Raw genomic sequence first — 72089 nt, 5'->3', positions numbered from 1 at the left:
TTAGCCCGCTGGCCCGCCAGCCCGCCCAGTTCACACTGCTAGCCCGCTACACTGTCAGCCCGTCCAATTCACACTGCTAGGAAATGTATCATAACGTTTTTATGTTGAATCAATAAAGTTTTAGTCAAATATGAAGGTTTTATAAAATAGTTTTCTTGCCACAAATACATTCATTATTCACCAAATTAAATTTATTGGCAGATGAAAATGAATCTGAAAATGAATCTAGTGTGCAAGTTTTACAAATATTAGCATCATCATGTGTTGCTTTTACTAGCAGTCACAGAAAATTTAAATACCTTGATATCATAGAACCCTTGATATCATAAGAACCGAGTATACAACTTAGTTTCAGTGTAATTTGTTCCAGAAAGTGCCCAAATTTCTTGATTTTTTTATTCATGTGTTTTTAATCAGCAATTGAAAGGGTTAAAGATAAAATATATTAAAATATATATTACTGAAAAATTTTCTATTATATATCTGGACTGGTTTGTTCAAAACAGTTACCTCTTGTGATTCTATGATTGAGAACCGTTTTTTGAAGTGTCTGATACATGTGTTTTAATTAATATCAAATCTTTTGAAGGTAAATAAATCTAGAACTGTAGGCATTAAAGGCACCTATTTGATGATTTATTTTAAAGAAATAAATTCTTAAATCTTATCGCTTTCTTCTCTTGTTTCAAGATATACAAGTTCTTCAGGCATGTTTTTGATGCAAGTTACGATTAAAATGAGAAGGCAAATGTAAAATATAAACTTAACAAGAACAACAATAAAAATAACAAAATCGCGTCCGTAGTTTTTCAGACGGCATGACTATTGTTGCTGATTTTTTTCTCTCAGTTTTAAACACTTTAAAGGACAAGATTCTCTGACCGCAGCGCATATAAGATGTTTTACTTGACCTAGACAATACATAAACATATTGTTTTGCAAAAGAAAGTGGCTACAGGGAAATTTTGTATACTTATTATAGCAAAACATTGGCATATTTGGTATCACAATTTGTAGAAATACATGTATACAGTAGAAATAGATGTTTATTACCCTTCCAGATTTTTTCCGCCTTTTTGATTGGTTATTGATCACCCGAAAGAAATTGATATTACCGAGCCAGACGGGTAATATACACACTAAATTTCCCCGTTGGGTACCCCACGCTGCAAACAACATGCGCTGAGGTGATGTGCGTGCGGTTCGATTTTACACGGTGTAAATTCCGATTTACAAGCACTTTTTTAACTGTCAAATGATAAATATTTACCAAAGTAGAAGTAATGATACTATATTCTCATTTAGATTGGGCAAACAAATATGACCTTGTGAAAGTTGATATTAATTACTAAAAAGTGACTCAATAGACTACTCCTTTTCTCTTGTTTACATTCGTCTAGTACGGGAAAAAAGTACGTCATTATTTATGTTGACGTCATGTTGTGATGAAGGGGCATCCTAAGGGAATCTAATTTCGACCGTTTGCATTTTGAAAAAGAATGATTTTTAAAAAAATCGTCTAAACTCGGCAGGGAAGGGTAATAAAATTATTATTTGGTTTTTGCAGTGAATATATGTGGATATATTACTTGCCCAAGATAAAAATATCACCCTCGCCGTAAACGCTCGGGTGATATAAATCTTAGCAGTAACCGATGTTTTTACATTTAATCGAATTTTGATTATTATAAGAACTTTGGTTATACATGTATGTATATAACTGAGGGATGAAAAATAAAAGTTGCAGAATTGTGCTTTTTTAAATGGTATTTTGCCTTTAGATACTTCCACTTTTTAATGGAACATCATTCAAACCCAAGTCCATATTGCTTAACGTCAGGTCAATGTAGTCTTAAACTCTTTCGTTGGTCCACAGATGATATTAACTCAACTGATACTGATAAATAGTCAGATAACGAGACCCGACCCCCCCCCCCCCCAAAAAAAAAATGTAGAAGAAGAAAACATTTTCTATACAAATTAAACAATTGTATGTTCAATTCCTTTCTGCAAATATTGGTACCATATTTTACACTATTTTGCTGATGTATGTATACTTTTCCAATTAACGACAAGTATACACTTTATTTTGTATTATTTTTTTAATTCTTTTCCTTCTAGTTCTGTTTTGGAAGTTTATATCTGGTGTTTGGCTAGGAATTAGAATTGAAACTCTGTTACTGTCTGGCTTTAATTTTCAGATTGATTTATGTTCCAATAAACCGTGTCAACTTTGAAGCTCGCATTTCCTAATGTTGTAACAATTGGGCGATATATTTTCTTGTTCACACTTTTCCAGACAGTTGAATACATTTACATTTAGTTTGTATAAAATACTTCTTCACTGTTGTCAGTCCACTGAAATACAATTCTAACGCAACACTTTTCAAAATTGTTTTTCGTTTATCTTTTTTGAAATATCATCAAAACTGATTTCAACAAAATCATTAATCTGTGAAAGGTGACCAGTAACACACGTGCAATTTGTGCACGAATAAAGTGGAATGATATGAAACTTTTGATTTTAATTAAGAAGAAATGATAATTTCACTAACCACCATACACATTAAAATTAAAACATACCCATACGTGCACGCAACCACGCACGCACGCAACCACGCTTGCACACACATTATTTTTTTGAAAAATAACGAGGAATGAAGTTCATGTTTTTTATCAGTTAAATGGAACAACAACAACAAACATGTATCCATCGATTAAAAATAGTTTGAGATACTTCATCATTATACAACTGTAGAAGTGGTAACAAAGGATCATTTGTTTAAAATAATAACAAACAAAAGCAAAGTAAAGCAGGGTGGGTTCAGGAGGACATCGATATATCTTTAAAAGTAATTATCTGGATATAATACAAAAATTTTGGAAGTTTATCATCCGCATTTAGAAATATAATCATTTTAATTTACAAAATTACCTTATTTCCACTAAATTTTTACTAAAAGTATAAATAAAACTTCATGTACTAAAATCTATTATTTGTAGATTTTTTTTAGAAAAGTAAAACAGAAAATCAGAAAGAGAGAGTGGAGTTAGAGAGGAAACTCTAAAATATGAAGACAAAACTTTCCCCAATTGGGGTTTGAACCTATGGCCGATGGAAAACCTGTTTCCTCAATGAAAATAAATACTCTTCAGAATTAGGCGTCTATATATTACCTTAAGAAACGTAAATTTTTACACGGCAGAAAATCATTTAGATTTTGTCTTGAAGGCAGTAAAGATTAAAATCTGAGCAGACGATATATTTCCTGTAACACCATTACAACAGAAATATTGACTTCATTATAGACGTGTCAAATGCTGACACTCTTCTATGGAAATATGCCACGTTATTGTCGAACTTTTTTCTTCTTCAGATATACTGATTTATCACATAGAAATGTAGAAATATTCAATGTCTCCATCTTTATTTAAACAATGGTGATTTATATTTGAACTACTTAATAATGGAAAATATCAGGTTATTGCAGAATTAAAAACAGCAAGCAAATCTAGATGTTTTTGAAAACAGAAATTTTAATAAATAAAAAGATAAAATCATACATGAGTTCCTATAATCTTTATATTGATAAAACAATGTACATCAGCATTATCAAGTAAAATATGCGGTCCGGGTTAACTGCACCATTATAAGTAATAGGAAGAGGCTATCTGAATTGTACGAGGGGGCGTAGCCCCCGAGTATTAAATCAGATTGCCGAGTGTTTTGATGCTCTTTCTCTTTAGTATCATAGTAAAACATAAAAAACGTTCCCTGTTGTCACAATGTGAAACCCCAGAGAAAAGTAACTGATGACGAGCATCTGAATATAATATTTCTATTGCTTTCCCTTCTGTCGTCACAATGATTAAACCCCAGCAAAAATGAACCAATCAATGGGTATGCTCTGAACTGTCCATTATCATATTTGGGGGAGGGTGGCTGGGGATAGGTATGAAGGTGTAAAAAGAACTTTAGTAAGTCAACAGTATAACGGCTAGTCAGACTGTATAGATCTACAGGCTGATCTAGCAAAGGCTAATCATTTTTATGCCCCGAAGAGCGGCATATAGTAATCGCACTGTCCATCCGTCCGCTCGTACGATAATCTTGTCCGCGCTTCATGTTCAAAACTGCTGGGGGAATTTCAGTGAAACTTCACAGGAGTGTTTGTCACTATGACTAGTTGTGCATAGTATCTTGATTTTCCGAAGGAATTTTTTGACACAATGCCAAAGCTTCCTTTAGGGGGCATAATTCACTTTTCAGTGACAGCTCTTGTTTATTCAAGCAGTTCCACTTTCCTTACGTGGCATTAACAATTTAGATTTGTTTTTGATAACATTATTTATTGTTCTGCTATGCTTTACAATATCAGTCCCAAAGATTGGTTCACAGTAAATTAATAAGATATCTTACAGGAAATTAAAAATATTTTTATTTAAAGTGGTTGTATGTAATTGTCTCTGTAGTCAAAGACAACCGTCATTTATGACAATTTTATAAGAACAAGAGTAATGAATATTTATCATAGAATTGATTTTTGTTAGAATGTTATTGCTTCATTTAGAGATACTCCTAACAAAACAATACTAATTTCCTTTTATACACGACATAAATTTTTCTTTATTAAAATAGAGAAGGAAGAAATAAGGAAAATGTCCAGTGCAATATAATACAACTAAAATAGTCTAGAAAAAATCCGCTTTGTACGCCGCTAAATATTCTGTTTAATATATAGATGGTAAATGAATGCGGATTTAATTATAGCAAATGCGTTTATGTTCATTCACAAAATATTGTTTGAAAACGTGAATGATTGTATTTTATATTTGTTTGGATTTGAAATAAATATAAGAATATTTTAATATATTTTTCTACATTTAATGTATGCACAAATATGAAGCGACAGCAAATATCTGTATCACACTCGAGTGTGATCTGGAATGAGGTAGCTTGCGTTCTACAGATTATGTTATGTTAAAAACCGTGTTGGCATTAATTTAAAGTGTTGTTTTAAGCCCAATTTACACAGTCCCGGTTTGGCGTCCCGGTTTAGTCCATCGTGATCCGCCGTGGTTAAACGGCGTAGGACCGTAGCGATTCCGTGAAGTACCTGAACAAACCTTGGTGAACCGGGACAAACCAGGAGATCGCCACGGCTGTATTTGGATTTGCTTTAATTAAATCCACATTCATTCACCAAGGCTCACCGGCACTCACCGGGAAGGAAGCCCAGAACCGTGTTCTATCGGCTAGGCACCGGGTTGCCGGGGAACCACCAGACTATACCGCATTCATACCGTGACAAATCGTAGTAAACCGGGATGCGTGTTAATCAATTTCAAAACTCGGCAGAGCCCCGGTGATGAAACGATGTCGCCAAGATAAAAACATGCAGAGCTACGGTCATTGGCGACATTGCTCCGGTTGGACCCGTTATGCCCCGGATATTGCCGGCAAGACCCGGTTTTACAACGGTGATAGACGGTGGAAGATACCAGGCAATTTTAAGAACAGGTATATCGAGGGGTGAAAGCGAAAAGGTTCTAAGTGCATTTTCCAAAATTTTACAGGAGAAGCAAAAAACTGTCTCAAATGTTTGTAAAATAGCAAAATTCCACAACACTTTGATTTTACACATAAAAAAGTTAAAGAAACATGTCAATGATAATAAAAATTCTAGGAAAGACTTGGCAAACAAGATATTTAATCAAATGTAACTTAGAACTGTTTTGCACTTAAAATTTCTCATATTTTGATCTTTATGTTTAAAGCGAAAAGGTTCCAAGTGACATTTTGATAGAACAAAAGCATGTTTTTTTTCTTATTTAATTTAAGATAGAGCAACATTTTGGCATTTCTAATTATTCAGTAAGAGATGGAGTATAAATTGCCAGATAGGACTGTTTCGCATTTACTTTTTATTTTGATTTCATATTTTAGGTGTGAGACATTCTCTTACTCCACTTTCAAGTTCATGAAATTTTAAGTTTGACTGTGTTTAAATTAGAAACATAAATAAAGGTCATAATTGATAGTGTACAAAACTTTTAAAGAACATGATGGGCATTAATTACACCTGAAAAACAAAAAACAAATGCCAATTAATTTGATAATCATTTTCAGGTGAACTATACAAAGTATATGGAGAGCTTTCCTCCTTGCCCCGGTGTCCGCGTCAAGATTTCTGATTAAAGTTTTGGTGCAGTAAAATACTTAACGTATCAGCTTCAAACTTTAAATATATGTTCTTTGGCCTTCGTGGTCAAACTCCAAACCGGTGTTAAATAGCTAATAAACACCGCTAAGATCGATATTATTTCTTGATCATTACATGTTGTGTGACATGGTACATAACTCTAGCGTTACTACTTTGAGAATTATTCCCCCTTGAACTTTGAATTTATGTTAACATGTTTTACTATAACTTCTTGTCAACTTCTTGATAAGAGTTATAAAATGCAAGCTCCTGTATTCCCAGAATTATCCCCATTTAATTTTTGAAATTCATTTGTAAATTGACTTTTTTAGTATTATCTTTGTCGTTATAAATGGTACCTGCTCTAGACTTAAGATAAATAATTGTTCTTTGTGATTTGTCACATCATGCATGACAAGGTTCATAACTCTAGCTTCTTTTTTCAAGAGTTGTTTCCACTTTGAACTTATAATTTACTTTAAATTCTCTTTGCTTTTATCATTTTTGTTTTTGTAGGGATTGACTTCAGATTTCAAATTGCTGTCTTTCCATTAAAGTAACATTAATTTTATTAACAAGATCATTATGTTGTGCAAAATATATAACATTTGACTGCTTTCTTGATACTGATACAAAAATATATTTATATCATAATTGATTTTTCTCCAGTATTTGATGAGTCAAGCTTCGCTGTCTCCTGTGACAACTCTTGTTTTCTTGCATTTCCTGTCATATTCTTTCATATTTAAAATGGTTACCTTCAATAAGATATTTATTCATCGAAATTAATGTCATTTCATCCACAACTATTTTCTAACAATAGTTTATGCATTTATGTTTAAACAACTTAAATATTATAAGCGGCTTAATGAGGTCATCCTTAGCCCATAGTTCCATTCTAAAATGCGCCAAAATGACACTTTAATGCTGTTCATAAATAAAATGCGCTCAAATGACGCAACTTATCTGGCATCCCCATGCTGTAGGGTTATTTAGGATATGAGTCTGATTCTAATTTAGATAGGAAAAATCCGATTCAGCCAGTGAATATGATTTTATAATTTATTCTGATTACCACTGTTTGAATCAATGAGATTACAGCTATTTTTAAATTATATAATAGTGAAAAATATTCTCTGAAAAACTTTTTGGACTTGTCTGAAACTTCATTCAAAGTGCAGGAATATCTTTGCAATAAACAGTTTCACAAACAGTCCCAGAATATATTTGAACTGAAAATATTTTACAAATTGTGCATTACATATAACTTGCACATTTTTTTTATTATATGGGTAACACACTTGAGACTTCCCCATGTAGCAACAATACATAGAAGAGATGATATGTCTCAAGGCCAAGTCCCAAAGGCCACCTTCATTAGCACAAGTGTGACCCATCACTATACCTTCTTTTACATTGTTTATACATCAAAGTCACCCATAGCTCCACCTACATGAACATTTTTCAATATCTCAGAGGCACACATAGCTCGACTTTCATTCACGTTACTTAATATTTCAGTGTCACACATAGCACCAGCTATATTTACACAACTCAGTTTCTTGGACTCACACATAGCTCCAAGTTCATTTGCAATGCCCAATATATCAAAGTAACAATATCTTGTAATTTTGTCTATAACCTTTCCTACCTTATCATACCCAGATTTCTGATTATCATCAAAAAATCGCTTTTAACCATTCTAAATATCTCACTATCACCTGTAGTCTCACTTTCAAGAACATCACCTGATATCGTATTGTCATCTTAAGTTGTGGTCTCATTTACTCCAGGACCACCCAGGTAAGTTACTGGGATGATCCAGGGTGAAATTTTTGTTGCAGTCACACTTACCCCGACAGCACTACGATTATTCCCAACAAACACCCATGATGCCCCTGGACCATCCAAGGAGAGCCCAGGTGAAGCTCTGGTTCATGCCGGTGCTTACCTGGTCATTCCTGGATGACGCCGACAGAGCCCAAGTTGACCAAGGCAGAGCCCCAGTCGATCCAGGCAGAACCCAGGACGATTTGGGCAGAGCCACGGTTATAAGAACCCAGTGGATTGAAAACGTGCAAAAATGACGACGTTGATACATAATTTTCATTTATATAATTCTAAATGATATTTTCTCCTATTTAATAAGTAGTTCATGATGATTTTCTGAATAATCCTTATGCAAGACTGGACAGAAGGGAAATGGGGAAGGGTTTTATTACAAACAAGTGCAATCATTGCAAATTGTCGTAATTCTTTTGAAATGAACGGGGCTTTGCCAGGGCTCTACAGGGATCAACAGTAGCTCCATCGTCATCCTCCGGGGCTCTGCCTGCTTTCACAGGGGCTCTGCTGGCATTCACCGGGGCTCTGCTGGCATTCACCGGGGCTCTACTGTAGCTTTACCAGGTATATCATACCCAAGATCATCCCTAGTTTGTGTCAGCAGAGCTACAGTGCTTCCCTGGCGTAACCCGGTCGTTCCCGGCAGGGCTAACGATGAAGCCGGTAAAGCTATACCTTCCCGTATCACGGTGATTTTAAATATTTAATGTTACGGATCATCCCGGACATTGCACGCAGAGTTATGAATGTATCCCAGTTGTTCCTGGATCATCCCCGGACGTCTACCAGGGCTCTGCCAGGGTGTGAGACCACAGCTTAAAGCTAAAATTTTCTTCTATTATGTCCCTGGATTAATTACAACCAGCTAAAGCATCACTTTCAGTAACATTATCAGATTTCTTACCATCATCTATAGCCCTACCTTTAATATCATCACACAGTTTCTCACAGGCACTTACAACCCTTTAAGATGGTGCATGATCATTACTGGCCATGTACACTTAGAACTGTTTCCCTTTTAAAAAAATCGATAATTTCATGAGTGGAGTTAACTGCGAAACAGTTCTAAGTACTTAAGTTTTCTTCCAAAATCAAGACATCTACTCTGAAACTAATCAATTTCTTATGTGATATTATTTAATAATATACAATAAAAGGTTTAGCTTTCAAAATTGCTTTGATTTCACTTATTTTAATGCAGTTTGAGTTAATTTTATTTAATCTTGTACATTTTATACTCAATGAAAGCGAAAAGGTGCTAACTGCCATTTGCAGTTAGAACCTTTTTCGCTTTTTAAAAAAAGGTTAATTTCACTTAGAACCTTTGGACAATTTTTCATTTCACCCTTTTATAAGTAAACTAAATCTTATATATTTTGACATAAGATGTATATGGGTGTTTATGTTACAAATATATAAAAAGTGAATTTTGTAAAAAAAAAGTGAGTTAGAACCTTTTCGCTTTCATCCCTCGATATATACACTTGAAAAGTTACTTTAGATGATTTTGTAAAGTGGAGACGAAGAAGGGCCATTCTCTGCTGCGAGCTTGTCTTACTGTCCTTCCCTGAGTCGTTTCCAAAGGTACCTCAACCTCTGTAGGCGTTGTAAGCACAGTTTTCCTAACTTTGTTCCCCTTTCCTTTGGGTGGCATCTCTGCTTTTAGGCGTCACCGCAATGACTGATGTCAAACGTGGTTCAAAGCGTTTTACTCATAAAACTTGCCGGGGTGGCGAAATTCTGAGGCGTCAACCGAGACTGTAACGGCATCACCCGTAGCTTAAAACGCGGCGAAATCGGCGATGGTCCGGGCTGGACGTAAATGAAAACCGTGTCTCCACGGGGAATACACCCGGATAAAAACATCAAGCAGCTTACCGTATATATCCGGTGCTATATCGGGTACTGAACCGGCAATACACCCTTGTGCTCTGTCGGGGATGTGTAAACGCAATTCGATTTTTTTAGAAAAACACCACGGAACACCCCGGTTCACCGGTTTAAGACTCCGTAGCGATACCGTGTAAATAATAAGGCTTAACACAGGATTACATTTTGCCATTGGAAAATTATGTGGGCAAAATTTTGTAATGCAGTACTGTCAATAGGTATCTATGTTAGTTAAAAAAGTGTAAAAAAATATGCTTAACTTATTACCCAAAAAGAAGAGTGGACTGTTTTTATTAGGAACTATATGATAGTATTTTATCATGTTTAAAGCAATGAAAAGTATCTCAATAAATCTAATCAGATTGGTTGTAACATGTAAATGTATTGTAGTTTTATATGTATATTGTAATGTGATATGTAAAATGAGACAATTAATTATATTAACAACGATGAAGCGGACAGGTGAAAAAGAACAGAGCTTGCGGCTTTCTTTCTTTGCAACCGGACCTTCGGTTGGCATATCATCAAAACATTCATCAAAATGAAAACCTTGCATGATACAAACTATTGCAAAAACATTATCAAATGAGTTAGGATCGATCCAATTACCTGTATCTTTGATTGTTCAATGATGTAGATGTTATCAACAATAAATAATTTCTGTTCTTGAGCTTCTAGATCTAAAATATGATCTTATTAATCAGAGAAAAACAAACTAAAATTCCAGTATAATGTTAAACTTTACATTTTGAAAGGCTTTTAAAAGATATCAGATATGAAAGATGTAAAAGGGCATATATATTCATATTAACAAGATGACATTAAACTTACTGAAACGATCAAGTGGTCGAATTTTTTTTTTGTGGAAGTTCACTTGCTATTGTAAGACAATCTTATAAAAATGCAGAATCTGTACTTATCAAGATTGGACTGAAATAGAAGTACCTTGCACTTATTTTCACGAATCAAATTAACCTACATCCGGCTAAGTTTATTTATTAATTTTACCCCGATTACTCAGGGTTTACTCCGTAAAATCACGAAGCTTACTTGTATCTCTCTCAAGTTCTCTTTCAGGAACTTGTTAGCTAGGGAAATGTCATGTACGTGAAGAAACGTGAATTCTATGATCGTGATCCTAATATACTCACCTGGACTGAGAAGTAGATATCTTAACAACTAGGGCCCCATTGTTTATATAATTCGTGTTCTTATAGCCAACAGCCATAAAATAGTTGCAAAAGAGAAAGGCGAATGTTTAAATTGATCTACAGAATCGTAGGAAAAGCTTTCATTGAAAGCATTTCAATACTTTTACATTTGATTGCTGGACATTTATATGAAAAGTATTGTCTAAGATGTTCAATGTAATATAGTACATGTATAAGCTTTGTCCATTGAGAGTCCGGAATTTCGACATTGTGGCCGTAAATTCGACACCCTAATTTAAGTTTAAAAATACATAAAACATATGAAAGGAAATGAATTCCATCACTTTTAGTAACACTTTACGAACCAAGCATAATTATAAAAGAGCAGTGATCAAAAGTAATACATGTATAATGTGAATATTTAGATACGTCTTGCACATATAATTTACAGTGAAATAGTTAATTATCAATCTTTGAAGCCGAGATTCCAATTACATAGGGTCAACAGTGCACGTTATTTGCCACGGACAGGCTGAACAGCGGAAACATACCTTTTTGAGATTAGTTCTTAGTATAAATGATCATCTGAATACATAATCGGTAATGTTCATATTCGACATTAATTATGGTAATAAACATTATCACGATACATTATCATTATATGCTACTACTTAGAATATATCAAGTATTTTATTTTTATAATTGACTAGAGTGCCATTGAATATGATGTGATATTCACCGGCAGATGACATATTGACCGAGGAAATTGTTAACATTTGTCTTCTACTTTATATACAATCTAAATAACTTACATTTATACTCGCGGATACTGCAACTTTTTAAAATCTTTAAAATTTAACGGTGATTATCGGCCATTTTGTCGAAACGAAAGTACAAAACCTACAGCTTAAAAGTTTAAATGTAAGTTATTTAAGATTGTATATAAGGTAGAAAATCTTATTTTTGCACAATGAGTAGCAATTTAGGCTGTATTGTTACAAAACTTGACATTTGTGGCTGTTCCGCAGCGTGCTAGTAGAGCTTGATAAGCATTTCGGCCTCGTGGTATAAGTATATAGGGATTATTTATATTTTTGTCTTTCATTTAACAACAGAAAAGTTGTTTTTGTTTTTTTGTTTTTTGTTTTTTTGTTTTTTTGTTTTTTTGTTGTTTTTTTTTTTTGGGGGGGGGGGGGGGGGGCAGGAAGTGGGGGTAGAGGATGAGGTGTTGTATGGGCACCAAGAATGAACAAGCGCCTGTGTTTTAATTAAATGTATACCAAGAATACAGATGGTCACGATATAAGACCATATTTGGTCAATGAAAGGAGACATTTTCCCAACAACCATTTTAGCTTGAGTATACGTTATAATCGAGCTATTGTCAAAGTTAGACGGAACTGATTTACACATGTAAATTGAGTGCTTACACAACCATCTATGCGATATATGTACATAGTTCGTGCAAAACGTGGTTAAAACCTAGTTGCATTCATATTTGAAACCCCTCGTAATATTGACTTCATAATGCTGACACTGTGTGGAGTAATATGCCATGGACACATTTTGTAATTTTTCAAAGCTGTGCAAAACGCTCCTTTTAACGGATAAATTAGGGCGAAAATTCAATTCGATGGGCCGACTCCTTTTACACTTTTATGATTTTTTAACTATCTTTATCCGGATTCTGGTATTTACCCATATAATAATTCTGATAATAACATATGTTCGGTTAGTTAAATTGAAATTATTTTAGCTTGATTATGATGGACGCTTGAAGCTTTCATGGACCACTTTTGTGTTCACTTTCTGGAACTTACCATTGCTGATGTCATATAAGGAAACATTAGGGTTTGAATCCGAATATCCCTGTGTTGACAGAAAAGCACTTTTACTACTAGGTCACCAATTCCATTTATTTTATACTTCGGTTTATTAAAGCTGATAGGCAGTATAAAACAGTTTATTATAGCAGATAGGTAGTATATAACAGTTTATTATAGCAGGTAGGCAGTATATAACAGTTTATTATAGCAGATAGGCAGTATAAAACAGTTTATTATAGCAGATAGGTAGTATATAACAGTTTATTATAGCAGGTAGACAGTATAAAACAGTTTATTATAGCAGATAGGTAGTATATAACAGTTTATTATAGCAGGTAGGCAGTATATAACAGTTTATTATAGCAGATAGGCAGTATATAACAGTTTATTATAGCAGGTAGGCAGTATATAACAGTTTATTATAGCAGGTAGACAGTATAAAACAGTTTATTATAGCAGGTAGGCAGTATATAACAGTTTATTATAGCAGATAGGCAGTATAAAACAGTTTATTATAGCAGGTAGACAGTATAAAACAGTTTATTATAGCAGGTAGGCAGTATAAAACAGTTTATTATAGCAGGTAGGCAGTATTAAACAGTTTATTATAGCAGATAGGCAGTATAAAACAGTTTATTATAGCAGGTAGGCAGTATAAAACAGTTTATTATAGCAGGTAGGCAGTATAAAACAGTTTATTATAGCAGATAGGCAGTATAAAACAGTTTATTATAGCAGATAGGCAGTATATAACAGTTTATTATAGCAGGTAGGCAGTATATAACAGTTTATTATAGCAGGTAGGCAGTATATAACAGTTTATTATAGCAGGTAGGCAGTATAAAACAGTTTATTATAGCAGGTAGGCAGTATATAACAGTTTATTATAGCAGGTAGACAGTATAAAACAGTTTATTATAGCAGGTAGGCAGTATAAAACAGTTTATTATAGCAGGTAGGCAGTATTAAACAGTTTATTATAGCAGGTAGGCAGTATTAAACAGTTTATTATAGCAGGTAGGCAGTATTAAACAGTTTATTATAGCAGATAGGCAGTATAAAACAGTTTCAAAGATTATGATCAATTCTTAAATTTGCTTTTCTTTTTATGCTACAAGATGATAGGGAAAAACTTTCATTGAAAGCATTTTTGTGTTTCTTTTATATCTTTATTGCTTGTCTTTTATATTTTCACAATAATGTATACTTGACTTGAACGTTTTCGACACAGAACTGTTTTAGTTATGTTTTCTTGGCAGTAAGGATTATATTTAATTGCAGTAAAAGCCTGAGCAGACGATAATATATATAACAACACTACCACAACAGAAATGGTTCATATAAATCGAGTTTATAATAGACGTGTTAAAAGCTGACACTCTTCTAGTAGAATATTCTGCGTTATTGTCGGACATTTATCAGATATACTGATCCATTGCAAATCTTTGGAATGTAGAGAAATTCATTTGTCTACTATTCAACACTTGAAAACCTGAGTAATAATGAAATATCACGTTATTGCAGGATTAAAACAGATTATAGTTATTTTGGAAATAGAGAATTAACAACAAGATAATAGAAGTTTGTTTTGCTAAATTATTCAAATTAATACTTTACTTCAGAAGCAATGTTAATCATGTATGATGCACGTATCAAATAATAGAAGTCCATTCGATTGTCTATTCGAAATCGATAAAATTATACCCTGTGTCGCATTTATTTACTTCGCCCAATACCATTCGAATTTTCCGCTCTTTTGATGTTTTCCTGAAAGAAACCATGGCTATAGATAACAATAAATGTGTATTGAGGTTAAACACGTAAACACCCCTAAATAATCTGTTTCATTTTGAATTTATTCATAATCGCAAAGTCACAATCGAAAATGCAGATATGTACATTGAAAAGCATTTTACATAATATAAAAATAATTGTTTATCATATAAACATATCAGTCAGTTGCCAGACATCACTTTCGTATAAGCTTCCAAGACAGCTCTCGTTATCTCGTTAAGGTGCATGCATTCTTGCACGTATCAAACTATCAGGCCAAACCGTTATAAGCATTTTGTTCTTATTTTAACTAGGACAATCATTTATGAGATACGTACGGCCAACATTAAAACTAACCGGAATTATTTTGAATAACCAATTAATGTCATCCGTTATCATATATTAACTTTATACTATTGTTTACGTTATTTATGAACATATAATGTGAAAGGTCTATATGAGGCATATACGCCTATGTGCCTTGAAAAAATTTGTACGAGTATTTAATGACGTTCTCTGAGATGTCATGAGAACCTATTTAAGACACTACCCTTGCAATGTTAGGACAGTCGAAGTAGAATCGTCATATGGCTTTCGAACAATTGGCAGCGAAAACTAAGTACAGACGCGATAGGACGACATGGAACCCTGTACATTTTCTTCACGAGAAAATGACAATATTTTAGTCTGATATCTGGAAAGTTTCTCAATACATTCCTCACACAGTGAATGAAATATTAAAACATTCTGCTTTAAAAACGTCACATAAATGTGACGGCGGTGTTCTCATGATTTCTCGGAAAAAATAAAAGCTCCGAGATGCATTAAGATTGCAAGCATCGCTGCAACCTACCTTAAAGTGGCTTTGCATATGATAGCATCACATTGTACTTCGACGCTAACATGCCGGCATGCACAAAACAAACACCGTCGTAAAGAGGTCAATAATCGCCATAGTTACAAGATTAATTAGGGCTCATTTAACGCCACAAGAGCTCCAAATTCCGGCACGAAAGTCGCTATTCGCTGTGATGGTTTATGGCATTCCATGAACTTTGCATATCGTTCGCTGAGACATCACTTGGTTTGAAAGACACAAATAAGTAATGGTCGGTGTTCGCATGATGGATCTCTACTTGCTACATGCGGGTACAACAGATCTGAACTTAACTGTTTAAAATGTTTTCACTGACGTCGTTCTCAAAAATAGTATATTTTGCATGCAATTGTCGCCGAGGCGCAAGACCTCCCTCTTTAGTCTAGGGCACTGGACCGTCTCAACGGTAGAGATTCGTAGATCTGGGGTCATGGGATGACGGATCAAAACAACTTCCGTCTGTAGCAAAATATATTCCTTTTATTACAATTAATTTAAATGATTTAAGTAAAGGTCATAAAAACCAAACGTACACAGTACAATCTTATTTTCTTTCAAAAATATATTGTTTAATTGACTCTATTGGTCAAACTTATATACGTCATAGAAAACCATTTGAATAACAAAGGAATAGTAAAGAGGAAAGGTGAAAAGATAGTGTTATTGTAAATCACGTTGTGTAATCGATTTACAATGTTACGGCATACTGCTGAAATTTAGAGTATTAGTATATTAGGGATATAGGGATGATGTAGGTAAATTTGTACACCTGTGACACAGTCTCATCTGGAAAATTAAACAACGCCATGCCAACGTATAAGAAACACAGTATTTTCGTTGCGTGGACTGATAATGCAAGAACTATAAATGCACCGTTTGTTTACATTATGTTCTGAGTTTCGGTTTTTATAGGCTTACTTAGCTTGTAGATAGGATTTTGCGACTGCCTTTCCGTCATTTGGGCGAATACTTTAAAACGAATAACTTGCTTGGCATATTAAAAGTGGAATTAGTATCTATCTGAAGTCGCTTCAATATGTGTTTGTCATACATTTTAATGATGTTCGCTTTGGGTTTTTTAAAAGATAGTTTTTGTCGGGAGAATACAACAGACTTGAAACTATCTGACATTGAAAATCAAATTGAAGCACTTGACAATGGTGTTAAAGTATTAAACAAAGAATCAGCAGAAATGAAATTGATGATTTTGGAGATGAACAGCTCTTGTTTCATAGGAAACAAACTTTCTAACAATCAATATGAGGAGACAATTAACACAACCGATACAATGACTTCTAATGACAGTATGACAAATGATCAAGTGTCGCGACTTGTTAAATGTTTCAAAGATGAAAAAGCTTTCAACAAGATGGCAATAATGGATTTAGAATACACACAGAAGGACATGATAAGTAAAATTGAATTATTAGAAAACAAAACACTAGATTTATTTGAAAAACAGGAAAATAACGAAAAAGGGTTTAACAATATAAAAGAGGAGAACGAACGTAATTTTGAGAAGTGTGAAACACAGATCAGTAAAGCCTTCGAACAAATACCAAAACTGAGAACTGACATTTCATCTCTCAATAACCGATTGACTGCGAGTTATTTAATACAACACTTAGAGCAAAAAAGATAGAGAGTCAGCATGACGGAATTTTAACTAACATTAGGAGATTGGAGGACAATTATAAACATTTGCATGAAAGTTGTGCGAAGGTTTGTGATGATTCATGGAAATATAATAGTATGATTGGTAGGTGCTACCTGTTTATATCAAAACGAAGGACCTGGTCGGAATCAGTAAACTTTTGTAAATCAAAAGGAGCAAGGCTTGTTGAAATTCACAGTCGACGTGTTCTTGATTCTTTGATTCATACGTTTGAAGAAACTGGTCTTGACTGGGGCGAAGACCGGTGGGACGGATTTTGGTCCGGCGGTTTTAAAAGTGGATCGAATTGGCGTTGGCATTCAAATTATCAATGGATTGGATGGACAAACTGGTACCCTACAGAACCGTCCGGAGGCCGTCAGGACAAAATTGTTGTTTTAATAAATGATGTGCAGCTTCGTTGGGACGATAAGGAAAATAGTAGGAGACTTCCTTTCATTTGTGAGAAATAAATTCATGCTTAAGGAACATTACCAAAAGTCTTACGCAGTAAAGCCAATTCAGATACATAAAGGACATCCAACTATGTAAACGCTTATACATGTATTAATGTCGTATTTTTAGTACTTTGTTTATCACACATGTAAATAATGTAAACTTTCCAGAAATATGGGCATAATGGACAATTTAATTAATGAATTAATGATATAAGAACTTTGAAATAATGTTTTAGCTTCCTCAGCTTAAAATAACCTTTAATAAAGTGAACTCGTTCTAATGACTAGTTTGTCATATAGATCAACTCAACCGCTTTGCTATTAATCGGGCATCTTTAAGAAATGAATTTTGTCAATGTTTCTTTTTGTTGTTGTTGCAGGACGGCCTGTTTCTAAATTTAGTTTCTCGCGACATTTGACCAGTCTCATACATGTCGTACACTTCACGGTGAATACTAGTATCTACATAAAACGCAGGCTCTTACTTCTATCGCATTCTCCCCTACCAGTTATTTCGTTACACATAGAGTAACTCGCTATGTGCATTGTACAAAGGTCCCTCTCAGAATTACATTTTAGTTAATTCCATCCATTGTACATTGTATTCTCGTTTAGAGTGGCAAACACATCATTTTTTCACGCCGCTTGTAATGGAGACGCAAACATGTCACAGTGTGCCACAATAAAGGCATAATGATCACCGCCGTATGAACACATCTGCAGAAATTGCTCAATTCAAAGTTTTACCATTTTTCAATTATGCTTAATTAAGCTTATGCTAAGCGGTGCGGTGGTAGCATTCACTAACCACTGCTGTCCATCAAACCAAGCCTGCATACTTAATGATATATTACTGCTCGTCTGCTTATATACCTTTGGCAAAGTTTTCAGCGGTGTAAAAATAAAAGAGTTTACACATTATGCAATATTCAGTTGTTCTCCAGACCTCTAGCCATCTAAAGAATAGCGGGGACTTTGATTTAAGATGTCAAATCCCTGTTGAAAGCGCTGCTTTGATAATAAAATCTACCATCATCTCAGTTAATTTGGCGCCACAATTAAACAACAGTTCGGCCTTAATCCGAAGGTTAAAACTTTTTCATGCCTGTCGGCTATAGACCAATTTACAAAACGATATTTCCATAGAAACGGAAGTAGCATTTCGCGCATGTACATTCTCCGTAGGGCAAAATAGCAATAACGAAAGAATAGATTTTATCAGTATTCAACAACTTTATAAACAATTTGATATAGTCTGAATGATTAACCATGAGTTAACAATAGTTTATTTTGAATAATAACCGATGCGATGGTTAATCTAAGTAATTAACTTGAACATTTCTGCATTTACGCATTAATACAGGGTCTTGCTTATTTGAAATACCCCGAAGGATGCATTCGGCTCTTACAAAAGATCTTTCGTATACAAGCATAAGAATTTATCCACCTCTTGCATTTATATGGTGGCTGATTTGGTACGCTTTGTGTGCGTCTAGTTAGCGCTAACGACAACATGACAAAGCGCCAAACGGCGCAATGTCGGTTTTTCGTCTTGTCGTCCTGTCGCTAACGATGCATGCAAAACGACGCGTTGTTGTGCGGCCTGTTGTCGCGCTGTCACATTATCGCTCGGTTCAAATCGAAGGATTGGCTTATTATATAAGCCAAGCGACAGGGCGACATCGCGCCAATCCGCCGCACGACAACGCGCCGTTTTGCGTGCTTCGCTAGAGACAGGACGACATTACGAAAGTCCGACAACGCGCCGTTTGGCGCTTTGTTGTGTAAGTGTTGTCGCTAGCGCCAACTAGACGCACAAAAGCGTACCAAATCAGCCACCAAACATATAGGTGTGCTGAAATGCGTCACTTGGATACTAAGTATATCGTCCTTTAAAACATTCGGTAAAGGTGTACGAATGTTTGCTAGTGTCATTATTAAAGCACTGAACTCCTAAATAAGATGTCGTGAATGCAAGTTTTTTGGTTAATATTCTATTCTCATACTTAAATGCTTATCGTTCTTTAATAACTTTTACATAATTTTAATACCTATCTTATCAATTAATTTTGTGAACCTGATCAAGGGGCAGGACGTGAAGTGGTTGCACACTTGGTTCAAGCGAGCGAATTAGTTGCAAACTTGACAAAATGGCGAACACGGCGTGATTTTTTGAAACGGGTGAACGAATTTTTGCCAGGCAAGTGGGTTTCTTTGTTATTTTGAAGTTCTTTAGTATGTCTATTCCATAATGCAATATATATGCCACACTCGATTAAAGGTTTCAGCATCCTAGATTCTGGTTTGACGAAGTTATTGAAGATATAAACTGATCATGTAGATATTTTTTAATTTGACATGTGACTGTTCTGGTCGGATTTTCTCCTTATTTATTCGAATTTGTAAGTTTTGAACTGCATTTAACAATATCAAAATATGTTTCTGTCAATGCTGTACAAATGGTTTAGTTTGCAAGTCCGAAGATAACGTTCAATACACAAAAATATCTTGCTAAAGCACATTTTGGTTGCAGACTTATACTTCAAGCCTTTTGGGTTGCAAACTTTTGTGTCAATAATGTGGCATGCATATTTTAGCGAGGAATAACTTATCATATTTTTTTTTAAAAATAATTAGCAATATTAAGGCAATTATACCCGTTCATCTAATAAGAAATATATATACAAATTGTGCATGTGTACAGATATATCCTAACACAGGGTCTTTCAAATAGATATAAAACACAATATGCTAAACTGAAGTTCAGTTGTGTTTATCTTCATCATTTTTTCTCCTCGATATACTTCTTTTCTTTTTACAAAGTCTTAGGACTTTTTTTATATTTTGGCATGACTTACTGTAAAGGAAAAGAAGAAAAAATAGCAACAGACAGCTTTCATTATTGTTCTTTTTTGAGATTTGAAATAAATTTGAATGTATAGTAGATAAAAACTATTGACACAAGGGCATTATTCACATGTTTCTTTAAATTGTTCCTTATTATTGACCAATCGAAACATCTTCCAAATTCCCTAACTCGAACAATGGCTTCAAGTAGTTTTGTCACGTATCAGTCAATGTAAATAACCAATTGTATATCATTTATATTATGATCTAATAGTCAAAATAATTTTTAGAATACCAATTGACATATATGATATGTACATCAGATCCGAAATATTGTAAACAAGCATGTCATTTTAAATTTTGGTTTGTAAATATATTTTAAGTACATTTACATACTTTATGTCTAAAGCAACTACTGATCTTTACATACGAAACAAACAAATTAACATTTCTTGTGGTTTTGATAAACTTTGGAAATTTTACCGAGTAACAATGTATGTGTGCACATGTCCTTATGTTTATGATGAAAATAATTCACTTACATACAACAGTACTCTCACATACGTTTGTTTTGTATGTAGTTTTCATTTGCATTTTACATATGATGACATATTTTAGAATTGAAGTATCAATAAATATTTTTCTATATGCTATTCTTTTACTGATGATTATAGTATTGAACTGAGAACCATGTAATTTGAAACATAAATTGCATAATTGTTGTAAAAGAAGAAAGTACACTGGAACCTGTCTAATCCGAACTCGTCCGGACCAGAAGAAAAGTTCGGATTAGAAAGGTTTCCGGATTAGAAAGGTTTCCGGATTAGAAGGTTTTTTTTACATGTTTTTCATGTTATTTGCAAAATAGTTTAAGGAAAGAAAACGGGAATGCATTTGAAATTGCAATTTAAATATTTTATTTTTGCAATCTCTTATCGTTCATTTTAATACATGTGAATACAAAAATAAAGAAATAAAAGTAATTAAATAAGCAAAAATATTATGTCCTCAAGGGTAAGTTAACCTACGATGTTAAACAGGAGGCTGAGACATGATTAAATATTCGTACCATCATTTGTCAATTGTTCTTTACTCTTATCCGATTCAGCGATTATCCGAATTCACTGACAGTTTCCATTATTTTTCACTCCTTAAATCCATTACAAAGGATTAAAAGATATTTCTATTGCATTATATCGAAATATTTATTGAAGGTGACAAAAAACAATCATTTAAGCAATTATTGACCATATCAGGTCAAGCTAAGTGTAATTTTCACACCTTCGCAGATAATACGTTTCACCCATTAATCAAGCAAAATAACACTTATCAGTTTGGGGTATGTTTACACCTGCAAGATGTGCGATTATTTGTTATTTTGAATGAAGGTGTGAATCTGGCAAATCTGTTCGGATCCGAGAGGTAAATTTTAGAGTAAAACAAGAACAAAAATTGAAAAAGTCGTCCGGAATTCGGAGAAGACAGGTTCCGGATCCGAGAGGTTTTTTCCCATTGAAAATAGAACGAATAAAATCGGGACCGGACACTTCGTTCGGATAAGAAAGGATTCCGAATTCGAAGGGTTCGGATTAGCAAGGCTCCACTGTATAAATAACATTTATGACAAAAACAAGTAACAGTACATAAATGTCAATAATTGCCATTGAAAAAAGGTTAATAAATATAACCTTCTACACTCCTTTTGCAAAGATTTATTATGGAATTCAATAGAATAAGAATAAGTTTGCAACCAAAAATGTTTGAAGTATAAGTCTACAACCAAAATGTGCTTTAACAAGATAGTTTTGTGTATTGAACGTTATCTTCGGACTTGCAAACTAAACCATTTATACAGCATTGACAGTAACATAGTTTGTTATTGTTAAATGCAGTTCGAAACTTACAAATTCGATTAAATTAGGAGAAAAACCGACCAGAACAGTCACATGTCAAATTTAAAAATATCTACATGATCAGTTTATATCTTCAATAACTTCGTCAAAACAGAATCGTGGATGCTGAAACCTTTAACCGAGTGTGGCATATATATTGCATTATGGAATAGACATACTAATGAACTTCAAAATAACAAAGAAACCCACTTGCCTGGCAAAAATTCGTTCACCCGTGTCAAAAAATCACGCCGTGTTCACCATTTTGTCAAGTTTGCAACTAATTCGCTCGCTTGAACCAAGTGTGCAACCACTTCACGTCCTGCTCCTTGCTGATGCATTTACATCTTTATTACAGATTACGATAAACTTGATAAAAATATGTTTTTCGCTGCTCATATGGAAAATGTTCAAGATTTTGTAAAATTACTTAAACATATATATGTGACTGTTTGGTATCACAGTCAAATCGGACAAAGGATAAAATCAGGCAAACTGAATACTATAAACATGATATACATGCATTATCACATGTTCTGACCTTTTTTTCTGAATAATAACTTCGATTTAATATGTTATATAAATATCTTTAGTGTCTTTACATGAAATATTTCAAGACAATAAAGTGGATCTTATTTCTTGATAAAAATCTATTTCAACATTTCTTGTAACAATTTATGTCAATGATTTTCAAGTCAGACGTGGCCACAAAGGGATTTCTTTAAAAACTCATCTTTTCCATACCCTTTTATATTAATCTTGGCCACAAAGCTATAAAGGCATCCTTTGCTTTTTGTTAAAAACTATTTTTATATATTTATTTTTACTTTTTAACCGTCATCTAACTGCGTACGTGCATATGCATGTGCGTGCGTGTGTGTGTTCTATCCTTTATGAGGGTCCATCCGCCCTTTCAGGCACTGAGAGTAGAGATCCCAGATATGTCACCATTCACGTCATTGAATGTTATTATCTACCAAAATGTCACCTACAATTTTTAACGGATAATCCGGGTTATTAATTATTGCTACTCTCCAGCATGTGAATGACTATATATTAGTATTTACAGACCATGATGGTGATTTGAATTAAATTGCATTTTAATTATTCGAACTGTTTATCTTTGCCCCATGTTTTGTTATACATGTATAATTTAAAGTTGTGTAAATATTTTAAGGACAACTTTATTCTTAGAGACGTATTAACTAGAACACACAAATCTTGTCCATAAACTTTTTTGCTCCAGATTCATGTTAATTTTCTTTAAAATTTCGAAATTGTATTTAAAAGTAAAATAGTGTGAAGTAAGCAAAGAAAATATTTTTTCACATTGCGGGCAGCACCTACAACCCATGCAAATTACCAAAAAAAGCTCAAAATACAAAAAAATAACGCAAAAAATGCCCTTACTGCGTTTAGTAACGTTAATAACGCAGCAGATATATGGTGGAAATAATACAAAGTCGGTATCAAATCGTACATAACATGGAAATTATTACTTTTATCTTGAATACTTTCTTAAAAACTCAGTACTTTTTTCTTAAGATTGAGTTGGTTGAAAGTTTGGCTGATTTGGAGGCGTGTAGCTTTAACCCATATTCAGCTGAGTGTTTTATAACTTAGAATGCCATTGGTTACAAATGTAAGTAAAACGATTTTAATATAGTTACGCCGAAAAAGAACTTGACTCCTATAGCAACCGTGTATAAAGTTGCGTAGTCACGATTATCCGATGGAAAGCGGAATAAACATTTTACCCGTAAACGTGCAATCTTTAAATATTCATAGCTTTTACTTTCATATCCACTATTCGTTGCCATTCGTTTGTAATTTATATCTGCAAGCATGGCGAATAAATGAAATTAAAACCTCCTGTCATTTACGCTTTATAAATAAAACATATGCTTTAAGTCAATAAAACTACATGTGTAACAGCTTTATGTAATTATAAAATAATTGATAAAATATTCATTATGACTCTCATTTGAAATCAACCTTTATGAACATTTTTTGCTTAAATGTTTAAATCTATTTCTTTCCTGTCTGTTCATTATTTTTAACAAAATACGTATTTTTAATATTCACGATATATAATTGACAACTTTCTTTGAAATAGAAATAAAACTTGAGTTAAATTATGTTAAAAATAACAAATTCAGACTTTTACTAGTAACTTAAAGTCGATCTTTTTTATTTGTTTCTCAGTATTTTTTGTATCTTGTAGTATGATACCCTGACATTTTTTATTTCATCTTAAAAATTAGTAGATTCTCATTACTTTAACTTTTATAATTCTTGCCACAGTATACTCAGTACATAAAATTTCCGTGCAAAATATATTCAAACGTTCCTCTTAGTTTGCGTCATAAATGATTTGTTAGTGTTTGAGTAATAAATATTTAACAAGAATCCACGCCATTCAAGTGTCAAATATGTTGATTTTTCACGTTTTCTTGAAAGTAAATCTAAACGTTACCGTCTAGACTGTTTTAGATGTAAATGTAGAGTTTTCGGTGTGGATTATTCTTGTGAAATATAACAACAAATGTGAGAATTGTCGATCCTTCTATTTCAGTTTCAGATGAGTCATTTTCACCTAGAAGCGCTTTAACTGCTTGATAATCACCACTTCTGTGTATTATGCAACCTGTTAGAAAGACCATTAGCAAGATATTATGCAAGGCTAAAAAAGCTGCGTAGGGATGGTGTATCACCACAGGTATGCACTGCATAAAATAAATACTACCTTGACGATTTAAAACACAGAAATTTCATTACACCCTTTCTGGTACTCGTTTTATACTGTGACAGCACGTCAATGTCAGGTTGAAGGTAACCAATAACTGTGATTTCTATATTGGTTTGATTTGGTAACGAGTCTGATTGATACCTTATCCACAAAATATTAAAAGCTGATTATTAAAGTTTTGGAAGCCGAACAACGTTCGCACATCACTATCCCAATCATTTCAATATGGATAGATAGAAAAAAGAAAAAACTCTGCTGTTTTATGACAGTCCAAAAAAGGCTCTTGCACCTATGCGTTTTGTCCCTCTTCAGTCCCTCTTCAGGTTATACGCATGATTTAAATTAAGCCTAGTTCCCCGATGACAAGTCTCGGTAACAATCGCAACATTTCGGCCCTTTCCGCCAGTCTTCGGATAGCCGTGGAATTCATCGTGCACAAATGCGTCACATTTCAGATATTAAGCTAATGCCAAATGACACTTCTGTCACAATTTAATGTATGTTTATCCTTCTAACACTATCAACTGTACTTCATCAACAGTCTGTCCACTTACAGGACTATTTGGCCTACCACAGCGTTCTTCGTCTGTAACAGAATGATGTTCGACCCTCTAGATACTCTTTTGCCATCTAAAAACAAGCGATCTTTTTTGTTGTTTTGTTGTATTTTGCGGATATATGATCCTCCGCCTAAAAAAACACTAAAAGTGCATAACAGTTAATCGTACTGCGTATCCTCACCTGTTTCGCCATTTATTGTGCAACGAAGTCACGATGTTTTAAAAAAAAATCTAGCAGTGAGACATTTTGCTTAAAGGAACTCCACTGTGGTCCAAAAGCCTAAAAGAGAGCAGCTCGTGCATTTAAACAGGAAAATAGTTAACAGAAAATTGGGACATAAAGTCAGAAAGAAATTGAAAATGGTATGTTTGTGCTATTATTAGCAAAAATGGAGGGAAAACAATTTTCACACACACACACACACACACACACGCGCGCGCGCGCACGCACGCACGAGCGCACGCACGAACTAACACACACGCATACATACACAATCTATAATGATGGCAGGAACGTAAATATTAAGCTTTAAATAATTTGCAGTTTTGTTTTGTCCGAGTTGCTGTACCTTCAGAAATGTAAAAATTGATAAAACTGTCTACAACAGTGGTTTACTGCATCATGTTAACGTGTGTTCCAGTTTTTTAGGGAAATGAAAGTTAGTAAGCAAACATTGTAAAACCTGACCAGACTGCACGGATGTCCAGGCAATTCGGGCTCTATACAAATGATAAGCATTTTTAGCTCTAGCAAGACAAGGGATAAGATTATTTTTTAAATATTGGACACAGCTATCTCAGAATGATCAATTTTTATTTGTTTTTATAACAACCTTTAAATATTGATATTATTTCGTGATTAAAATATTATGTTTAACCATATCATTTACAAAACAGATTGATATTTTAGATTGGCGATAGTAAATTAATGATATTTCATACAGGAAATTAAAAAGAACTTTATATAATTGATTGTATAAACAAAGACTGCCGCCCAATTACAACTATTTTGCAGGAAATAGATTGATTAAGGAACATTGATTGTAAAATTGTTACTGTTTTTCCTGACAACAATTATTTCCTTCCATAGACATGTGTTTTTCTTCATTGAAACAGAGAAAGTCGTAAAATGTCAATTGCAATATAGTACAGCCTGTTTGGCATGCATTTAAATTTTACATATAAGCCGTTTATGAACAAACGTAAAAATCAGAATAATTTGATTAAAAACCGTAACAAATCGAGACATTTTATAACTTTTATACCAAAAAAAATGCAATACAGTAAAGTTAACGATTCGGTCTTTTCCAGTCAAACAGTTTTCAACAAGTATTAAAACAAGAAACACGGATATTAAAGATTATGCATACAATGCTGTTTGTTATAATTGGCAAAATACGCCAATGTTTAGATAACAGTGGTTTAAAGTTTTGACACTTTGTCATACGATTATCATATACGATTATCATATCTTTGAAACATCTATATGAATTATCTTAGAACTTTATTAAGCTTCATCTTACTGCAATGTATTGTGTATAACCACCACAAATATTCCATATCTAACAATCTTAATTATGTCTTCCTATGATAAGTATACATGGGTCGTGTATTTTTTGGGACTACAGATAAACATTTTGTCAGAGTTTATGTTGGGAACATAATTACATTTCTATTTGAACGTTGACACTATCATTACAGCATCGTCTGTGGGGAAATAAGAACAAGGATGACAAAACACGGTTATGTAGATTATTATACGTATAACTTGTAGAGGTTACGCCAATCCATCTTTTTGACAGTGTGCACGATCACGTTAACGAATTCGGTCATGCCTGATACATATAAGGTACGTAATAACTTGTTTATTAGAATTTATTAAACTGATTAAGATCAGATTTGTCAAATAATAATACAGGTAACTCGAAAAACGAATTCGGTGACATCCAGTTGTTTCATCTTTGATATTTTCATATGAATGTTTGTTCATGCTTACTTTGAGTTTTTTTTAATGTTTCCAATCAAAAGTGAAGAAAATGATTTTAGAACTGAAAGAGTTTGAACTTCCATTTGATAATATGAAATGATATTTACGTACCTACCTACAACGGAAAAGAAAGCTGTTACAAGCTCTGTACTAAAGATATGTTACAGTAGCTTCGTTATGAACTATCAATGTACATGTATATCTATCGCTTCAATAAAATACAAATAAGTGCCCTTTTAAATTTGTATGTCTGCTGTTCATATATATGCAATATTTTGTTCGGTTTAGTAAGTTTTTTTTTTTAAGATTCTGAACGACAGACATCGCTTAAAGATATTATAAAAGATAAATTACAATTATTTTGTATTTATTTTAACTCATTTCATACTGTCCTGTTACTTGCAATGGTAATACATGTAAATTAAACAATGCGTATTAACTTGATAAAATCAAATATTAGTATATGGTCTAGCGTGAAAACAATATGTTACAACGTCTCATCTTGAATGACAAAAAAAAAAACTTACAAGTTATTCATTACATTACTAAATTCTAAACGGGAACTTTTGGTCATACGGAAAAGATCCAAAACGAATAATGTGTAAATCTTGAATATCTCCAAATTAGGTTATTAACAAATAAATAGGACAATGGCATTTGTTCAGTGTTTTTAGAAATGTACCATTATCATAACTGCTCTTTTATTTAAATATTTGAACCACAGGCACGAGTATCGAACCTTGGAAAAAAAATATGACCACATTGATAAAAAAACCTCTGTGTTCATCTTAAATGTGTAAAAAAAAAGAGAAAAAAGGGAAATATGAGCCCCCTTAAAATATACATGTAATAGTATATTTTAAGGGAGCCAATATTTCACTTTTTTGACACATTTAAGATGAACACAGAGGGTTTTTTTATCAATGTAGTCATATTTTTTTCAAAAACTTGGCGTAATTTAAACGGAAAGAGTCAAAAGTTTAGATCATATAATAAGTTATAAAGGTAGAATTATTACAGAACAATCATGCCTTTTAATTAATAGTTAAGTAAATCATACTTTTTTTCTGATTTGTAATCGTTTTGAACCGGAAAACCGGTTATTAAGATAGAAATTGGGAGTTATTGAAAAAGAAAGTCACCATTTTCCCTTTGAATAATGATTTATTTATTTTGCTTTCTTTGAAACACTATATTGAATAGTCATAGAATAAATTGGATTTGTTCAAATTTATCTAAAAATAATTAAACAATAAAATACATGTTAATTGATTGTATTCAAACACCTGCTATCGTGTATTGTATAAATAATTTCATTTTGTTTGAACTACATGTATATACATGAATTTGTGCTGCTTTTTATCAACTTTGGCAGACTTATGCATGTTACCTGCATTAACATAGATGTAAATATGATTAATTTGACAGAAGCGCCTGTTAACGTCTATGAGTTATAACTAAACGTTTAGCAGAATCTATGATATAATTTGGTCTGTGTACTAAATATTTAACAGAATGTAGCACACAAATATAATACAAGTCTTCTAACAGGTGTATGTTATTCATTGCAAAGGTTATTAAGCTTAAATGTTTTGAACAGCAACACAATGAAAAATGTAACAATCATTCCCTTAAACCTTATCAAAATTAAAACAATACACTCAAATGATTGAGTAAGAGGTAATACATTTTGGAAAGTATTTAATGCTCCATACTGGCATAAAATATTGAGAGTAATGGGTAATAATATTATTTTCAGACTTGCAAGGGATACTGTTTGCATAAAAATGCATCCGCTTGTATCTCAAGAAGTCAATTATCCAATTTGAATGAAATAAAAGTTTTGCGCCAAAAATCTAAAGCAATAAACTTAAGGAATATATAAGATTGATATCAAAGCAACAATTAAGCTACCATGAAATCAAAGCCATAGCCCGTACTTTTGAATGATATTTACTTATATTTTTACTTTCTTCTGCATAACATCAATATCATGAACTCATGTCATTATTCTTACAGGGAGCAAAACAGTGAGTAGATTTCGTACAAATTAATATAATTATCTTCCCGATTATACTGAATGGAAATAAAATGGTGATGTTTGTTAAATATATATTATTGTGCAATGCCACATCTGATGAGACAAAATTATAAAATGTACCTTATCTTGTTGAATACCTGTATTTATTCAAACATAGTGTATCCATATATATATGATATATATGGATTCACAAACGAACAATTTAATAAACAAGTATATGTAACAATTAAACTGTACACAAGTGAACATTTCCTTAATGATAAAATGTGTATTGAAATATATTGACTGATAATTCGTGCATTCCTTCTTAAGCATTAATATATCGTAACTTTTCCATGTGAAACGACTTTAATATGTAAAACTGTTACAATAAATACAATATATTCTTCTTATGAACACTTTTTCAAGTCACAAACTATCTGATAATTGTCAAATTATCCACTGTTTTGCAGCTTGTTAAAAGATATTTGAAATACCTCCAACCAGAGTAATTGTTTCGTCTTTAAGCATGTCAGGTATAGACATCCTTATGACAAACATTCATGAGACAAATTAATATAACCAGCGATAGAATATTTATGCCTACTTCACACACGTAGTTAAACTAAATATTCACCGATGGCAATTACATAAGATGGATGTGATTCTGATAGATTATCATTGCATAGTCATAACTTTGTCTTTTAATATCAACACATACTATTTTTCTCAAACAATTGCATAATGTTATCATTTCTTGATAACGTTAATTTATGTTTGTTTGCTATATAACTGATCCCTGTTACAGACTTTTCACTCCATGCATCATTATACAAGTATTCATGGTTCGTTTTCGTCTAGAAACGAGACTGGGTATATTTCAATACGGCCATTGTTCCACGAATACAAGGCCTGGTCGGAAGGGCTGTAATCCAGAGAGTACACTCGTGCGTAGTCATTTTCAACTGCGTTAACAAATTCTAATTCATCTGGTTCCAATCGTTTACCTTTACCTTTATTTGTGTCATACACGTAATTGATATGGGTAGGAGCTGTATCAAATGCATTAATGGTGTAAAGAATTCCGCAAATGATAAATGCATTTCCTACATCTTTCTTTTTTATTTGTGTCACCCACGTGCCATCAAATGATAAATCTTCCTCATTCACCTTGCTTACAACAAGATCTCCATGCGTATTGTTTGTTGAATATATTAGCCATAACCCTTTTTCGTCAATGGCAAAATCTAAATCGGTGTTCTTTCCAGACTGGTATGGAAAATGGCTATGAACACTAACATTTTCCAACGGTCTCTCACCAATCCATCTCGATTCTGCAAGACTGTAATGGGCTATCTTGTTAGTGAACATTTTCTGACAATACAAAACTTGTTTGTATACCACGTGGCCTGTTCCGACACATGAGAACGGTAATTCAAATATCTTTTGAACTTTTTCAAATTTCAGACCTGGAATTATAAACGCAAAATGATTTTCTAAAATTATCTTAGTTCAAAAGGAACAATGACTTATGGTCCATTCATTAAATAAAGAGATTGTCACACTATAATAAAATTGCATTTTTGATAGAAATGTCAATATATTGCCATACAAGTGCACATACTTATGGAATATTCTGTACATTCTGCATAACAAATGAAAGAGTTAAAATAAGTTTACATCGAACTTAGTATTATTCAAATAAATTAATAAATTTATTAAGTCCACATATCTACATATAGATGATATAAGACAAAATATGTATGCATACTTTTTAGGGAATCGAACTGGGTAACTTCGTTTATGTCGACATAGCCATACATTACCCAGATGTTTTCAGGCGTATGAGAGTCTAACATTATAGCTCCTTGCTCAACACCAGTTGTTACACTAGTGCCCTTTTTACTAATCTTCTTCAATTCTTGAGGACAGAACACTAAAGTAAGATAGCCATAAAAATAAAGAATCATTATGTAATGTAATGAAACATATAATCTGTATAACTATAACTGTAAACATGGCAATTCTTAAATAAAGAAATTGTCAATTTAACTTATTAGATTACTTAATTTTAATTTAATCAATTAAATGGACTTACAAAACATACTATTTATTTCTATCATATAGAATCTACATTTAATTGGACTACAATGACATTTTCCGTAGGTATTTCAAATATTAATAAAACAATAGAAAGGTATCATTTGGACATTCTTGAAAAATATTGCTTGAACAAAATGTTGATTAATTTGTAAGTGATTTTGTATTAATATCTTTATTGTGAATAGTATTTTTTTCTAGAACAATTTATTATCTGCTATATAGACATATGTAATATTTGATCATGTATCTCATACTTGCAACAACATCCATATAATTATATATTTCATGGTTTGTTGCCATGTTTGATATTAAATAATATCAACGTAATTTATTTATGGTATAAAATACCTTCGATTTTTTAGACCAATTCACTTTAACAATTCAGGAAAATACTTTTGAATTAATGAGAACTAAAACAGACAGCTGGAAACCACTCGTTTTTAGTTGTATATGCAACATCTCATTCGCCAACTGTAGCATTATTCAATCCTCAACAAAAGAATTATTTGAATCAATGATTGTTAAGGCAAATATAACAACATTTAGATAAAGTACTGGACAACCTGTAACAGCTTCCTTGCAGCTTTTTAACACCTGTTGTCTTAGAAACAAGGATTTCTTGATAATATATGTCGCAAAATAATCTTAGTTTGTAACATGTCTAAGATGTTGATCAAAATAAACTTTTATTCTATTTACGGATCCATATAAACGTAAAAGAATTGTCAAATGTCATCCCGGTTTGTTCCATAAAATGTAGTATTTCATGAACATGATTATTTTTATGACAAAATGTACCAATTGCCTTTGTATTATTTTACTGGTAGCGACAATGAGATGAAATGACTTGAAAGAATATAAAACAAAATTGACTCATTTGTATCATAACAAATCTTGAAAACGGTGATAATGAAAACTACATATATGTCAATCATGATACCATCATTACTATTACTGATGTACAAGCTTATATTTTTATTAAAATGATCATTTAGAATTTTGAAGTAATGAGAACTTAAACACTAAACAAACAGCTGGAAATCACTGGGTTTTAGTCGTAACTTTTTTAGTTTCATCAACTGACGAAGCTAATAATTGATATCTAAATTTGTGTTGGTTTTGTCCTATCCCATATAGAATAATGAAATTACCATTCAGTTGACAAAATTAAATACTTAAATGTTTTTCTTTTCCGAATCATATTTAAATTGATTAAAATCATGATCTTTGATATAATCCTGATTGATCTTTATATTTTATTGTTGATCGTAAAACATTTTTCTCAAATTCTCGAATATTCCAATTTTCTCTCTTAACAAAAATAAAAAAGTCCATTTCGGATAACTCAATAACGGGAGCTGCCAACAGAAAACATTTATTAATTGCATTATAATACAGCTGCCAAAAGTTGACAATAGTCTACAGAAAGATGTCATGATAGTGTCAATGTCTTCTATAAACAGATTAATCGCTACTCTTCTTGAAAATAATGTCATTTTTGGCGATAAAGGAAATGATTGAAAGTATTTCAAAGAAGTCAAATTTGATACGAATATTGCTTTATATAAAGTATCATGTCAAGAAATAACTGCTCATATATTTCTACAAACAAATATTCACTTAATTATTACTTCAACCACTTACCTTACTAGTTAGTTAATTTTCGTGTTAATATAACAGACTTACTTATTATTGGTTAAATGTTTTACCTTTTATACGTAGGATAATGTTGATAAACAAACGGAGAACATGTTGCAAATTTTGTGATATTAATATAAATATGAATACATTTTCTTGTATTATTGGTAAAACCACGCTTGTATTTCCTTGGTAAAACCACGTAAAAATGATAATATATATATGTTTAGAGATTATATCAACTACGTGTTCATAAATTTTTCATCTATCGTACTTTTGATAGCAAAACACAATTCTAAATATTGACTTCACAGACATAATATCTGAGATGTGTGAATTTTTACCTGTTTTCTCTCCAAAAAATGTACCGTGCTCAAATCCCCCTGGCATTAGCTTCGTTATGTTAAACAATGTCTCATTCATGACGTCAGCTCTCAGATCTAGGATTTCGCCAACACCGCGTGCACCACGTGCTGTCTTCATGATAGATGTCGTCAGACGCATCGTTGTCCTAATTAGTTCGTTCATTTGAGTATTCTGTGAGAGTAACCCCATTCTCAAAAAATTATACTGGTTCTGTAGGGCTGGAATAAAGACAAACAGCTTTTAATGAGTAAAAAGCTATAATTTTATGAAATATTTATCAAAAGTGAATTATATTGAATCCATAATTATAAGGTCTATTTTCGAAAGAGCTGTAGCATAAAATATCTCCGTTTTTTAATACACAGGAATATTGCAGGTAGACATAATAAAACATTCTGATACAAAATGTTATTCTGCACTTTTAAGTAGGGTTTATCTGTTAAGCAATGAGTTCGTGCATGCATTATTCGCTATTATGGCAATTTACCACCATATTTATTTCAAACAAGCATTTTGGAAGATTTTTTTTTTTAATTTCAGAAAATCATTCTTGTAGTATATATATAGCTTTATACACATTAAACGTTCAATGTGCTAAATGAGTTGTTCATAAATGAAAATATTTTTTTCTACTTTAACTCTGTTTTATCTTGATCATTTATTTTAAATATACAATGTAACAACAGCCTCACAATTTCTTTTTTTACACTCAGTGATGATTAATTGACACCAAAGCAAGTAAATTGTTTTCTGCATTTTGAAATACCATTTTAACTTGTAAATGAACAGTATTGGTAAATATAAAAGCAGAGTCCCTTTGTTCATTAATCGACTACGGTCTGTTTAAATCCAATATGGAACAGAAATGACATATGTGTAATGATTTAAGTTAATTAGATTTTTATCCTACTATTTATTTCATCCCGGTTTTGTTTTTATACTAACTCAAATACATACCATCATCTGTCGGAACGTTTTGTTTGAGAATAGCAAGTTTACCTGCAATTATAGCCTCTCTTGCTAATGGTGAAGTAAGATCATGTCTTCGTAATGTGTTCAGATCATTCTTGAGTTCATCATCACCTCTCTGTAGAAGGGTTGTCAGGTTTATCAGATTATTTATCTGCAGCGTCAGGTCTTCTCGTACCTTTCTCAGCAGTTTACTGGCGTCACTTAATTTTTTCGTTGCTTTATGTGCCTCGTCATTTAAGGAAGAGATACTTGACCTGAGAAAAAAGTAGCTTAATATTAAGACAAATGTTGTACCAATTATTTTTTTAAATTAAAAAGTGTCTGTTTAACACTGAAATCAGAATGCATATCCTATTTATGTTAAACAAATTGTTTTGAAAATAAAATCAACTCTTAAACATTGAATTCAGAAAGTGAATCTATACTGAACTACTGATTTGAGAACGAACTTTTAGATCGAATTCAGAAAGTGTTTTATGTTGAATATTTGTGATAATCAGAAGTTTTTATTATTCAGGAAACGACATCACATTAATCCACGAAAGCATAAACCGACCATTCAATATTGTCAATTTTGTCGTGTTGGGCTTTCTTTAAGAATTCAGTTTTCTCGATTTCCTAGCAGTACTGGATTAAATTTATTTTAGAAATACACGCATACGCTTCAAGCATCGTGGTTATTAAACTAACATGTATCTACAAACACTGAAACTTCTCTATATAGATAGTTACATAATAAGAATTAGTTCATCAAATTTGTATTAAAACCAAAGACAGGCTACAAAGAGCTACAGTTGAAATTATTCAATTACACAAATAATATTTAAACTAAGGATGAAATGCAATAAAACTGGTCATTTAATAACTTTAATATGTAGATTTTATCAAGTTTTGCGTTTGAAATTATTTTCATGAAATACAAGTATCAACATAATAGTTGTTACAGCTTTAATCGGTGATACTCTTTTTGTACCTATTAAGTACTTTTGTACTTCCTATATCTTTCTCATACTGCACAGTTCCGACAATTAGGAAAGGATTTTGATTATTGAACTGCACAGAGAGAAGAACACCTGTTTGAGCATTATAACGATAAAGTTGGTGGTAAATTGAAATAACATGATAAATGGCAACCTGTCAACACAAACACCTGTTTATTGCTTCTATCCTATATCCTCTTTATTAAGTAAGTCTGTAAAATGAATAGCTACTATTTGTATGATGTTTTGTAATTTGTAAATAATTATGATTGCATAGATAAGCTGTCTACAAAATTTGATTTTTTTAATGGTACAGTATGAGAATTAGAAATTTTGGCGTAAATTCGAACATTCTAATTTCTAATTAACGCGATCTGGATAAGATAAGGATTTTAGCGATTATATAGTCTGTAATAGAATACTAAAATAGTCATAACGATGAAAGTAAAAAGTTTTAAGTCTACAACATATTAATTTTGCCGTGTAGGGCAACATATATTTATATATTATAGTAAAACACAAGTTCTAATAATAGTTTTGTAAATACTTATTTATTTTGATAGAAAATACAAATGTACTTAATAGAACAAAATACTCTTTTTTTTCTCAAACGATAGTTCTACGTTAGTGGTCGTTTTAAATTTGATTGCGACGTTGACAAAATAAATCATCAGTTATATAATGTTCCCTTTTTTTTAGATTTTGTTTTTGACGTTAATAAGTCAAAAAATACAAAAATCAAATAAGAGGGGTGTATGCACATTTGTCATAATATCAATGGATATTACAACTTTGAATATAAGTAACTGATATAAGCATAGGCATAGAAGTTGAAATCTTTAAGTTTATAGATCCTATAGGAAATGTTCATCATGCCCCCGCTTATTTCATATTTCTTACGGTTATTGCATTTCAGTTAATAATTCTCTATTATACGTTTGAACAATATACACTGACTATAAACACTAAATAATTTAGCAAAATTAACTTTTATTGCTCTTGACACCTCTCAAAATTATGTTGCATTTATGAACAAGAACTGTCGGAGGACAGAGGACAGTAACGCTCGACTATTCGTAAAAGTTGTCACAAGGGTGTTTCATTGAGTACAATAATGCTCTCCTTTATGAATACATAAAATTGTCCGAAAAGGTACAAAGGCTTAATAGTAAGACGTTATATCGAATAATCACTGCTTTTTTATTATGAATGCATAAAATTGTTCCAAAAAAAGGCACAAACCCTTCATTAGTTATGGAGATACCAGCTTACACGCAAAAACTTAACCAAGGATTTCTAAGTCGAAAGAGGGGCATCATTATGCAAAAAAGCAAATCAGAGTCAATCATGCTAGATAATCACAGAGAACAAGTATGTGAAGTTTCAACTCATTCCCTTTAGTAGTTATGGAGATACCAGCTTACACGCAAAAACTGAACCAAGAATTTCTAAATCGAAAAAGGGGCATAAATATGCAAAAAAGCAAATCAGAATTATGGGACTTAAGCTTATCATGTAAGAAAATCATTGAAAACAAGTGTAGGAAGTTTCAATCCAATCTCTTCAGTAGTTATGGAGATATCAGCTTACACGCAAAAACTTAACCAAGAATTTCTAAGTCGAAAAAGGGGCACAATTACGCAAAAAAGCAAATCAGAGTTATGGGACTTGTGCCAATATGTAAGATAATCACAGAGAACAAGTGTGTGAAGTTTCAATCAATTCCCTTCTATAGTTATGGAGATACTTGCTTACACGCAAAAACTAAATCAAGAATTTCTAAGTCGAAAAAGGGGCATAATTATGCAAACAAGCAAATCAGAGTTATGGGACTTGTGCCAATCATGTTAGATAATCACAGAGTGTGTGAAGTTTCAATTCATTCCCCCCCCCTTCAGAAGTTATAGAGATACTTGCTTACACGCAAAAACTTAACCACAGGGACGCCGACGCCTTCATATGGATGACTGCATTGGCTCGATTATTCTGCAAATAGTCGAGCTAAAAATAATGTAAAATCTACCACATAAACTGCACTAGTTTTCATTTGAAATGTAGCAAATTTGTTGGCAACAAAACTATTAATTGTTTTTTATTTAGAAAATGACGGGTTATCCATAAACCGTTCTTTTTCCTCTTGATCAATTAAATCAGTGTCAGCTTTATTGATTGTGAAGACGCTCAAATTGCACAATGGAGATTGACCAGAAACAACCATAGTTATCATATTCCGTGATTGTTATCTTGTTAACAATACATTGGAGTTATTATTTATGGATATTGTAGTAGTGAGTCATTTATTTCTTGTTGACACATAGAAAAATCTATCATCATTATATGCACATAGATTATTTATTGCATATTCTGAATAATCTTCATATCGTGGAAGGTCAGAAACGTTTAATGTTGATCTACACGAAAACTTATGTCTCTGATTTATGATCATCGTGAAACAAAATGTAGGACATTCTATTCTAACTGTGTGCTGTTTGAACAGAGGAACAAGTCTGAAGTACGACAGAGACAAACGTATCTTCAGGAAATAAATGCCTTTCACGGGATACCACAAAATGATTGCTATCGATATATGTTCAGTCATATTTAAGAAATAGAAAATACTATCAAATTTCATTTCAAATAACTTGTTACTTTGAAATAATTAGTAACTGTATAGATACATAAATTACAAATATATGTAGAAGAGAAAACGAAAATGGAGATTGAAAGAAGATGGATAATAGAACATTCTAAAAGGATTGAAATGATATAAGAAAAATGAAAGGTAAAAAGGGAAAAGACAAAAAATAGGACATGTTAAAAAGAGAAAAAGAAGATGACAACTAAAAAGATTTTTTGAATAAAATATAAATAAGAAAATAAAGTAAAACAAAATATGGAAGGACAACAACGAAGCCTCATATCAAGAGAAGAAGGAATAGAAAACGGAATAAGACAAGAGTTGTCCGTAAGACAGCGCGCTCGACTTTTTTAGTGCTTGCCTATAATACAAAACATTGACAGTTAAGGGCCATAATTCAAATAAAATCTTTGACAGAATTACCTTCTCCTGGACATGTTTGGGAATCATGATTGTAAACAAGTATTCCAACTTTCAAATTAATATCTCAAACAGTTCAGTCAAAAAGTGGACTGGTACTAAAAACTTAACCAAGATTCTAAGTCGATAAAAGGCCTTAATTTTTAAAACAAATCCTTGACAGAGTTACCTTCTCTTGCGTACAGATGGGGGTAATGATGTGAAATAGCATTAAAAGTTTCAAAGCAATATCTCAAAGGGTTAAGGCAATAAGTGGATTTTACCCATATTCAATGTATTTTCTAAGTCAAAAAGGGGCATAATTCTGTCAAAAACCTTGACAGAGTTATGTCCTCTTGTCTGTTGATGAAGGTCGTGATGGTAAACAAGTATGGTCAGTTTCAAAGCAATACCTCAATGGTTTTGAAATAAAGTGAGGTGGTACAAAAAACTTAACCAAGATTCTAAGTCGATAAAAGGCCTTAATTTTTAAAACAAATCCTTGACAGAGTTACCTTCTCTTGCGTACAGATGGGGGTAATGATGTGAAATAGCATTAAAAGTTTCAAAGCAATATCTCAAAGGGTTAAGGCAATAAGTGGATTTTACCCATATTCAATGTATTTTCTAAGTCAAAAAGGGGCATAATTCTGTCAAAAACCTTGACAGAGTTATGTCCTCTTGTCTGTTGATGAAGGTCGTGATGGTAAACAAGTATGGTCAGTTTCAAAGCAATACCTCCAATGGTTTTGAAATAAAGTGAGGTGGTACAAAAAACTTAACCAAGCTCAATACACTTTCTAAGTCAAAAAAGGGCCATAATTCTGTCAAAAACCTTGACAGAGTTATGTACTCTTGTCTGTAGATGGAGGTTATGATGGTGAACAAGTATGGTAAGTTTCAAAGCCATACTTGTAATACTTCTGAAATAAAGTGGGGTGGTACGAAAAACTTAACCAAGGTGTGACGCCAACGCTAACGCCGACGCCGACGCCGGGGCGAGTAGGATAGCTCCCCTTTTCATAGAAAAGTCGAGCTAAAAAACAAAAGATATAAATAATCCATTTAAAGAAGTTATATACATGTAAATGCATTTAATTGTAAAACAAACCGTTTTTACCTTTTAAAATGAAACACAACGGGAGTATTAGCGCTTTCGACGCCCGTTTTACCAGTCAGTATTATATTACCATTATGATCCAATAATTGCAACACTACAACATTTGTGCATACAATTTCTGCACGATTATTGTTCATATTATACTGATACACACATGTTTGTTTTGATTGTATTTCATTAATAAAGCATACGAAATGCAAGAGCACTAGAGCTTGAAAATACATTGTTCACAGTTAAAAAGGCTCTGAGACACTAACGATGAATTTACTATCAATAATGTTTTATATATATATTTAAAAAAAAATGCTAGTAATATATCAACTAATGTTCATTTTCTTCTTAATAAAATGGGCGAACTTTAATCATTGGTTCTTTCATCCACCTAGATATCAAGAATACACGCCCTTACAGATTAATTTTAGTTTCAGAACCCAATGTGATAAATATCTAGTGCATGTCCCAACATTAAACTGTATCAAAAATGACTCTCCTAATTTTTTGCTACATTTACCATTTTATTATTTCAATGAGTTTATATGAAATTGTGATGGTATATAATTTTCTTTGCAGAAAGATCTTACACAACTCGTACGTTTTGTAAACGGAATTCTGGCACAAACACAATTTAAGTGTAAAACAATAAATACAAGATATGATGTAAGTTTTGTGAGATTATCTTTAAGAAGTACTTGAGCGTTTAAGTGTTATATGTATAAGCTTTAGGTTTCGGAATTTTCTAAGTTTTCAAATATATTTGAAAGAGATATCTCTTTGATCATGCATTACATTTATACCAATATAAATTCTTGATGAGAACAATAATGAAATGTATTTCCCGTTAAATATTTATCACAAAACGCTAAATTGCTTTGTTTGTTGAAGTTATTGTGTATCGTCCAGTAATTTGTTTTGTTGCCATTCAATCATAACAGTGTAGTTCAAAGCAGCGGTAAGTCAGTAACAATATGTATGATTAGAAGTTAATAAACAGCAGAGTATGACCGGTAGATGAAGTATGTATGTATGTATGTATGTATGTATGTATGTATGTATGTATGTATGTATGTATGTATGTATGTACGTATGTAGGTGCGTGCGTGCGTGAGTGCGTGCGTGCGTTATTTTTGAGCTAGCGGTCCCAAATGAAAGGTGATGACAAAGATAAAAAGTAATTGCAGCAATTAGAGTACAGTATAGGTAAATATCAAAGTCTGATGCATGTTAATTTGATTTCTAATAACCCTAACGTTGTTCATTTAAAAGTATAGTTTTAACAAATGATATTGTAAAAATATGTTTAGCTGGAATGTCGCAATATGAATCACAAGATAAAAAAGAGATTTAAATTAATTATTAAACATACCTAATATACACAATCGTAACACTATATAATAATCAAACATTTGAATAATTTTGTTATTACACTTAAAGTATAAATATTTTAAAGCAGGTGTGATACCAAACAGTTTCTAAATGTAAAAGAATGGTTACCGGTCCAGCTGAAATACAGGAGAAGTATCGGCGGAACTGATGCTTGTTTCCCCGGTAAGTAGCGTGTTTCCATTTTGATCAACAATATGTAATACTGCGCCTTTCCCGCATGTTATTTGAACGTTATTATTCTTCATATCATATTGGTAAACACATTCTTTAGCTGATTGTACATCACAAATATAACATACGCTTAACAATACAAATCTTTGATAAAGCTTCATTTTGAAACAGGGAAAGTATTAATTATGGAACATTTTTGTTGTTAGAAACAATCCGTCAACATTGAAATAAGATTCAATAAATATAATTATATTTTAGGTCAAATATTATATAACACATTAAAGTTCCATTATCCATTTGAGCAAATGATACACTTTGATCGTCTCCAAAAGTTTGAAGGAAACCCACTTTGTTAACTATTCATCTTGCTAGTTTTGTTATTCAATAATCCTTGCAGTACCATAAAACATCGCTTATCCACTACAGAAAGAAAGGTTTGTTTAATCCACATGAATAGTAAATGTGATGCTACTCCAGTGTTACAACAAACGTCTATTTGTATTAGCGTTTTACAACTTTATGAATATGTTCACGTTGCTGATACAAGTTCATTAGTACGGTAATATGAAGAGAATCAATTCTCACATCAAATTGTCTACAACGACTATCTGGGGAAAAAACTATACTTCTTCTAGTCATGTGTGGTATCACACTGTATGTCCTTCCACAATTTTACAAAAAGCACATTGGTAACATTAAACCACAGACAAGTTAATGAAACCTGCCAATGATAGCTCTTCAATTATGTTCTTTTAAGTTAATGCTATATTATCATTTATATCCCGTGCACTTGATCGCAGCCATCAATAAATTATAAATAAATGCTGATTCAATTAGAACGAAAGAAACTTCCGTTCTTAATTATTTATTGCTTTCACCTAACGCAAACAATTCTAGTGAATACCCTACGGACTAGTGTCTGCAGAAATTATTCACAACTCAATAAATCCAGAACGACAGCATGATATTATACATTTTTACATTGAAATAGTTAAAGTAATATATTTGCTTTGCTAAAAGTACGAATATGCGTCTATAAACTATATATCTAACAATATATTCAAGTATATGACGTTATAGATCATTATATAGCATTTGTTGGTTAATTATGAAAGAATTATCAATATCAGATCAAATATCATTTTAATTTTATTATTCCACATCTTAAAAATATAACCATTAAACTTTCAGGGTGATGTTCCATTAGAAATCATTATTGGATCCAATTTTATTAATTTAGCCTCGTTTCCATTTCCAGAGTACGTAACATCTATATCAAATGCATATCACACCCCGTTTAGCCTCGTTTTCAGTTTTACAGTCCAAAATATCTATATTAGATCCATATCGTACTCCATCTAGCCTTATGTATATTTTCAATTAAAAACACACACAAAAAAGCAACAGAAAAATGTTTTATAATTTCAAAAATGTAAAGAGGTCATTTATTCAACATTATTGAGAACAATTCTGATTTTATTGTACATAGCTGCAATACCTATATTAGACGAGGCCCTAGCCGATAACTGTGTAATCGTCCAATAGAATTCAATATTGAACTCAACAATGTATAATATTCTTATATATTTTTAAACGTTACTTATCTGACATATAAGGAAATAGTGGTAATTCAATGGCTGGGATCAATATGGAAAATGAAACTGTATCTGCGTCAAATACCAACAAAAGGTATACATATCACTGTCAAATTATGAAATACCAACACACGATACATAACCATAAGAAAATTTAAACACAAGTTAAACCTTTACATAAATGCTTACTCGCAAAATGATAAACACGCAAATTTTGAGTACGTAAGTAATACCAATACCAGATATATATATGTACCAATACAAGATTGGCAATCTTTACAAGATTAAAGAGGTACAACCAAATACCGAGATTGCGTCAAATACCAACACAAGACGAACACAGGCAAATAGTTTCGTTTGTTTTTATAAATTCAGAAGTTACTTTCGTCATTGCGTTTATTTGCTCATTTTAAGATGATAAAGTGGTGCATAATTATCGACGTTGTTACACATAATATGTACATTATATCAAGAAATTGTTGAAAATGATCATTTTAAAACATTACGAGATCGTAATTTCATATTTCCTCTAGGCATATCATGATCTTATCAATAAATCGTTTAATCATATTCTAAAATTAATTCGGGAGTTAATGTAATTGCTATCTCTCAGCCGGAATAAGAGGTTAATACACGGCAGGAGAGGGCCGGAAGGTGATAATCGGCCCGCAAAATGAATAATGGACCCGAGGGCTTTAGCCCGAGGGCCATTATTCATTCAGGGCCGATTATCACCTTCCGGCCCTACTCTGACGTGTATTAATGTCTTTAATACACTTGGTAGATCTAAATGTAGCATTTTTAAAAAAGAAAAAACAACAACAACAACTACAAATAGAAATCTACTTTGAAGTTCTTTGGTTGAAATTCTTGTGTTCTGTACGGAGATGTTTACTGTTTGTGTGTTCAAAGAAGCAAGTTTTATTTTCATTTTTTTTTCGGATTGAATTTGTCGTATTATTTCTTCAAATTTCAACAGTAATAATACAAAAATGTGTTTGTACTAAATACGATGTGCTGTCAACCTACTTTCACTTTTACAGTTAACTGTTTCATGACGTAAAATATGACGTCATTGTTTCAGTTTGTGCACGTGCACATGTTCTGCGGGCTGATAACTTGTTCTCGGCCCCGGGCCGCAAACTCATAATAGGTCACGTGACACTCATAATCAGTTGAAATCATAGGCAATTTTGTTACTATATATAGTAACAAGTGTATTAAATAGTCGTAAAATGTTTTTAAATCATTAAGACATACCCAAAAAGCGGAACGGAACTTTGCTTTTAATTATTTTATATTCTTCCGTGATCGTAAAACATTCTGTAGAATACCCCCAAGACTGTAATAAATCATGAAACTGCAGAAGCGTGTGCAACACTGAATAAATTTAAGAGATGTTATTGAATGACGATATTGTTTACCGTTCAGACAAACATTATTGAATAAATATTTCATAGCACTTCGTATATATACCGCTAAAAGCTAAATATAATAAGTTTGAATATTTATTTCTGAAATGTTTATAGCATATTATTTCATCAACATATATATATCAGCATATGTGGATCTATATAACTGGGTTAAATAAATGATTTAAAGGAATATTCCCATCTTACATTTAAGGAAATAACATCGGTATACTTAAAGTATTCATTTAAACTTTTTTTTCATGTAAATAACACAAAACAAGTCAAATATGTTATTTGCACTACAATCTGCCAAGTACGGGGACGCATTTAATCAAAGCACTGAATGTACTGATGGGGAGGCTATGAGAGAATGTTTCAGACTTATAGTTTCTTTTCTTTTTGCTTAAAATATGCTACCAAAATAAAAAGATATGCACATTGCGCTATTTATCCTTACTGTTGTGTTCAACCATTCATATATATGGTTAATGTGGTTGACTATTCATTTTGTTAATATTCCAGAACATTTAATTAAGGTCTACATTCGGACTGTTAATCATGGCGTCAATGGGATAATATATAAAGCTAAATATTTCTTGAAAAAAATACATCTCTGCAAAGCTTTATTCAAAACTGAATCAACCTAAGTGAAAATTGATCAGGAAGTTATATCTTCTTTTTTTACCGCCAACACTCAACACTCAACCAACTTATGGTAGTTAATCGATAGATTCTACGTGTATTTTTAAACCTCACTAGCTTGAAATATATACTGCGGAAAATCTGTTGTTAACAGGGTGTGCGGTTATTACGTAGGGTTTTCCCTGTCGACCATTTCCCGCAAATAGATGAGAACATCGAAGCCGTCAGTGCTATGAATGGTGTTATAAATGGCGTGTTTTGGAAGTTTTTGTTGAAACTTCTCCAAATACCTCCAGAGGCGTGCACGTCGCGGAGAAGGCACACGGAAGGTCATAGTCAAGTCATCATAAGTACCAGAGGTGATTGGTTGACCTGTCGTGACTTACTCTGGAGGTTTGGCGCTAATAGATGCCGTTTTTGTTGTCGTCAGTCAGAAAGTTTGATGCCTTGACGGTATTGTCGTCTCCTTTACCACCAAAGAACGAAGAATGGGCTTCCAGGAAGAATCTGCTTGAAAAAGACGTCCCAGATGCTATAATCTCGGACATATGGTTATTCCGGTGCCAAGTATAAATAAACTTAAAACACACACACTTTTGTTGAAAACAAAACAACAACACATTTTCTGTAGTAATTTTTCAAGTGTTGTAAAATGAATAAGAAATTCCTCTTATGCCGCCCATTATTTTTAGAACACAACCATAAAAGTTCTTTCTTTTTATTTTTCAAATAAACATTTATCACTTTCAGCGGGAGCAAATATCGGTTTCAAAATTAAAGTTTCGTAAGATATGTTAATGACTTCCCGATGCTCGACTGTAAGTAATTTGTATATGTATGCGGTTTTTTTTTTGTTTTTTGTTTTTTTTTTTTAATTAAAAGCTTCTTATTCTTTAATATTTTTTATGTATCTCATAATCTGTATTGAAAATTTGAATTTTTATTACAAATGGACTATCAAATTATGATGTATGCCCTAGAATTGAATAAACTTTCTAATTACACAATACGGGGTCATACTGATCTTTGCGTCTTTCTCTGAAATAATTATTTCCTTGTTAAAACATATTTGACCACATATTTCTGTCAATTAACTGTTCACTTAACTTCCGATTTTTGTTGTACGGAAACACATGTTTCTTTTTGTGTTTTCTAATCAATTCGAATCTATAATCAGTTTAATGGGATCACCACCGGGTAAACGACTACTAGGTACTTTGGTCATGTTTTTTACCACAAATATTTGAATGTTTCTATTGGGATTAAAATGAGCATAGTAAACTAAACAACTGTTTGTATAAATTCCTGACCTGTCTAATTCTAATTATGAGATTAGTGAATATATAAGACTTTCACTACAAAATATTCCTAAACAAAAGAGCACATGTTTAAATTTATTCCTATACAAATAAAAGATCAGAGTAGGGATCTGTCAATTACCAAAGATACTTTTATGTTAAAAGTTTGATTAATGAATTATGTAAGATGAAAATATAAGTATTGCTTTTTTTATTTTGCTAATGTAAAATGTAATATTGTGCTGAAATTTTGTCGGAGGTCCTTAGGGGTTTTGTAGTTAAATAGTTTTTTTTCGGCGATAATGGTTAAAGAATATAATGTTTTTAATCTATATGTTCATCACCATCAGTGAATTTTTAGTTAAATGTATGCAAAATATTTACTAAACCGCTATATGATTTAGCGGTTTATGAGCGTTTTCCGCGTACAGCCTCCTTGGGTGTACAAATAAGTTAGTTTTCCTTAGTTATCACGCAAGCATGATCCATGTCTCTGATGTAAGCGACAATTTACAATTATTTGTCTTTAAAAAATATTAAGGACTATTAATAGTTTATAACAACAAAAGAACATGCATGATATTGAGAATACGTAGTTGCAACGTTCTAGTTAATGACCCGTCATAAAACAGTTGGTCGCTGCGTAGTAATTGGAAAATTGTTATCAAAAATAATAAAGAATATTTGCCACTGAATTAAAGCATTTACTTATAAATTTTCATTTATGCTTTTTGTTAAAAAAATATGGATAAAAGTTATTATTTTGAAGGGTTTTTCATACCAGAACTATTTATTACAGACGTACGTATGCCTAAACCTGATTACCGCGGCAGTATGACGTCACGGAAGTAGTGATTTAAACAAAAATCAAGAATTTTTCAGAGAGTTATTATCTTTACAAATTGCAGATATGAAATTAAAAGAATGAAAATATTTTCATATTGTAAATGTCTGTGATGAGTGATGAGTCAGCTTAGAAAAAATCAAGGTACTAATTTTTGACCTGATTACCGCGGCAGTATGACGTCACGGAGTAGTGATTTAAACAAAAATCAAGAATTTTTCAGAGAATTATTATCTTTACAAATTGCAGATATGAAATTAAAGAAATGAAAATATTTTCATATTGTAAATGTCTGTGACGAGTGATGAGTCAGCTTAGAAAAAATCAAGGTACTATTTTTTGACCTGATTACCGCGGCAGTAAGATTTGACAGACAGTTATTAACATTGGGTCGGCATAGCCTCCCCAAAAACCAAGCCCGCAGGCCGAGTGATTTATGAAGTACGAGGATTTACACGAATAAATGTGCATGAGCGATATTCTTCTATAAAAGAATATATCAATATCGGTATTTTCGTATATTTTGTATAAAAAAACATTGCCTGCACCATGATTTCCACGTCATAAATATAAATATGTTAAAATAACATAAATATGTAAAACTGTGAAACCTTCTCGATTAAAACTAGTATAGAAATTGAAGAGGTGGTTTTATGGTTATTATTTGGCCTGGATATTATTTGGCAATGCAATAGGGGCATTTATTGGTCAGGATATTATTTTGATATAATTCCATGTAACATTTTGGCAGTGATTTAATTAAGTCAATTTATATATAATTTCCTCATTAGTTCAACCTCCTTGTTTTTTATCTTTCTTTTTCTCTCTTGCTTGACTATTTGTATGTACATGTATCATACAAATTTTTGTTGATATAATTGTGTCATGTTGACAAGAGTCTTTGTATAATTGTATTTATATGTTTATATAGCAAGAAACATCATATTTACGTTGCTAAATAAGATATTTTAAATCTTGATATTATTTGGCAATGTATAGGTCTGAATATCATACGACGATGTAAAAGCGGGAACTTACTGGTCTGAATGAAATAGAGTCATGTTTTGGGCTGGATATTTTTGTTTTGTTTTGAAATTGTTATATGGTTATTTATTAGTTTATATATTATTCGACAATTCTATAGGGTTATTTATTGGTCTGGCTATTATTGGACTGTTTTATAGGGTTATTTATTGCTCAGAATATTACTTGTATGTTAATAATGTTCATGTTTCTGTTATATGTTCATCAGCATGAGAGAGAAAAATGCTCACGTGGCATAGTCTTTAAGTGCTATAGAGACATTATAATATTTTTGTGTTATTCTCAAGTATCGTATGTCTGTATTTCTTGCTTTATCTTCCAAAAGCACATTCCTTGCATAACTGACAATAAAATAAAATAAACGGTAATTCAAATCGTCGTTTAAGCCTTAAAACTGATAATTAAGCCTCTTGATGATATTGCTCTCTAATTTATTATTTATACTCACAACACTCGTTGGCTTAATTTACCTGATTAAAATAAATGCTGATTCAATTAACATGAAATAAAATTCTGTTTTAACTTTTTATTGCTTTCACTTTACGCTTTTAAGCTCTGGTAAATACCAAAAGGGACGGGGTATGCAGACAATATAATTATAATCATAGTTCAATAAATATGGACAATCAATAATTATCATTTTATTGTATATATATATGAAGAAAATTTTCAAACGTTCAGTTTAAGCACTTGTCAATGAATTTTATGTTTAGAGCACGTCTGTTACAGTGGGCCTTTGATAAAATATACCTCTTAACAATGATATTCATTGACATTGTGACTTTATCAGAATTTATAAGCATAGACATTCTTCTTTACATTTAAACAATAAACATATATAAACTTATTTTTTCCCATGAAAATATATGAACACTATCATATCCTTCAAAATAAATTAAGCATGAAACAATTAAAAGAGTTCAAGTAAGTCTATATAAACGCAAAGTCGGCAAAAAGACCAAATACAAGATAAATGCAATTGAGTTAATTATCATGCAACTGTATGCATCAGCTACTGTACAACGTAACTATGCTGTAATATGATTGGAACATGCAATGATTAAAATAATAGCTGCTTCATTATTATTTTATGGAGGGAAATCATATTGTTGCGGTGCAAATCAAGATGTTAAAAACACATTTACCTATTAAGTTGAACAATGATCGGGATAGTTTCCGTATTTATACCGGTGTGTCTGGCAAGTGAAATGCCATCTTTGTCAACGATATGTATCGCTGCACCTTTTTCACAGGAGATCTTAACACGATTATTTTTCATATCATATTGATAAACGCATTCTTCTGCCGCTTCACTGTTACAAATCAAATATATAGCACAATTTAATACAACAAACCTTATCCACAGTATAGACGTCATTTCATGATGCAGTATGTTATAACAGGTAATAAGAAATTGTGATAAAACCAACGTTTATTTATTAAATTTGAAAACTAAGTCATATAGATATATCCATGGCATTTTCAAGTTCAACGTGTCTGCAATACTTTTATAATACTGTATGTATCGTAGTACGTGTAAATGATTTCTATTACAGAAATGGTATAAGTTTACATGTAAATGAAAGAATTTTTGTTTTAAATAATTTGTGATTACAAATCATCAGTTGTGTTAGTTCATTTCCACACTCTTACTTATTTTAAATAGAATACTTAATTATATAATAGTCTTATTAAGTTCCTTTCAGCGCAAATTGTTTAATTCTTACTTCCGTGTCATTTAAATTTCACAAATATCCTCGTTGTTTACAAGAGAAACCTGTTCACTAAGATATAACTACTAATACACTTTATCAAATATGATGATGAAATTCAAATAATTCCGAATTAAATGGTTGATTATTATTACTCAGATATGGAATATTTCTCCCTAGAAAGAAGAAATTGCTATCATCAATAATAATTATTCACGTCAGGAACAAGTTGTTATCCACCATGATACTCTCTACATTGAGAATAACAACACATTGATTATATTAGTAATTGTAGCTGTATGATAGACTGAGGCAACCAGTAATTTACATGCTCTCGGATGAGTTTGCTCTTTGCCATTAAAGATTTATACCAAGTCATACGTTGTTAATATCTAAACTGAAAGATATTCTATTTTATGACAGCGTAATATGTGTAAACTATCCATAACATCAATTACATCATTTTATTAAATTTTACCCGCTTTATACAGCAACAACAACGCAAATTTCACCGTGGCTAAATCTCGAAGGACATTGGAAATCTGCTGATGCCAGAACATTATAATTTCAGTTATTTTCTTTACTTGATCCGAAAACTAAATGCGTGTTTTGTCTTGTCTTTAAACATGATATAATCAAATTAAGAATGGGTTCATTTATTTTTGAGACACTGAAAATGCTAATTTCCAAAGCAAATGATTATTTTGTCTTAATATATATACTTTTAGACAAATGTTTCACTTTATCATAAAATGTAATTATTTGTTAGGTGATAAAATTATTAAAGGAGTAGTTTATTCCGTTTCCAATGAGAAAACTGTTATATATGTTGTCAGAAATGTCTGTCTTTATTCGTCTGTTTATATGATTTCCCGTCTACTTTATGAAACCAAACCAACAAAATACGACAATTGCAATTGATCAAATTGAAAGAGACAAAATAGTCTAACTAAGATATAAATATTAATATAAAACCATGTAAGAGCTGTGCCATAAAATGTCTAGAAAAAATACAAAAATATACGAAGAAGTATTAAATGTTTAGAAGACAGCATCTACACATGTTCCAGAAAGTAATGGAAATATAAAAGATACAAAAATTGAAATAAATAAATAAATAAATGAATAAATAAATGAATATTGAAAATAATAATAATAATAATAATTATAATAATAATAACAACAACAACAACAACAAAATAAAAAGAGTAAAAAGCCACTCCCAAACAAAAACAAAGGGGTAGACATAAGTCTACACAACAAAACAGTCATCTGACATTCCATTGTGGAATTTTCTAGAATAGTAGTGCCTATGTAGCAGGTGTTAATTTGTTCCTGCTAATATTTCACTCATTTCACATGAATCAAATATACATTTTTCTTTTGAAGGTAACATTTTTATTTTTAATTACAAATATTATATTTCCTACTTTTGTTGCTGCTTATAATTCACATCAATCATTTATCTTTTTTTAATTTTATTATGATAATTCTATTTCCTCATTTATTTTATTATGATAATTATATTTCCACATTTCAAATATTAAGACTACTAGTATTTCGGAACGATATATTGTTTTTTTTTATAATTCCACATTATGAAGATAAGATGTGACAATAATATGACAGGTGTTGCTCTTAACATAATGGGAAGACATAAGTATACACAGAAAAATATCTGACATTCCATTGTCGAGTTTTCTAGCATGGCATTGCCTATGTAGCAGGTGTACATTTGTTGCTGCTAATATTTCTCATTAATCCTCAAGATAATCTGTTTATGTACAATTCATGAGAAATAAGAATTAAGGTAATGATGAGTGATGCTTTCGTGGTAATTTACATTAAAATTTTCTTTAAAAAAGACATTTTACTCTTGTAAATCATACAAAAAATAATAACAAGGTAATATTGTTTGAACAATTGATGTTACATGATTAATAAATGGAATGACTTAAACTTCAATATGATGATGTTTATCTCAAAAATGATTTATTTAGTTGATAAACTTATGCGACTTTGCTTGTAGGTTTACATGATATGATATATTTTGTTTATCTATTTGCATGGCGATGTACAAGTCTAAAATAAAGCTCTGTTCTGTTCTATAATATAAAACATAGGCAGAGTATAATACTATATATATAACCTTATATTAATTTATCAATTATGTATATACAACGGGGTGTAACGATGTGTACTTTTAAACGTTTTTTTTTTATTTCTGCCAGCCAAGTATTGTTAACTGCCTTCAGGTGTAAAATGTAATTCGTAGAAACCTCATTGAATCTTAGCTTGCTCTCCAGAGATATCTATAATTAGTATATGTTTTATGCAACAGGTGAATAGAAAAGTGCAGAACAGTTGGATATATGTTTTCCCTTACGCAGAAAGAACATAAAGTGCGTCTGAATTAACATATTAACCTCGAAAATGAAAAAGGACACTAACATCAATAATGAAACTTAGCCCAGTCCTTGTTTGGTAAGCTTCATTTATTTACCTCTTTGACGGTTTTATTCATGAACTCACACATCTTTTTATCACTTTCCAAAATATGTATTGCGTTAAGTAGGAATTAATATAAAAACTCTGGGCTAGTTTATTTTCTTTTCCAAAGGAATTCACTAATTCGATAAATTTGGACAACTATTTTCATCAGTAACATTGAGCGAATTATACAAGTACATGGAAAATATACTATTGTAAAAAGTTGCTGAAAGTCTAAATGCTATTTGTGAAATTGACATGTCAGGGAAGAGAGCAGTGATCAAATATTTGCATATAAAAGGCATTCCATCCGATGGAAATCATGGAAACACGAGTTAATGTTAATAAATGACAATCGAATGACAATTGAGTACATTCCCATTTTAGAAGGGATACATTTTGTAGAAGTCCAATCAATGAAATAAATCTATATAGTTCCTTGTTCAATTTATTTGTCTGTTGTCATAGAAAGAGCCAAGAATAGATCTAAGTCTTACAGTGTCCTACATATAGTGTTTTGCATTACCGAGAGATTAACCTGAACTATGAGGAAGTCCTTATTAATGAAATCAATTAAATTGTTCGTTTTTTACAATAACCGCATTGTTCTTTATATTTTGAAATTTTGCAATTCTGAGGATAAGCGTTTCATCATTATCTTTGTTATAAACGATTCCGGTATCTTAAAAAAAACTCACAATGAAATGATGTGGTTACAGACTTGAATTAATGTTCTTACCGTATATGAAATATGTGATGCGTCAATAAAAAATTAAAAATAATGTGATATTGTATAAAGTGTCCAGGATTTACATATTTCCATGTTATTTTATCTTCATTGCCAATCTTGACACAATTTTATGTCTTAATTATTCAATTTTGTGAAGCTGATACCTACTTTTTGTGTTCAACCAGAAATATTCTTTAACAAAATGTATCACAAATGATTTCTGAATATGTCAGGCATTCATATATTTCATCAGCATGAATTCGGTTAAAGGGAACCAATAAGGACAATCATTATAGATATGCAATATAGATAGAGGGAAAAGATGAGATCACGAAACTTGTTGAACATGTATGCCACTCACAATTTTTCTTTTCGCATACAATTATCATATAATACCAACGAAATGCTACATTAAAATGACGCTATTTCGATATTTATAGGAAAGATTAACAATAAAAATATTCAAGTGTTTACTATATATACTAAACAATCTTAATATTTGAGTAGGTTCTTTACATTAAAGCAAAATCTTCAGTAAGTAATGCATTAAAATATTGACTACAAAAAGCTATTATTGTACTTTCGATCTTGAAAATAATTTAGCACAAATTCCACTCTCAGATTACATGTTCATGGTCATGTAAATTGTGAATGTGGACGGTAGCATACATTTACCCCTGACCTTCTTGAACAGACACGATATAATCCAGTCTACAACAATTTTTATTTTGAACGATTAAATCTAAAGATCCCTTAGTACCTGATGATTTATACTTATTAACTTGATATAATTTACGCTTACAATCCGCTGTGCTTTAAATGTATACTTTACTTACAGTTTCCGGCAATAAACATGAAAAGAAATTGATAGTGCAACAATGTTGCACGACAAAACAATATGCAGTCCTCTTTATATACGACTGGCATCTGACATTCTTATTCAAGGAGAATATAACCATATATTTATTTAAGCTACAGATGTCTTAATGTCAGACAGATTTCTGATATTAGTTATTGATATATTCGACATAATGACTTCAAAAACTGTAACTCACCAATTCGTCTACTATAATAACCGTGAAACGATCGTCACCAATATGTTTATTCAATCAGACTTTTACTAGTGTTGGTAATAAATTATATATCCATCTCAAAAATGGCAAGAAGTTTTGTTTTATTAAATTCCCGATAGGCGTCAGAAAGCTGGCAGCATTTGCAACACATGGTATAGATGTATGGTATAGTAAAGGACGATATGCCAGAATGAATGTTTATACATGCTCTTTTTGCCATAGCGAGTATAATGTTTTAATGTCATACATGCTATGAATTATTGAATCGTTTGTAATACAATTCAGATAGGAAGACTTGCAAAAAGAGAATAAATTAAAGTTAATAGAATAAAAGAACATCTGTAAACATTAAGTGCCACCAACATCATAATTCGATTTCCCAAATATTGTTAAAAGCTTAAAGCACTGTTCTTCCTACGTGATATGTATTTGGTTGTGTTGGATAAGATTTATCGCAAACAAAGCGTTATTATTCATTTACTATAATGTATCACTTTAAGGTTTTCTTTTAATGAGAAACATGTCTTAAACAAGTAATTACTGTTAAATATCCGCTAATAAAATGACTCAAATATTAAGTCACATCAAACTTTACACAACTACTAATGAAAGCACTGTTATACATAATTGTCTGGTACTTATGTCTTAGGTTGGGTTTCGTTTAAAGCAACGAACTATGGTCTAAAGTAATATGTCTTAATTAGAAATAGGTCAAAAGTCGTTAATATGAAACAAGTGTTATACATCGCACAATAAATGAGTCAGATATCAGAAAATAAAAGAGTAAAAATTGACAAAGATGATAATTTTACTTTACATTAATTAAAAGAGATGTATTAATATACAAATGTACATGTGTTTTTTTTTTTACTTTGGTGGTTGCATCGTTTTACATCAATTTTGCTGTCTTTGGCTTTCTTTAGGGATTTCCCCCTCTCTTTTATTGCTACAACAGTATTGTTTTTGCCGTGTGCAGGTTATTGGAAGTATATTCAATCAGAGATATTATTTTTCCAATCTCTAAAGACCATTTAGTATGAAAATGTTGTAGGGTTGGTGGTATTTTCTATTTTATTTAGTTCCGCCAATTGTTTTCTCGTGCACGACACAAACATTCCAACTTTCTAAAGTAATCGTACACATACAATAAAGTATCTCCAGTAATTTTCTCAAGTTACATAGCGAAACACTCCAATACGATGAATTATACGATTTTATTAATTGAAATTACATATGTATATACTTTTCACTTAAAACATCTCTAAGGAAATCATGCTATGCATCTTACTAAACTATTTATATTCGTTCAATACCTCGTATTGTCTGAAATAGTTTGAGATTCACATCACGTATCTTTCTGATGGTTTGTATATGTCAAGTAAATGAATAATGTAAGATCGGTGAAATAGAAAACAGGATTCACGTAGAAGTATAGATATTGTGATGGCTATTATATTATTTATTTTTTCTCGACTATATGTCCATTATTGAATAAAAAGAAAACGTATAGAACATAACGCATCAGTTTGCTTTTCAGAAAAATATAATTCGAGCGCAATGTCAGACAACATATCGGATACTTCACAGAACGAAAACATAGTTCAACTTTCTGTTAGAATACGTAATGTGAAGTAATTGGATAACAGAAAATATGAACGATTAGTGATGTTTTAAAAACAAAAAGGTGTATCACAATCTATGCTATTATTTGCCAACATTCTGCTTAATTGATAATCTTTAATACTTTCTCCATGTATTACTTTGTAATTTGGATGGTTACACAGTACAATATTCCCAATATTATTACACGTAGAGCATGATTAATTATCAAATGCTTTTGTCGACTTGCCCGAAGGAAATATAAAACCACATTACAGTGTATAAAAGCAGCATGTTCCAGACTCAATATCATTAAAATCTATAGAATTTGCAGAATTCAGCAATTCAATTGCAGTTTTAAAAACCAAAAAATAATCATTGTAAGCATTAAAGGTTGAAAAATTATCAATTTATCAGTTTGTTTTTATAACAATGTGTTTCAATTGTTTCGGTGGAGTTCGAATACAGTCAGCGCTGATAAATGTGAGACATATGCTGGAGGAAATATAACAATTAATTGATCTTATATGAATGATGAAAAATATATCGCCATAAGAAAGTTGGTATAGAATCTTCCAACTAATGTGCACTAAATTGTACAATGACATGATGTATACTAACATATCACGCTTCTAGATTTGTTTTAATTTAAATGACAACTTACGAGTAAAAGAGTTGCCAAGTGTACACATTAAACTAATTTATTCTTGCTATCTTGAGAATAGAAAATGACGCAAAATAATCTTACTCCGTTAGTAAAGGGGTAGATTTCATTGATAAAAAGGGATAAATTTTGTCTTATTTTGCAATATACTTTCAATGTATCACAGTGAATATGACTAGCTTTCTTAAAATATAGATATCTACTTGACTATTTCATAATAAAGTGCGCTGTTTTAAGTCCTTAATTTAGTACAATGATAGGGAAATTCTATTATATTCTTCATCAAAATTGACAGTTATAATAAGGCATGAAACAATAAACAAATTAATAAGACAGTATTTGATATCACACAATAACCTTCATTTATCTTTTGTGTCATATTTATTTTCAGGATTGTATGAGGAAGATAATTTATCATGATTACCATCATCACATGGAATCCATGTATGTTCATTCAAACCATAATACTAGTACGACTTTTATTCCATGGCAATTTTCTGTAAGTAACTTATAAGTAATCTCAAGAGATATAGGACTTAAACTTAGACATGTAAAATCAACTTGAACGTAGTCAAGAAGTTCAGAATCGATGATTATAAGATAGCAGCTTTTTAAAAGAAACTTATCAAGAAAACAATACAATTGAATCAAGTAAAAGCAATCAAGTAAGACATTTCAATTTTTAAACATTAAAACAGTAATACTTTAATCTTTTCTTTATGATTTTTTAAAATTATTTTTCAAATGAAAAGCCATTTTTACTGATATGTGTGCGATAAAAATATTCATATAATTATCTTCGAAAAAGGCAAAATCAGATACGAATACTGAACCATTAAAATGCGATACACAACTGAGATATGTGTTGTAAAATAAACTATATGTTTGCAAATATCATTTAATTTGATATACGTTGATCAGTGATGTGTGATATAGTGATGTGTCTAGATGTTATTTCATCAATCTGTTGAGGAAAACATTAGAATATTCAATCCAAGTAGTTTTAAAGCTACTGGTATTTCATTACTTCTTATACTTAGAGCACGTATGTAACAATGATAAATGACTCGATTCAACAGAGACTTAAATCATTATGTCAATATGTCAAATTTTTTGTGTTAATTCTTTGGGGAAACATTTATATCCGGATGAATAATCAGATATAATTATATTAATGGAAATGTCATATTAATCATTTGAGCGTGTGAAAATACAAGTATATACTATGAGATAACGTAAATCAGATTAAAACATCAATACAGGGTTTGTAACAAAAGTGTAAGCTAAATTATTATGGGCTCAACAGGCTAGTAAATTGTTGGGCAGACTATAATAGATAATAATATAGCATCATCAACCTTTCGAAAACCCACCATTTGTGTTTATTATTAGTTATACAAGTTGTTGACGAGATATACAGGAGAACATAGCTTGAATGGCATAATATGGCCTGTCAGTAAAGTTGTTAACGAGATATACAGGTGAACATAGCCTGAATGGCATAATATGGCCTGTCAGTAAAGTTGTTGACGAGATATACAGGTGAACATAGCCTGAATGGCATAATATGGCCTGTCAGTAACTATTTGTAATCACTTAGATTGTTATTGCCGACCAGTCCATAAGAAACTTAGAGCAACTTTTGACTGTTTTCAAGGAACCACATGGAGAAGGCGCACGTCAGATATTCAATGGTTACCCGAAGGCTGCGCAATTAAAAGTAATACTTAGCGGTGTTACTTTTAACTATTTTTTGAAGTAATGACATTTGAATCGAGAAATATGCCCTAAAGAACAGAACGCAAAAATGAATTACGTAGATAACCGTCTAGGATGTAGAAATACATGTTACGGAATTGTATGCCAAGTTTATACAGCCAATCAAAACTCGATAAATATATTCATTATTTATATAAAAGTAGTTATAAATAATTGAACAATATTAAACTGTATACCATAGATGAAAGTAATAAAAAGTCCAAGATAAGTAAAATTAATTGTTTGGGACACTATAATTGCCTTGTTATCCGTAAAAATGTATTTTTGTCATTACACCACGTTTCATTTCGTACCCTAACAAGAACATGAATACAGAATATCATTAATGACAAAACGTTATATACCACACAAAATCCACCCTCTTATAAATTACAAAGCCATTCCTTAAAAAAGTTTTAAGCGCACGCACAAATTATTCGATAACATTAAATCAATGACAAACCAAGGTATCAGTTAATTGTTTGACTACATCAGTTTTAATAATATCCTCTGCTCAGGCTGTAATATTACAAAGGTAAATATATTATGTAACAGATGATTGAGCATAACAATATTTTGAAAGATGTACCTCCGACTTTACTTGGTGATAAACTAATGACGGAAAATGTATTCCAAGACATGTGTTAATACGTATAAGTATATTCTAATTGAGTTTGTGTCCAAATTGACTGTATGATTGATTGTTGTTCATCAATTATTCGCTTTCATCTGTTTATGTATGTTCTCAGTAATTATTGTGATCACAATAAGTGATATGTCTCTATAAACATGTTTCAGTCATAAAGAATTCCATCATTAAATTTTGATTTGAAACTGGTTAAAGTTACTGTTGCACATCTTAAAATATTTTGCAACCGAAATGTGCTCACATTATGAAACGCAGCAACCTGTCCGCACGTGATCTTCACGTGATTATCTTTCATATCATACTGATAAACACATTCCTCATTAGTTTCTGTTTTACAAATAAAGTACTGAAGATGTAGAACTAATATAACAGTTAATTTAATTTCCATTTCACAGCAATTGAAACAACAGGTACTTAATTATTATACATAAGATTGTTCGGAAATATTTTTAAATGCGTTGATCTGTTGTTATTATTGTATGCAGTGCAGTTTTACCCAAAAAGTGTTACAAAAATCAATTACACCACATCAGCTGCTTAATTAATTAAGAAATATATCTATATCTAAGTTAAATGATTTGTTATTTTTGCAGGTTTTACAATATATAAGGCTACACCATCCATTAAATAATGAATAATCTACTTTTCCGATACAGATTCGTTATTATTCCCTCTGCAAGAAATAAAGATGAAAAAGTCAATCGTAAAACTAAGGTTGATTGAAATTGCTACAGTAATAATTCCAATTTACTTTAAGTTCTTGAAATTGTACTAGCCGCGACAAAATAAAAAGAAACTAATTGACATAAGTAAAAGTGACAGCTGATAGTAAAAGAATGACAAATATCACGTGAATTTACTGAATGATTAGGTGAAAACAAACAGGCTTCTACCGGAAAAGATTTATTTTATTTATTTTAAGGACTGCAAATAAATCCCCGACAGAAGTATATGTTGTTCATCAATTTGAAACAAAATGAGACCTTTAACTGTTTTTTGCTTCCTTATGATACTGAAATGTTTCATTTTCAAACTTCTAAATAAAACAGCAAGTTATCTCATGTAATAAAAATTTATTTAATAATGTCAATATTTTAAAAATGTGACATTTAGTGTTGTATGATTAATATGAGCTAACTTGTAAACTTTGGGATGAAATAAATACTAAGTTAATGATGTTTTAATTTTCTATGTAAATACAAACAATCTAATGAACCCATCTGTAACAAATATTTCTATAAATAGTGTTACGGTAGATATCAATTATGTAACTGCGTAGAAGTTCTGTTTTCCTTTTAGAGCTTTCATTAATTCACTTAAAGACAATTAATGTCACAATAATTGCTGTTGTTGCTTGCCTTCAAAGATGTATGCAAAATGATTTTTTTCCTTGAAAAATAAGGAGAAACTATTTATACTTGTACAGCAGATGTTGTTAGTAAAATGTTTTCAAACAACCAAATAAGGTAAGAATCAAACCGATATAAATAAAAAATGTGGCCATGTTAATATATGTCAAAGGTTCCTTGTTTATATACGTTTAAGCACGGACTTAAATTTCAAGGACTGAAAACTCCCAGTAAACCATATATAAAAACGGACAGCTACTTAACTAAAAGAACTTCTACATTAAAGTCCGTGGTTTCAGTTGATAACAAATTAAATTAAGCTCTATTAAGACTTTGAGCTGTTAGAAGCAAATAATACAATTTTCTCAAATTAATATAAATTATCGAAGATATTGCATATACCATATGAATGTCCATAAATATTTGACAAATTGTTCGAAACCTTGCTTCTGGCATGACAATTATTATTTTTCTCACCCGAGATTAATGCTTGAATTATAATGAAAAAAATACTCAGTGGAATGCTTGAATTATAATGAAAACAATACTCAGTGGTGGTTCATTTATTGTCTTTATATACACGTATTCATGTATAGCTGACATGAATTTAAGCATATTTATAAACATGTTTGAACATTATTTGTTATTCAACATGTAGCTATTTTTTTGCCATGTTTTTTAATATGCCATGGGTCAGCATATCTAACTGTAATACCGCTATTATCACTAGAAGGTTGCACTACCCAAATATTTTTTTTATTTTTTATTTTAATGACATAATAGTTCGACATGATATATCTTCTAGACAATTGACATACTAAACTAAATTCTATCTATGTTAAATCAGCTTTATTTTCTGAATTCAGAATCTTTACTGACAAGTTCATAAAAAATTATTTGTAAATAAGTGTTTCCAATTTCGATCAATGTCTGCTTATCTTAATTTACAAACGCATAAGACCAAATCGTTCAACACAATTTCAAAAGAAATAATCGAGACCGAAAACGTTAGAAAAGTTTCCCATTTAGCACAAAATTAAAACTAATAAACAAGTCTTGAATACGAAATTTTGAAATGATAAACATGTACCACTATCTCAATTCTTAAACCAGAATTTTCTTCAGATTTGCTCATATTTTTCACTTCAATTATGTTTGACGATGGAAAAACAATGCAAAACGAGATTTTTAACATGGATAGCAAAATCATGACTTATTATAGTCTGTGTAGTTTATAAAAGTCAACAATGGCGATAATATTTGCCCTTATAACATCAGGTTTGAAAAGTTCAGATAAAAAAAATGATGAGATGCTACATTTATATTTTAAACACATACACAATACTGTCTAGATCAAATCTGTAATGACAACTTACTCATGTGTACTCAATACGAATCACCAAATAAAATAAAAATCATAGACTAGACTGTAAAATATGCAAAATGTATTTAATGTCGATCATTCAATAAAAGGTATTGTTAGTTGCGGTTATATCATTTTAACCTTACTGTGTCCCTGTCTGAGCTATAATATACCAAAAAGTACTTGTACATCAGAGTATCCAAAAATCAGAGATATAATTCCCCCCTCTTTTTTTTATTACAATAACTCAATTAGAAAATTTTCATAAAAATTGATTCAAAGTTTTTCATCCATATTTTCAATTATAATTGATAAAATACTTATGTACATTATTCCAATGTTCAGCAATAAAAATCTTAATTATTTATAGAACTGAAAGCTTATTCAAACAAGTTTGAGCTACATGCTTTTGTATGTAACCTAAACGGGTTAAAAATACAATAAATTCTATTTCAAATATCGGCATTGCATTACACAACATTGTCTTGGTTCAAAACCTGATTTGTCCGACATTTTTGTAACATAAAACTGCAATCTAGCATTTTGACTAAACTCATTTTAGTCATATTCTATCGTGATACAATCGTGATACCTTTCTTAGAAATAGCATGAGATTTAATGGAATTTCCGACAGGTGACAACGGTAAAAATACCATAATAATTGCTGCCAGCGTGCGCCAGACATGTCAGACACAGAAAAGAACTAAAACAAAACACAATTTTACAAAGTGTTGTAGAAGGAATCCAACAAAGCAACCATTAACAATGAATCAAATAACTTTTTCTATATATTGGCTAAGTAATGTTTACAAAAAATAAAAAAAATAAAACTAAATAACTTAGTTACAATGACTTGGGTTAGATAATATGTATACTGTCTATTATTGATGAGTGGGTCTAGGGTCCTCCAAGCCGTACTGTGCGTGAATACGAGCAAATCTGCATTTGCGAGGTAAGGTGATTGCCTAGTGGCTCGTTGGATAACATTCCGTCTTACGATTGGAGCTCAAGTCCTTCTGTCAGCACCATAAATTATGTTGTGTTTCTAGGTTTTACTGTAATGATGTGTAGTCTGGCAATTCTAGCTTGCCTTGTTATTGTTATGCTTGCCATTAGAAGCCAGCCTTGGTTATCCTTCGAATATGGTTTGTTATATTCGCAAAAGTTTTGTCGATTTTATTATTTATTCGCGACTATTTGGTTTGCGATTTTAATTGAACGTCTGTTTTTGCAGTAACACATACTTTGATTTTACTTTGGCTAGAACATACTTGTATGCAACCTTGCTTCTACTTTTTGCTATGCAATTTATTAACTTAAGTTGACACTTGCTTTACGGCATTTCCTGTACCTTAAGTGGCCATATTTCTCAAAACTTATTAATTAACTTCTTTTTTTAAGTTTAATTGAATAAAACGATAAACTGAACTGTTTGTTGTTCACTTTTCGCATGATAATGTTTTTCTAAACAAATTCCATTACCACAAAACAGATTCAATATGTGTGTTTATGTTTCAGTAATTGTTTATATCATATCTCCTGAAAATAACACTTTACAACATTACTGGTAATTCATTACTTTTTTAACAAAACAAGACAATATTATATATGACATAATTAAATCTGGCGAAGATTCAACATCAGACTTACTACAGTTTAGATAATGGCTGTTGGATATAATGCCATAATGAAATTTAAACAAAATATATAAATGTCATAATTACTGTATCATTACTGTATAAAAGTTCATATCATAAGCTAATATCATACTTTTCATAAGATATTTAAGACAAACACAATATCTAAAGCAGTATGAAATAATTCACAAATTGAAATCTCATATTATTAAGAACTGTTAAGGCGATAATAAAATACAGGTTTTTTATTAACCTGCATAGAGTAAAATATTTGTAAAATAATGATTATGTGTTTAAATAACTAAGCCTTTATAAATGATTAAAATATATAAAATATTTGATTGTAAGTATAAACAAAACTTTGTATTTAGTGGAGCTTCTGTAGCAGAAAGTCAAAGTGTATATATATTAAAAGACATGACACAAACACATGAAAAAGTAAGCCCCAAAAACCCCTCATAGTATGTCGTTGTCAATCAGTTGTAAGCCGATGCCATGTACCAGACAAATACCTGACAAATGTAATGTAATAGTCAAACTCAATGGTGCTGTATCTCTTGATTGAGAAATTGTGATTAAGAACAAAATAGACAAGCGGACAGGATACTGAAAAATGTAAGTAAACTTCTGTCATACATATAATGCAATGTTGTCAAAAATAACTTCTATACAAAGTTATTCTTTTCTTAATAACACATATATACAAAATTAAATAAAGATTTCAATGAAGAAATAACAAGAAAAACAAAAACAATCTATTGAACATAGGTTTTCCACTGTGATAAATTGTATGTAAAAACCTCTTTGATATCTAATCAGCAGTGTTATATGCAAATAACTGTATGGTTGCTATTCATCTGGTTGATTTGTTTCTATAAAACGATGTTCAATTCAAATTCATGTCGACACTCATCGGACAGAAAAGGCTCAATTATTTGCTGTCTATCTTCAAAATTCTTTTACAAATTTCGCAGAGTCTGTAAACTTGCTTTAATAATCATAGTTTCAAAATTTGTGCTTTCGTTCATATTTTACTATTTATCATATAGTTTGTCAATGGCAACTGCGATCATACCGCAATGAACTGAGTGCATTTTTTTAGAATTACCTTTTTACCTTAAATTAGCTCTGTTTCCTGAATTCAACCTCTGTATTGACAAGTTCTAAATAAAGTTATGAGTGAAGAATTGTTTCCAATTTTGATCTATGTCTGCAAACCGAATATACAAGCTGACGAGAGAAAAATATTAACACAATGTCAAGAGAAATAAACGAAAATAGAAAATGGATATGTTAGAAAAATATCTTACTTAGCGCAAAGTTGAAATTGATTCATAAAGCAATTCCATTCCTGAATTTACATGAAGTGAAGTGATAGACTGTCTCAAAAGAGAAAGTCGTTACTAATGAACAAAGGAAATACCAACATTTTCCTGATATTTAACAGAATAAAAAGGTTGACTGAAATCAACTACCCTTATTATCGTATTGCACCGTGTAGTTAAAACGGTAAAAGTTTGTAAGCTTGTTCCTGCGGACGGTGAAAGCTCCAGGTAATATCTATTGACAAAATAAGGTATGCCTTATATTACCATCTTAAGTGAAATGAATTCCTCAGAAAAAATGACTCTTAATTTTTAAATATCTATATTAGTCTACGGCTTGAGACATGCCACTGAACAAAATATATAGTTACAATTATTTCCATATATATTCAACGGTTTCCTGGTTCAACAAGTGATACGTCCGACATTTTTGAAACATAATTTGCTTTCGATTTGTCTAGACTAATTTTAAACCGATTCTCTCGAGATACAATCATCACCAATATGTTAATTCAATAAGACTTTTAACAGTGTTTCTTATAATTTTTTTATCCATAAAAACTCGAAGAGATTTTATTGAATTCCCGATGGGCGTCATTAGGCGTCTTTTTATTGATGTTTAGGTGACGATGTAAGAATTCCGACTGAAGCATTTATGTCTTAGTAGTATATTTATGTGTCTGTTGTTTATCTTTGGTATATTTATCAATAAGCGGAAACATATCTGAAATTCGAATTTTTTTAAATTCTAAAAAATTATACCGAACACAAAATTTGTGCTGGTATTACTTTTTGTACCAACAACAAACAAACTCTCGTCTGTGAACTGCCACTAACAAACAGACAAAAGAAATAAAAATACATTTAAATTATACACATTGTACCAAATAATAATTTTCCAGAAAAATCATGCAATCCTGTTATTTATGTTAAAATGTTGAAAATAAAACCACAGCCGACAAACAAAAAATCTTTATCATCACAAACATATTTCATTATCACAAAACAGTTGCAAGTTGCTTTTTTTCAGCATTTCTTAATATATTTAACGGAACATTCTTGGTTATTATATCCTCTCTCAACACATCTTTGTTTAAAACCTTTACTATTAAAACCTTTATTATTCAGATGAACTTCACTTTCAAGACAGCTATGTCCATAAGCTTTTATGGCAGGGTAGTATATGTAAACTGTACTAAATAACCAATTAACCAATTATATAGTTAATTTAAGGCACTGAAGGCAACAACAATACAAAAATGAGTTGCCCGTTTCACCATGTCCAATAATGAGTATCCCAATGTCGAAGAACAATGGAGATCTGCTGATGTCAGAACATTAATATTAAAACGCACACACAATTACTGCTTGTCTTTTTACATGAATATTTAACTTAAGAAGGGAAGGTTTTATTAAAAATCTGGAAATGTAAGATTTTAAACATTATAATTATTTTATTTTAAAAACATTTATTCCTCAACTAATGATTTGCTTTACCATAAAATGTAATTGTCCGTAAGATGATAAAATCCTGTAAGTAGCTGTAAGTTTCTTTTCTTCAATGAAAGATGTAATAAATGTCAGAAATGTTTGCCTTTATTCGCCTGTCATATGATTTCTTGTCTACTCTGTGAAGCCAACAATACGATTATTGCCATTTATCAAATGGAAAGAGACAAAATTGTCTTGGATACAAACATCAAAACATTTAAGACTTGTGACATTAAATGTCTAGAAGAACTTTCAAAAGTATATGAAGAAGTATAAAAAGTTTAAAAGAAACCATGAAAGGCAGTTAAGGAAATCTTAAAGGAAGAACATAAGCACAGCTTAATGTTTCAAAACCTGTTCGCTTGAGTAAGTGAAGACACATTTTGTCAATAATTTAATATACTCGGTGTTTAAGCAAAAGCATCCTTATAAACAACGCCTCGATGTTTAAGACACATATGTGCTCTTTTATTCTCATATTATAACGCCATATCTTGATCAGGCCTATTACACTTTATTATTTAGTAAAATAAGAAAGCCTACACTACTTAGTATGAATAGGAAATCAATTATAATAAGATTGATTTCTGCTCAAGGTGAGATAAATCTTATTTCTCAATATCATTTAACATATAATGTTTTGATTGAGTCGAAGGAATATCCTTATTGTATAAGAGAGGCAAAATTAATAAACAAAAAAAATAATGAAAGATAAATTTAGAAGATTATGTCTCAAAACCATTTTCTTTTCTAACGTTGAAATAGTGGTTAAAGATCATACCGGTATTAGATGATTATGACATAAAGAAAGTAGCACTGAATGGGTGTGAAATTATTTGTCATAAAAAGTAGCAAAATTTGAACAAAGTATTATTTAGACTTCAATAAAAATCCTAAAGCGCTATAGCTGTACTAATTATCAATGTCAACAGAAGCAAAATATTGTAATTGGTCAATAAGTAACTTTTTGGAAACTCGAGGGACAAGTAAAAATAAATTAAAGCTTCTGGGAATAAATATGAAAGTATTGCTAAGGCATATTGGGACTTAAAGCCTATTTCAGTTGAGTTTCAAAATTGACTTGTACAGTTAGTCCATTAAATTTTTAAGGGGTCCAAATGTCATACAAACATTGAACATGAACAGACTAAACGGACATGCTGAATGATCTGGCTATATACCAAAGACTAAGACTGATCACTTTTCGTTTGTTAATTTATTAAACACAAGCATCGCGTTTTGATTATTTCTACTTGTATGCCAAATGCAGACGACCTTCACTTATCTATTTTGTCTGATTTTATTGTAAGATAATTTGTTGTGACTTTGACTGTCAGCAGGTATCAATGTATGTTCATTCAAACCATAATACGACTTCTATTTTATAACATTTTTCTTGAAATAACTTATAATTAATCTCAAGAGAAACACGACTTAAATTGTAATAAATGGCATCTAATCACACCAGTAAACAAATATAATGCAGTAAAATAGCAAATAGTAAAGTGTAAATGATTTGGATTATAAAAATAGAAAATAAATCAGTGAGTTTAAACTAATCATGTTTTATCAAATTGTATGACGGTATCAATTAAAGCAATCAAAGAAGACATCTCAGATAAACCATTTAAATTCGAAAATTTTGCAATCATAATTTTTTGCTGATATGCATGTGTTTAGAACTGCAAGCAAAATTGATAAAGGCTTAATCATTAAAAATTCTGCTACATAGAGAATATTGTATGCATTTGCTGATGCGTTGTGTTGCGCGAGTTTATTGTGTAAAGTTGTATTCTCGCGAGCATGTAGGGCAAAACAGTCTATCAGAATAGAAAATTCATGTAATTTTCCTTTCATTATATAATATGAAATGCGTAAAATACATTTGAACTACTTTTGTGTTTGCTAGACATCGCACCTGTTCTGATACGCGTTAGAATACACGTGAGGAAATGGAGCGTGCGAAACATCCATCATTTTAATAAGTAAAAACGATGGCGTATTCGAATTTGAAACAAAAACGTAATTCGGATAACAATCATTGTGCAATTATATGCATTTATAAGGGTTAATCTAACTTACAATTTATGTGCATTGACATGTTAGACAGATCTTAAAATAATTAAACTTGGGGGTTTTCCTCAACGTTCTGCAGGCACCGGAAACACGGTCATATTTGATCCAATCCATATAAGTAGTCTGTAAGTATGTTTTACATAGATCACAGGCTAGTTTACGAATACAAAGAATTGAATTCTAATACGGATTTTCGTATTACTTCAGCCGAATTAAAATGACTGTATATTTTCACAAGCGAGAAACTGCAAAAAATACAATTCACACATTTCAATGTATTAAAATTACTGAGATTTACAGCTACATTTAACTAAGGCCTTAGATAACTGAAATGCATTAATTATATATTTGGCCACTTCTTTAGACAAAGACGATTATTTTGTACTACACAATTTGTGAAAATTATACATATACAGATAAATCTACAGTAGCTGAAAATAGAGAAACATTAACACTTTGACAGGTTACACAAACTGACACTCTAGGGATGAATGAACATAGAAAAATAATAATGTATAAATACTGCCTCTTTAATTGAGTGATCTTTTGATGACCTCTTACATTCTTTGATTGATTAAAATAGTTATGTATCATCTCCATGTTAGAGAACTTTGTTTGTTATGATACACAAGGCAGATACAGAAATCAACATACTTCAATAGTTCAGATTGATGGATGCAAACATGGTTAACTGGGACAATTTTTATAAACATATTTACCATTTTTGTAAAAGAGTTAATCCTAGACTTGATAGAATAGTCTTTTAAATTTGATATGTTTGCGGACTGGCAAAAAATGTTTGCCAAAATAATGTTTCCATGCAAAGACTATTAAGAAAAAAAGCCTCTGACGAAAAATATCATAGAGAGTTAGTTAAATTACATTATTGACAAATTGAAACCAAACTAAAGTAGACTTTTTTGACATGATACATAGATGAAACAGGTTTTTTACAGAAAAGAATGAATAATTTGAGAAAATGAACAGGCAATAATATAGCGTCATCAAAATGTTCAGACGCTGGCAATGTTTATGAGTAAAAGTGTATAAATATGAAATAATCATCAGTGTACCAAACACAACAATAAAATGTGAAAAATAAGTGAGATATTTGTGACACTGTTTCATCCTTGCTATCAGTATATGACTAACAAAACTATGTTTTTTGTCGAAACACCACGCTTCATTTGTGCCATAACAAAATAATGAGTATATAAAATCTTTTTGAAATGACCATTATACACATTACAAAAAGCATTGCAATCCTCTTACTAAATTCAACATTTTTTAAAAAATGCTTTAGAAACAAATTGTTCAGTCAATACAAAAAACCAAGTGCTTCGAAGAAAATAGTCGTGCTAATTTAATAAAAGTTATAACATATAAGTATGATATCTACACAATTAAACTTAAAAAAAGGATTGTGTTTTATTGATGCAATGATTCATTACATTTATCGTACTATTCTGTATAATAAATTAAAATGGTCTAGCAAATCAAGATTGCTGCTATTGTGCTTTATCAATTTATAAATTCAATAGCAATAATTGTAAAATAAAAAATATTAGTATCAGTAAAAATGTTATGTAACAGTTGCTTGAACAAAGCAATAGTTCGGAATAAATGCTCCTTATGGATGAAGGACGGTCAGTTAATTATAGATGCTATTAAGTACATTATTCTAATTCATTTCATGTTCACGTTGATTGTTTGATTCATCCTCAGTCATCAATTATTCGCTTTCATCTGTGTGTTCATGTTTTCAGTGATGATTCTGATCTCAGGAAGTTCATAAAAATTTCATCATAAACATGATGAACTTAATTTATTTTAAGCATGATATACTCGGATGGAAAATGAATAAAACTAATATTATTTGGAAATATTTGAAAAAAAAACAATTTCCTATCAAGTTGATATAATTTAGAGTTTGTTTAATTATTTAGGAACAAAATAAAAATGAAAAACAAAAGTATCATGAAAAATGATGTTACTTTTAATTTGTTCCAACATTAAATATTTCCGTCAAAATTTTGATAATTAAGTTTGCAAATCACCAAAGATTTTACAACAGCAACGTGCTCACGTTACAACCAGATCTCATAGAACCGAATAATGACATATCATTTTCTTTAAATTTTGATAAGATATACCTGTTTTATTGTATGATAATAGAGTAATATGTTCCCATGTTGATCTACAATATGAAGAACGGCACCCTGTCCGCACGTGATCTTCACGTGAGTATCCTTCATATCATACTGATAAACACATTCCTCATTAGTTTCTGTTTTACAAATAAAGTACTGAAGATATAGTTCTAATATAACTGTTAATTTAATTTCCATTTCACGAGCAATTGCAACAACAGATATTTCCTTTTTTATGCCTTTTCAAAAAAGATAATTGATCGTTAATCATGTGTATCAAAATGCAGTGTGTTTCTTCAAGAAAAATATGTTGACTGAATTCAATTATAAGCTGGATAATTAATTTAATCAAGATAGTTTAATGCTTTCATTACTTGTTTCTTTTCCAGGGTTTACAATATATAAAAGCTACTGAATCCATTAACAAATAGATTAGCTATACTTCCGATGCCGATTTGTTATTATTCCCTCTACAGACATAACGATACGAGTCTATAATAAACAGAGCCCGATTAGAATAGCTACAATGGTAAAAATTAATAGTTTTCTTGAAAGTCTGAAAATTGTACTAACCGCGTACGGAAATTAGATGAAAAGAAACAAACTGACATTAGTAAAAGATGGCGACCGTCTGTTATTTTTTGTATGTGTGTAAAGACTTTGATACAGCTTAATGAAATAAAGTTTTAGATGACTTTTGAAATAGTGTAATAAATCTAATGAAACCAGGCATTGTCATTACAATAATCATTTGTCTTATCCTAGGTAAATCTTTGAATAAATGTGAAAATTATACTCAGTGGTAGATACATTTATTGTCTTGATAGATTACTGTCTTGATAGATCATGTTATTTTATTATATATTAAATACATGTTTGGAAGTACCTTTGGCAGCATGCATGCTTAGAAATGTATTCTGTTTAGTAAGGAAATATATATAACCATACCTAAATGTAATGTTTTTCACTGTGAGAGTGCTTAACCTTATAATATTTCAATCTGAAAAAGGCATCACAGTTTGACATGATGAATCTACTAGACAATTGAGATCAAACCATAATAAATTAAGTGCATTTTTTTTTATCTGAAATAGAATGTGAATTAAACCACTTTTCTGTCTAAAATCAGCTTTGTTTTCTGAAATCTGCCTCTGCATTGACAGGTTCGTAATAAAGTTATGAGTGAATAATTGTTCCAATTTCGATCATTGTCTGTAAATCCTAATTTACAGACATACAAGAACAATACATTCAACACTTTGTCATGAGAAATAAATGAGAGCGAAAGTATTTGAAAAGTATTCGATTTAGCACAACATTAAAACTGATGAGAGATTCTTGAATACGAAGTCCTAGTGAGTGATAAGCATGTATCAATAAAAAACTGTTAATAAACTGTTAAAAACTTTTATTTTATGCTTTTCAGTGGATTACTGAATTATCCGTGAAAATTATATTTGATGATTTCACAGTGAAAATTATCAAAATATAATTTCACACAAAGATGAGACTTCTTTTTTAAGATTTCCCCATGCTGTACCTCAATTTTATTATTGTTGACAATTCCGACATTTTCAGGGCTGTTTAGAGTAAAGCAAAGCTGAAATTGATAAAAAAACTTAAATTTCAAAAGTAATAAAAAGTCAAACTTACTTCAATTCATTCAAATTACCAATCACCAAATAC

General features: G+C 31.2%; 1 protein-coding gene across 3 annotated transcripts; it reads right to left on the bottom strand.

The window, feature by feature from the left end:
* Positions 1 to 28856: 28856 nt before the first annotated feature.
* Positions 28857 to 50431, bottom strand: LOC132721535 (myocilin-like). 3 transcript variants are annotated; one of them, XM_060705853.1, is made up of 5 exons: positions 49483 to 50431; positions 34839 to 35065; positions 33818 to 34057; positions 31504 to 31668; positions 28857 to 31201 (listed from the first exon to the last, which is right to left on the bottom strand). In XM_060705853.1, exons 1-5 carry the CDS (start codon positions 49713 to 49715, stop codon positions 30573 to 30575), a joined length of 1494 nt encoding a protein of 497 aa, XP_060561836.1. In that variant the 5' UTR covers positions 49716 to 50431; the 3' UTR covers positions 28857 to 30572. The 3 variants fall into 3 exon arrangements, with proteins under 3 accessions (XP_060561836.1, XP_060561837.1, XP_060561838.1); XM_060705854.1 differs by lacking the exon at positions 49483 to 50431 and adding an exon at positions 41440 to 42401; XM_060705855.1 differs by lacking the exon at positions 49483 to 50431 and adding an exon at positions 39949 to 40100.
* Between the last annotated feature and the right edge of the window lie 21658 nt (positions 50432 to 72089).

The sequence above is a fragment of the Ruditapes philippinarum genome, unplaced genomic scaffold (assembly GCF_026571515.1).
Source record: "Ruditapes philippinarum isolate M1 unplaced genomic scaffold, ASM2657151v2 ctg11147_1_1_1_1, whole genome shotgun sequence".
NCBI classification, from domain to species: Eukaryota; Metazoa; Mollusca; class Bivalvia; order Venerida; family Veneridae; genus Ruditapes; species Ruditapes philippinarum.
Note: the sequence above shows the minus strand (reverse complement) of the source record. Positions and strands in the feature narration are given on the sequence as shown.

Bases quoted from the DNA above. Each gene is read 5' to 3' on its own strand.
- LOC132721535 (XM_060705853.1), bottom strand. From the start codon at position 49,715: ATGACGTCTATACTGTGGATAAGGTTTGTTGTATTAAATTGTGCTATA. The intron at 35,066-49,482 runs GTAAATGTGTTT...CTTTTTTCTCAG, and splicing joins ATCATTGTTCAACTTAATAG to GTCAAGTATCTCTTCCTTAA. The intron at 31,202-31,503 runs GTATGCATACAT...TTATAATTCCAG, and splicing joins CCAGTTCGATTCCCTAAAAA to GTCTGAAATTTGAAAAAGTT.